The sequence below is a fragment of the Cyrtonyx montezumae genome, unplaced genomic scaffold (genome assembly GCF_038088225.1).
Source record: "Cyrtonyx montezumae isolate F1298 unplaced genomic scaffold, pur_monq_1.0 scaffold_2, whole genome shotgun sequence".
NCBI classification, from domain to species: Eukaryota; Metazoa; Chordata; class Aves; order Galliformes; family Odontophoridae; genus Cyrtonyx; species Cyrtonyx montezumae.
The window spans coordinates 60,637,264-60,692,051 of record NW_027071936.1 but is presented as its reverse complement, the minus strand read 5'-3'; the positions used below and the strand labels follow the sequence as shown (position 1 = coordinate 60,692,051).

The 54,788-nt window shown below is 46.3% G+C and overlaps 1 protein-coding gene across 3 annotated transcripts; it reads right to left on the bottom strand.

Moving 5' to 3' along the window:
- Positions 1–6,513: 6,513 nt before the first annotated feature.
- MXD4 (MAX dimerization protein 4) lies at positions 6,514–43,237 on the bottom strand. Of its 3 annotated transcripts, none has more exons than XM_065735879.1 (6): positions 43,028–43,237; positions 42,535–42,703; positions 34,644–34,673; positions 11,104–11,218; positions 8,018–8,177; positions 6,514–7,093 (listed from the first exon to the last, which is right to left on the bottom strand). In XM_065735879.1, the coding sequence occupies exons 1-6, from the start codon at positions 43,089–43,091 to the stop codon at positions 6,945–6,947; spliced, it is 687 nt and encodes a 228-aa protein (XP_065591951.1). In that variant the 5' UTR covers positions 43,092–43,237; the 3' UTR covers positions 6,514–6,944. The 3 variants fall into 3 exon arrangements, with proteins under 3 accessions (XP_065591951.1, XP_065591952.1, XP_065591953.1); XM_065735880.1 differs by having other exon boundaries at positions 42,535–42,634; XM_065735881.1 differs by having other exon boundaries at positions 42,535–42,631.
- Positions 43,238–54,788: the final 11,551 nt, after the last annotated feature.

Below are 54,788 nucleotides of genomic sequence, written 5' to 3'. Positions count from 1 at the left end.
TGTAACAGTGTGGAGACTTGTTCATTTCGTGTCGTGCAGGTTTTTAGCCAGTAGAGGCAGGGTTTCAGAAGGCACGATGCAGATGGCAGGAGTGCCAGCCGCTCTTTGGAAGCACTCTGTTAAAAGAAGATCATTGCTGTAAGCATACTTACACTCTGAATTAAGTGCAGCTTTTGAAGTGCTGCGTGAACTGTGATGATAATAAAGGCAGAATACAGACATTTGGCACCAGCCCACTTGCTCTCACAGGCACCTGCATTGTCTCTCTGGAGGAACAGATTTCATTCCGAGACCTCGTGTTCCCAGAAAAGCAGGTCACAGTGATTAGCTTTCTTCAGCTTTATTGGATACAATGCCATAAGTTAAGAAAAAAAAGCACTTACTTTGCACTGACACTGCTGATGTCTTTCGACATACAATGCACAAAGTTATTCTTTGCTAAAAACTGTTTACTCTTTGGCCTGGTTTTGGATTAAAACTCCAAGCTGGGCTGAAGAGGCAGCGGGATGGGAAAGCACCAGCGTGCTCCTGCCACCACCTCCTGCCGTTCCTCCTGTGCCATCACATTCCAGCTCCTCCACACCAGGGCCATGGCTGCTCTGCACAACAGCGATGCAGAGGAGCAAGAGCTTTCGGGAGCATACGGAGAGCTGCTCCCTCATCCAGGGGAGCTAACACCGCAGAGAGCAAAAGGAAACGAGCCCCGGACCAGCAGCGGTCTCTGCTATCACAGACCCAGTCCTTTCTGGCACCGGTAATGCCAGCTCTCCATTGTCTGCCTGTCCACCCACCGTAATCGTACCTTCATGATGTGTCAAGGTCTGTGAAAGCTCTGGGTCATTCACAGTTTCTAGATGTGCAATAGCAGTAACTGAAAACTTCACCCCTGAAACCACTTTAAACAACATCTTCTAGAGGAAGGCAATGGCCATCATGATTTTATTTATAATTTAAGGCTCTTTTCCATTTAGATCAGCTGTAGAAAGAAAAACCCCAACCATTTTCTTACTGATAGCCAAGCTTCTGGGCTCTTAATATTAAATTTCCATCATTAGCAAAATGGGGAAACTTACTTTTCATGGAAACAACTCACAAGACATTACAGATGTCTTAAAAGAAATTGCCCGGGTCTTAAAGTGGCTCAAAAAAACCAGTGCCACAACGTCAGCCAGAATACTGTTCCCCGTGCAGTTCTTCCTTGCGTGCAGCAGCACAGTGCTGTCCCGAGATGTAACGCTGCCAGGAAGTTGCTGCAGCTCTCCTCCTGCTGGAGATGAGTTTTTCCAGCAGCACACAGGTGCCATTTTGTGCTTATTATATTGTAGGGGGACTCTCAAAGAACGCTTTGCTAAACAGACGGTTTGCTTTGGGCATGAGTATTTGTAGTGATTCAGTGGCTCGGCTTCCTGACGAGCTACACACCGTGGCTTCAGGCTAAAACTCCCGGTTCTGTATTTTTAAGAAACCTCAGTATTTTCAGCACGACATACTTGACAAATGGAAACACACCCGTGTCTCACGCTATGCTCGAAAATACAGCGATGCCATTTGCAGAAGCATTTCAGTTCTGTCCCCTCCAGCTCTCCCAGTACCAAACAGAGATGCTGCCCTTTGCCTGGCTGTGCGTTGCCCACCCAGTGCAGTGCACATGCATTTATCCAGCACCCCTGGTTATAGGCACACAGCGTTAATGGCTGGTAGGGTTACGTGGGGCCAACGTACGTAAACGAAATCCAGTTTCAATTGCACTCCAACCTGAATGCATTAGAATTAACGTGAATTGCTAAAATTCAGTGAGCTCTTTATTAAGTAGTCATTAAAGCTGTATGAAAAGATTTGCGAAGGGAAGAAGTGCTGCACACAAACAGAGGTGGTGATTTAAAAAGAAAAAATGAAACCCACAGCAAAAAGGTACAAAAATTTGTATTTATATTCTGACAGAGTAATGATACAACACAATACTCCGTGCACTGCGAAACGCAGTGAGCACCACACAAGTGTGCATGCAGAACCTTCACAGCGCGGAACATCACGAATGAAGGGGACAGACTCTTCAGCAGTGTGGCAATAGAGCAAGGGAAATGGCTTCAATCTTAAAGATTGGAGATTTAGATTGGACATAAGGAAAATGTCTTTTATGGTGAGGGTGGAGAGGCACTGGCACAGGTTGCCCAGAGATGTGGTGGATGCCCCATCCCTGCAGACTTTCAAGGTCAGGCTGGATCGGGCCCTGGGGAAGCTGATCTAGCTGTGGTGTCCCTGCTCATTGCAGGGGAGTTGGACCAGATGACCTCCAGAGCTCCTTTCCAACTTCTATGATTCTATGATTCCAAGTGGATTTTCCTCCACTGCAATCTTTTGCTGGGATTTACAATAGTAGAGATAGAAAGAAAGGCCAAGATGACCACACTCTTACGTGTTCTGTTCAGCATTTCCCCGGCATTGTACTTCTAGGTAGTAATGTAGCACTTGGGTGTTTCTTTGGCAGCTGCCAATTAACGGTACTACATTTATTTGGTCACTTTGGCTCATTTTGTCACTCGTGAATCTTCATTTGATTTCTGATGTGTTCACCCCATTTGTATTTGTGGGGAGAGCATCTAAAGGGATTCAGTTCTCCTTCCCCCAGCACTGGGATGTGCAAGTTAGTGGATGAAACATCAACCCTGTTCTCGGCTCTTACCCCATGCAGGACCAATGGCCAGCAACAGTAAAAGAAACCAACATCTTTCTGAGAGGAACACGTGCAGACATTCCTTTATCGACACCGTCATAATATGAAGTGTGTAGAATTACTGTGCCTAGGTTAAAAGCTGTGACGTTCGTTTCCACAGTGCTGATCTGCAAGGACAAAACCACTCACAGAGAGTCACCACTGAGCTAGGAAGGTGGCAGCACGGTGCAATCATCACCGCTCCAGCTGCAGTAAAGGCATCCAGGAAAAGCAGAGTGCCATCGTGGGGCACCGCGTGGAGCACCGCTGCAGCCCGCACTGGCACACCGCTCTGCATCCTCCTGTTTGTCCTGAGCATTCAATTCTCCGAAACTGGCCACACATGGTACAGCAGGATGCCCTGAATACTGGTGGTTGTCACTTTTATTTACTTGTACATCAGTAGAAATAACTTTTTTTTAATGAAATGATGTCAGGCTGTGTGTGGTGCTGTTGTGCGTCTGCTTCGGCATCCCCAAAGTGGGCATGGGGGGATGGGCTGCTGCTTGGACGGGTGATCATAGTGGTCTTTTCCAGCCTTAACAATTAATGATAGGAAGCAATCTGCAAACACTAGATGAAGAACTCTGTCCTTCTTGGGAATTTTTGGGGGCTTTTTATGCCTGTGGTATTCTAATGAAACTCACCCCGAGCCCAGTTTGAGTTTCACACAAAAAACCCACAGGATTCAGTCCCCAGATGACAATGTGCTGCAGATTCTACCAGTCAAGCCCGGCTCCTTTCGGAAGATAAATAAGCCAGCCTCCGTGGGATACAAGCTAGGCAGAGCTGGGCTGGGTGCAAAGGCATATCCATCCTCCTAACCGTAGCTGAGAATCTGCAGAAGGATTGGGGTTGGATTTGTGCCCCTCCCTTGTGATGGCAGAGCCAGGGAAGGGCCATCCCCGAGGCCAGGCCTCCACGCTCTGCAGAGAGCCCTCCGCGATGGCTTCATCTCCCCAGAGCCCTGCCCACTGAGGAACCGCCTGGCAGCCGGCAGCTCTTCTCTGCTCGTTCCTTCCCCACATGGTACCGTGGACGAAAAAGGATGAACGTAGAAGTGGGGCCTCACCTGCCCAAAGCACGGTCATGACACAGAACGGCAGAACTGCCAGCGCGGTTGTAGTGTTTAATCTCAGAGCAAGCAGCGTTTGTTTCCATTAATGCCGTGGTTACACGTAGTTGCGCGCGCACACCAATGCATGCATGCATGCACACACACGAAGCACGCACACAAAGATTCGGCTTGACAATGAGCAAAACCAGGACGCGACGTCCGTCGTTCAGTGACACATCCCGGGGTGCCACCGCTATGGGCACAGCGCAATGGGACGCGCTCTGCAAGGAACCTGCGAGCCTGAATGGCAGCAGCGCTGCTGGGCACAGCAGCCAGCAAGCCCAGCACCTGGAGCAGCTGTGGGGCTGCTTCCAGCCACGCTCCTGCACTGCCGGCAGAGAGGGGCTGCGTCTGGAGGTGGGGAGGACAGCGCATCAGGAGGGTCTCTTTACTGGGATGAAGCCCCCACTGTAAAAACTGGAAAAGTAAAAACAAATAAACCCTTTTCGTTTCCACTCAAGATTATTCGAGTAATTTTTATTGAAAATATAAGATCTACAAAGCCATGGATACCCAGCGTGGAAGAACTCATTAAGTTAGCACATTCATCTTGAAAAGGAAAATTTCAGGTTGACCTAAGGTACAACAATGTTCAATTTAAAATCTTGTCTTTCCTTCTGTAAGTTTCAAATCTCTTTTCAATAGGAGGTTCTGTGCAAGAGCTGCTTGTCACGAAAGGAAACACTTTACAATTCATGAGTGTGTTCATTATAGAATAAATGAACAGCAACAATATACTAGCCTGGTTTTTTTTCCTGTTAACAGTCGTGTGTTAAAGTAAACTCTTAGTTTTGCTGTGTTTTGTTTTTCCATGATTTGGAAATTAGTTACATATGCACCAAAGGAGCTAGTAATTTCTGCTGCTTGTCAGCTACACACAATGAGTATATTGCTGTGTGCTTTCCCCAACAACGAGGATTTTAGTAAAATGCAAGGTGTATACAACATAATACCAAAACCTGCATCACAGAAAAGGTTAATTGTTTTCTTATTCAGCTGCCAGAGTTGATAACCTTATGCCCCTCCCCAGAGCCAAAGTAGGGGTGGCCATCTGTTAGGTTATGTAAATTAAACATACACATTTTCCTTGTTGGCAAGTTCCAAGCAGTAAGCGAGAGTGCAAACAAGGATCTGTAAGCTGCCACAAAATGTATTCGTATTTCTACTCGGTGTTGTAAGAGCCAAAGGGAGGACACGTATGTCAGATGTTGAAAGAACAACTGAATCTTTGTTTTTGATCATCATGGTCAGCATGTCATGAGGTCTTGTGTCTGAACACGGCACCACACTTGGACATCCCATAGCCTTACACAGTACATTTGTGTTTCCCTAGCCACTGAGCACTGGTCTCACGGAGACCCCGACTTCATAAGCTAACAAAATATAGATTTGGGTGCTGAAGAACCAAAGGGAGGGCTTATACAAAGATAATTAACCCTCACACCGAAACCGAAATTTAGGATTTTACTTAAAGCCACACTGAATCAGTTGTGAGAGGGTGAAGATATAAATACACCTCTCTACTTCATCGGTAGGAAGGTGGACAACTGACCATTCAAACGGAGGGTCTGGAAACAAAGTTTAGTTGTCCTTTAAACAATGAAAAGGAGAGGCATACATAAATGGTCACCAAGGCACAATATGACAAAGGTGAAGAGTCCCTGAGACTCTGGTCTGGGTCTGTACCATTCCCCTCCCTATACAAGTAAATGAGAACATTTAGGAAAATATAATACAAAATCTCTTACAGGAAATATAGACTACACTTGCTAAAATCACTTCCCTAAAAGTGTTTATAGCTTTTTTCTCTTTTTTGTTTCTTTTTTTTTTTTCCTTTTTTTTTTTAATTTCTTTTTTTTTTTCTTTTTTTTCTTTTTTTTTTTTTAAAAGACCTTCTTTAAACAAGTAATGCAAAGACTGGTCCATTTTTTCTTACCCGGCAAGCCAAGCTCTAATGACTTCACTAAGCAGAAGTTGTATTAAAATACATCTTCATAGTATTGCTATAATTTGGGTAAATACGTTCTGAACAGCTCGATGAGTACTAAATAAACTTTGCTGTTTTACAGCATACATTTAAATTTTTTGCACTTTTTTAAGAATAGAAAATGCAATTATAGTGTGCAAAAGAAAAAAGGATTAATTATCTTCTAGCTGAATACTGTAATTTTAAGCCATGCCTTCCATAAAAATGTATTGACATGTGTAAAAAAAAAAATACAAGCAAACAGAAGTTTCATTTCCTTGCAAGGACAGATTAGCTCTCACAATCTGGATCACATGAGTTCTGTATTTCTCAGGCAAAGAAATGAAAAAACAAAAAAACAAAACAAAAAAAAACCCAACAACATAGAAATGCTTCAATGTCATCCACTCCACAGTAACAGGCCCAAAGTGCAGAGCTGCATTCCTCCTGTTAGCATGGATGGAACAATTTGCTGCTGGTTGGATACTGAGTACAAAAAAGCAGAAGAAAGTTGAGATCATCCCACATGAAGTCATTACTAGAGCTGGCTTTTCCCCCGTTTTGAAGTACAGTAGTGACTTGTAAATATGACCTTTTCTAAAGATCATCTGCAATGGGAAGGTTTACCCGCCTGCTTCACCCAAACAACTGCTGAAAGGATTGATACAATAGAGCCTGCTCTACAGGGTTCCATATTGGGGTTTTTTTCCATGTAAAAATACCACCAAAAGTTTTAGGTTTGGGTATCTCTGAATCACTATCACACCGTAGTTTCCGGTTATCCTTCGATGTTTGAGAATGGTTTCTGCAAAATCAAAATAACTGTCAAACTTCCTTATGCCATGCTTCCACCAGTTTGAATTTAATACTTCTTGAACGGAATGACAATTTCTTTTCTTTAATTTGCAGTAGAGCTACATCAAGCTAGCTTTAAGTCACAACTGTACCTAACCACAGTTCTCTGCAGCAAACCCATGATTTACAATATCTAATATTGTGGTTACAGTGCAGGGAACCGTGGGTAAGAAACCTCCATGTCAGAGTACTGTGGTTGGGGTTTCCCGGAAGAGTGGCAGTTGACACCTCTGGAATATTCATATATAAGTGCTTCAGTCAGATGGTCCTGAGTTGAACTGGTAACTCAGGCACTATGAGAGCCTGGCATTCAGTCTGCGGGAATGTGTGTAACCTCCATCGCTCGAGCCGCTTTGCAAACTGTAGTGGTCTTCAGCATCACTGGCACTTCCAATACTGTCCATTTCCCCTGGTGCAAACTCCATTCCTTCAATGTCTACTTCTAAAGAAAACATAAGAAGCGCATTTTCAGAAACGTGGTGCCTCCGACAAGTAACCGGGGCCAGTGCTGCCTACGTAAACCAACGTTCAAGTGAAACCCCAATCATTCATTTTCTGTAATTAAGAAAAGCCTGCAACAGTAGCTCCCGAGGTAAGCAGCATCTTGTCCTCCTGAGAATTAAAATCCCTTCTGTCCTCATCTACACAAATACTCAGCATGACACCAACCCTAAATGCTGTCCCAGAACCATTCCAACCCATTCATAGACACTGATCTTAAAAAACAAAACGAGAAGAAAACCCAAACCCTCCGGGCTCTGAGCTGTAGCACCATCTGAGGTAACTCAACCCATGCAGGTGTCAGCTCGCAACGACTGTGGTGCAGCCATCTGTCCTCGAAGAGCTGCACTGTGACCAACAGCTCCATCTCCCATGGGCCCTGAGAAGGGCTGTGTGCGTGAGTTCTCACTCGCAGGCACAGTGCCGGTCAGAAGACAGGGAGGTGACAGGGATGGGTGACGGGGAGCTCCGAGAGCTCACTCTTAAATGAAAGCCAAATGCAGGAAACACTTGGTGATCACAGCACAGCAAATACCCTCAAATCTCACAAGAAACCATGTGGAATTAATTTATTCCTGCATTATTATGAATTAAGACAAATGGCATCCTTTTTTTCCAATCAAAAAGTATCATGCCGGCCTCACCAATAACCACACTCAAAATGTGGAACACTGAACAGCATTTGTTTCAAAAACTGGCATGCTGCATCAATAGCTTTGAAATTGAAAATGTGTTGTTCTTTATTCCATAGGTTGCACAATGGAACAGTTTTGTCTGGGTTTTGTTGAAAACTTGACCTTAGTTCTAAATGGTGCCCGTCTGTTTTCTTGCTTCCCCCTCCTTTCCACAGCCCCCGCGCAGTTACCTTGTTCAGAGTCGGTGGATATTGTTGATCCCATGCTGTCAGTGCGGATGCGCTCCATGCCCTGCACGGATAGCTGCTCCAATCTGCGTTTGAGGTAGCGGTGCTCCCGCTGCAATTGTTCTTTAATATTCAGAGCTTTTCGGTCCTGTTCTTCCAATTTCTTAAAGAGAGAGAACACCAGTAAGCCAACAGATCTTACTTGTGTTAAAGCATCGGTAACTCAGGATCTTCTCTGACCAGTTCTTTCAGAGCAGGAGCTGATGATCAGACCAAAGTATTTTTGTTACCACCCTGTAGAGCTCCATACAACTTCAGCTGGCCGGTCCAGAGGCGAGTTGGTTTCACAGTAAAATATATGGACACAGTAAAAGAGAATTCCTTAGAGACTCTTTTGCCACTAGCACAGGTTTCTCAGCTAAGGCTTAATGACTGTTGCCTTGGTTCTGGGAATATTTAAAGCATTTTGTCAGGATAACTCGAGCACAGCTTGGGTTTCAAGCAGAATTTTATGTCTCTTTAGGTGAAACAAGAGAGCTATCACCGTAAAGGAACTGTTACAAGCTCCTCAATGCTCCCTGTACTACTACAGGCTATGGAAATCTTTACCGTTTCTGAGTGCTTCATCATTACTACTCCAGTACTGCTTTATACACGAAGTAGGAGGAATTTACCCACAACTCCTTTCATCCTTGCATTTCTCTTTCCTAGCACTTCTCCGATAACTCTGTGATAACCCCATACAAAATCAGTGCTATTAATCCAATGCAGCAAACAGCCTGTGAATGGGTCCTTCCACAGTCGGCCCCTAATCTTTCCTGTTACCTGAATAAAATAAGGTGTTCATTTTGGAAATAATACCTCACGCTGTGTAAAATGCGCTGCACTGTTGGTACAAAGGTGAGAGCAGGGATATTCTCTTTCCAGATTTCAGCAGACTGCTTTTCCAATCACTGATGGCTACTCTCAAAAATGGACTATGTAGCTAGAGAAGAAGGTAGAATGGATATGACTGGATCAAAAGCACGAGCTACAAACAAATCACACACACACAAAAGGCAATTCTTTTAATCTAAGCGATGACGTAAATTACAGGTTCTGGCAGAAAAAGCACTTATAAGCTAGAGCAAATTTCTCTTTGAGCAGTGTTTACATGACCACTGAGATTTAGGAGATGTACTGGGAGCGAATACAGCTGCTGCTGACTCTTCCCTACCATCTGAATGAACCTACGTGTGGTTTTCTAGAGGAGAGTGGGCTGGGACTGCATACAAGAAACCATGAGCCAAGTGACTGTAAGAACTCTGCTGTTCTAATGCAATCCCGAAAGCAAAAGTATTTCTCTTTGAAAATATAACTGATATTACTCAACTCGGCAGCTTCCCACCTGAATGAAACCTAACTTCTCACTGTAGGCTCTCTCCCAGGCTGCACACTACCCAGATATGCATCATAGGTAGGAACACGATGTTACAATAAGCCAACGTGTCAGTACGTCCATGTGCACAGCACAGCAAATGTGCCCGATTGATCAGATTTCCTTTTCCTGTATTTTCCTGGCCGTGGTCCCAAATGCTTCACAACTATTTTGGGAACGAACTCGGTGATTCATATCCAGGAGACTCAAAACCGTCCGATCTCTCAGGGCAAGTTTCAGTGTATGGGTGTGTGAAAAGTTCAGCAGTGTTGGAAGGGGCAGTGCCTGCTCCAGCAGCACAGCAGGGAGGTGGCTGTCCGAATGCCTGCAGAGCTGAGGAGGGCAGCAGGCGGGTTCAGTTAGAAGCTCGGAAAGAAAACAAAGCTTCAGTTTCATTTTTCAGAAAAGGAGTACTAGGTACCGTGCACCCGATGGGCTGGGAAGGAATCTGTTCCTAGCTTTGTTTTCAGCAGCTCAGATGTTAACTTGGCTAATCCCTCACACTTGCCACTTGTAAAAACAGTTTTTCGATCTGTATGAATAAGGCTGTGATAGGGGGCAGCCCAAGACAAAAGCCACACGCACTGCCTTTCATGCACGTTAGCCCGAATTATAAACAAGAGGTCAAAATCTCTGATGGTCAAAACAGGGACTGCTCAGCTGGAGTAAACATGCTTAAAAGAGCTGAAGAAGGAGCTCAGTAACCTTGTTCACAAGAATGGCTTTGCTTAAATTCACCCTCGGTGCTTCCTATGAATTAATTACAGCCATTTCTGCAATTGTGCCAAGTGTCACTGCTGCGCAGCAGCACGCTGGTCTCCAAAATATTCCCAGATCACTGGCAGTGTTCAGCCTCTCACCACACTTCTTACCTTGCTCTCTTTTCCCCTGTAAGACTGAAGAAACACCAGACAAATAATTGCAGTCCTGGACACGGCATCAGAAACCTGTTCTTTAGCCTTCTGCATTTCAATACTTATCGTCTATCTGCGTTTCCATTCCTCTGAAAATGATGAGAGTGAAACTGCTCTGTCTTAGGAAAGAGGAGAGCTGAGGAGGAATGTCCTTTGAGTCGTCTGTGCACACGTCTAACCTGTACTGTTGCTAAAGCACAGGTGAGGTTTCGTTTTTGTTTTCAGCTTGTGGCTCAGGTGTTGTTCACACAAAACATGCAAAGGGAGTGGCAGTCACAGGAGATGAGATTTTATTTTTGCTTTCTTTTAAGTCATTGGCACATGCTCCAGGATCTGGTTACTGGGGTAGGGGATGAGGGTGAGACTCATTAGGAGCTCCAATCCCTTTGACTCTGTTAGTTATTTCATTACTAATTACTGGCATTTTCACTTCAAAATTAGTACAGTACAATGCTACCTTGCTCAGACCTTATAAAATAAATACCTTAATCAAATAACACCCATGATATATATAGACATATTTTAATAAAACGTAAACCATTAGTAATCACAAAACCACCATTTCATATATCTGAGACTGCAAAGCACATAAAAACTTGATACTCTGAGTGAGAACCCTGCTTCTAATACAGACCAGTAGAGCCAGAAGATCAGACATATGGATACAGATTTTGTGTGAAAATTAAACTCCTCTCTACAGATACACATTCTGGAAGGTTATGCTTTAAAAATATAAAAATACAGATGAATGTTTTTACCTTGATATGCATCTTAGCTCTTTTCAACAGGCTTAGAGTGGTGTGTCTGGTGCTGTCCGGCCCAAGAGGCACAAGCTGTTTTAGCTGTTCCAAATATAGCCGGAGTTTAGCCCGTCTGCAAATATTAAAAATGAAGAGCATTGTAGTAAAGTTGCACTTGAATAGCACATCCTATATGCAAACACCATCTGTTTGCAGGATCTCTCTGCAGAACTCGATTCAACAGTGGCTTCCTCTCCCCTTCCTTTGGCAAAGTTTCAGACCAAAAGGTCACTTGAAATGTAGTAATGCTGCTTGGCACATTTATACACTATTTTCATACCTATACTTCACAGCACTTTGCTCAGTCCAATTATTCCCATCTTAAGGAAGGGGGGGTTACACACAGAGAAGGTAACTCAACCACGGCTGCGCATTGAATCCGTGGTTGAATAAAGAACTAAAATGGAGACCTCACCCCAACCCGGGTGGTCTTCCAGCCTGTGGGAGGGAGCAGAGGCTGCACACCACAGCTCCCCCTGCCCGATGCCGTAGCTGTGCTCATGGCTGTTTCCAGCTACCTCTCAGCCCTCGCCATAGATCCTTTTTGCTCCTGTCCATGCATTGACCCACATCACTCTATAAAGGAGCCAGAGCAACACTTGGGGCAACACCAATCAGCTCCACTAATATCAGGTCCATTGCTGATGTTCATGGGTACCATTACCACTCCCAGCAACCCCACTCCTGTATTAATGGCATCGAATCCATTGGTAAAAATGAGAGGATAAACAAAGTGACATTTCTACAGCTAGCTGGTTTCCATACTTTTTGTATTTCTGGCAATATGCAACTCTACTGTAACAGCCCAAAGTGAGGCAGCAACAAACCAAAGAATGTTACACCTTTCAGTTTTACACCATGGAAACACATGCAGAAGCATTTACATGAGCAACATCTCTACCATTATCTTTCCACCAGCCCAAACTGAACAAAGCAATGATCTGCAGCATGCCTACAGCCCCCACGCAGCACTGGTAATATGCGAAGGAGATCACAAGCGTGACATGAATAATTATCTGTTTCCAATCTGCTATATGCTGCATGAAGGAAACAAACTGTGCAGTAATGCTCCTGGTCAGCACACTCAGAACAAGAATTCAGCATCTGAAATGCAGCTTAAGAGGATTCAGCGTACACTGAATGACAAGTGATATCATATCTGGAATAAGTAATGTAAAAACCTGAGAATAAATGGGGGGGAGAAAGTAAAATAAAGCCTAATGAATGTTCAGTCCTGTAATGATGACATGCTGACTCGTAGCTCTGGCTGCCTATAAATTAGCGGTGAATTAGGCACGAATTCAAAGAGCATTTCCGTATAATTGTCAATTCTTTCTTCAAGTCATTTAGGAGAAAAAGATTATAGGTGGAAGCGCGATTCGAGAGAGAACAGGCGCACGTTGTTTGCTTAGGCCTGCGGTTTGGTTTGAACGCAGGGCTCTGCACCTAACAACCGAAACACTTTTACTTCACACACAGCCCCACAGGCAGGGGCAGCCCCAGCAGAACACAGAGCACCTGTGGGACTGCTGGTCCCAGCCGGGACCCTGACCTTCACAACACAGCCAAAGGATGAGGTGCCACCACCAGGGCCTGCTGGGAGCCACACAGAGAACACAGGGAAAACATTTCTGTTTCTCTAGCCTTTAATAACTACCTGTGTTTTTGTGTGTGTGTTTGAACTAAGATCTTGCTTTGGGCACTGAATTCAGTTCATCTTTTTGTTTATCTAACTGGCCTCTAAGCTTGCACACGGTCATTGCGTCACTCGGCACAACTTGGATGCAACTCTATTTAGACAGCTGACAGAGAAGCAGAGACTGAGGATAAAGGAGGACGTGGCAAGAAGGATACCCACATGGTGAACTGAGAGTTATATACACAGAACAGAAGGATTGCTTGCAGTAATTAAAAGTATTACAACAAATACACATAACTGCTAATCTAAGGTCTACTTAATACTCAAAAGAAGGGTCAAAAGAAAGGGTTTAGTGCACACATTAGCACCCACTGGGGAATGAGCAGAGGTACACACAGTGGGCGAGGCTGTCAGCCCTGCTGAAGCACTGCTCTTTTATGTCCTACACCGTGCAGGACTTTAGAGAAGTGCTGCAAAGAGCACATGACTGAAGTTAATGGGAATATTTTAACTGATCAATGAGAATAACTGAAAGGAGCTCAATATTAAAAATAAGAGTAATAATGCCTTAGAACATCCTCCACACTAACAACCGACAGTGCTGAGTGTAATAAACACATCTTACTGAAACATCCACTCTAACTTCATCTTTTTTTGTTTTATTTTGTAAACAAGGGGACCTTTTCTTTCATTCTTTTAGCCGGGTCTTTGCATAAATAAGGGATGTTTATATGGCTAATTCATGTATCATAACACAAGAGTATCATCAACAGCCTGGGTTACGAACACAGAAACCGCAGCCCTTCACAATTACTAGAGTAAACACCCCCATGTTTTCCAGCTTGCACATCTTGGGAAAAAAAACCTGTAAGAATGTTAAGAAAACATGGCTAGCATGTTGCAGGAACAGATCACAGCAGCAGTGAGGGACTCTGACTTCACAGCAGATAAACTGTCACACGCAGGATCTGTCAGCACTAACTTCTCCCTGACTGCAGGGAACTGACAGCTTTTCCCCCTCAGCCGATGGAAGCCACCCAGAAGGCAGCCGCAGAGGTAATCACAGCCTGAGCTCTTTGTGTTCTGTACATCAGGCCATGTACTCCACCTAGAAAATGGACTCCTCTGGTCCCAGAGGAGCTGGGGAACAGTCTCTGTGCATGCGATGCGGCTCAGTGCAGTAATTACACTGCTCCAGCTCCAAAACACGACACCTTCGCCCACACCACGCATGATGTCAGGCGGGTAAGCTGGTGCCTAGAAAAGCACATGCTTTTCCCCCCTTCCTGCGGATGCACAGAAATATTCCCCTCCCTGCTACTGAATTTACCTGAGAAGTTTAGGATCTATAACAAGCCACCTAAAATCTGCATACTCAAGTTGTGTGGCAGGAGTGAGGGGTCAAGGGAGGGAGAAGCCAGGTGACCTGCCTCAGACACGGCATGTGCTTTTCTGCCTGAAGATGAAGATGGTCAAAACTCCATAGAATCATCACAGAATTACAGAATGGCACGGGCTGGGTTGGTTTGCAAACTCAAAGCCCACCCAGTCCCAACCCACTGCCATCAACTGGGTGCTCCTCACCAGCTCAGGCTGCCCATGGCCCCATCAAACCCAGCCTTGACCACCTCCAGGCATGGAGCAACTGCAGCTCTCTGGGCAACCTGTGCCAGGGCCTCACCACTCTCTTAGTAAAGAAATTCCTCCTAATGAGAGTGGTGATGCACTGGAACAGGTGCCCAGGGAGGTGGTGGAGTCACCGGCCCTGAAGGTGTTTAAGAAAAGAGTAGAGTTGGCACAGAGGGACATGGTCAGTGGACGTGGTGGGGACAGGTTGACAGTTGGGACTAGATGATATTGGAGGTCTTTTCCAACCAAAATGATTCTATGACTCTACCACTATCAGACTGTAAAAAATCAGTCTCCTGTTTATAAGCTCCCATTGAGTACTGGAAGGCCACTGTGAGGTCTCCCCAAAGCCCACTCTTCTCCAGGTTGAACAAGCCCAACTCCCTCAGCCCTCATAGCAGAGGTGCTACAGCTCTCTGTGCATCTTCGGGCTTTTCCTCATGAGTAAGCATACCACGTGGTCCTGTAAATCCACATTCTAACTCTACTAGTGCTTAATAAAAATGAGCTACAGCCCCTCTGCCTTACTCAAAGCTCCCCTGGAGTGGCTGTCCCACAGCAGGTGGCTCACTGCTTTCACAGAAATGACAATCACTTGTTGACAGCCACCCGAATGACTCCCAACTGGGACTCCCCTGAGCTGGCTCTGAACCTGTGAAAGCAGCACTGGGCAACACTTATTAAGTAATTCAGCCAAATGAAGCTGCCAGGCCAGAGGGCTACATGTGGGGCCTACCTCAAGGCACCAAGCCTAGGTGCCCAGACAGGATGCCATGCCCAGCAGTACTGGAGATTCCTCCACACAGCACATCCATAGATGTTCACTTGAAGGCCACCCTCTGCAGTCCGCAGACTCCTCAGAAAGGCAGGAGCCACGCTGGCTGGAGGAACTCGGGTTTACCACTCTTCCCAGACAGGCTGCTATGCAAAAGCGCATTAGGATCTTTGACTCTAACCAATCTCAAGATTGCATACATTATTCTATTAAATAAGTCAGGAAGCTTCCCCATAGGTATGAAATTCTGGACATAAATATATTTTAGTACACCAAGAAATTGAACGCTTCATTGCAGAAGGAAAAAGAAAAGAACAAAAAGCCCATTGTTCACACTGGATAATCTTAATACCAAGAAAACTGCAACAATTCCAAGAAATTCCTACAACTCCTTGACGGGTGGTTGCAATGGGAACAAAATACTCCTCAGTAAGGCCAAATAATGAAGTAAGAAGCAATGGCTGTGAGGTACAGGATGGACACTAGGAAACAAACGTATTATGAAAGATGACCTTGAGAGCTTGTGTGTCAGAATCAAAGCAAAGGCCAGTAAGACTGACATTATCATGGGGGTCTGCTACAGGCCACCCAACCAGAATAAACATTTTATAGACAATTGAGCACGGTCTCATGGTCTCTATCTCTTGCTCTTGTGGGGGACTTCAGCTTCCCAGACATATGCTGGAATTTTAACACAGCAGAAAGGGAACAGTCCCAGAGGTTCACAGAGTGCATGGGAGACAACTTCCTGACTCAGTTGGTGAAGTATCCAACAAGGGGAAGCAAAATCCTGGACCTGCTGTTTTTTAACAGAGAAGGTCTTTTGGAGAATGTTAAGGTTGGAGACCGTCTGGGGCAAAGTGATCACGAAATAATAGATATTTCAATCCTTGCTGAGGCACAGAGGGGAATCAGCAGAACTGCCATCTTGGACTTCCGGAGGGAAGACTTTGGCTTCTTTCAGCTTGTGGTTGAGAGAGTCCATTGGGAGGTAGTTCACGGGGGCATGGGAGCTCAGGAAGGCTGGGAATACTTTCAGGAAGTTATTCTGAGGGTGCAGGAGCTGACCATCCCCAAGTCATGAAAGACAAGCTGAAGGGGAAGGAGACCAGTCTGGCTGAACAGAGACCTTTGGCTGGAACTGGGGCACAAAAGGAAAGTCTATGGTCTTTAGAAGAGGGGGCAAGCTAAGTATGAGGATTATAAACTTGTCGTGAAGCTGTTGCAGGGAGAATATTGGAAAGGCCAAAGCCCAGCTACAACTGAACTTGGCTGTTAAGGTGAAAGATAACAATAAATATTTCTATAAATACATCAACAGTAAGAGGAAGGCCAGGGAGAATCTCCATTCCTTGTTGGACGCAGAGGGGAACATGGTGACCAAGGATCAGGACAAGGCAGAGGTACTTAATATCTTCTTTGCCTCAGTCCTAAATAGTAAGATTAGTTGCTCCCTGGGCACACAGCCCCTTGTGCTGGAAGATAGGGATGGGGAACAGAATAGGCCTTGCAAAATCTACGATGAGGTGGCTTTGGACATACTCCAAGAACTGGATGCTCACAAGTGCATGGGACCAGACAGATTGCACCTGAGGGTGCTGAGAGAGTTGGCGGATGTGGTTGCCAAGCCACTCTCCATCATCTTTCAACAGTCCTAGCAAACCAGGGATGTCCTGGTGGACTGGAGGCTGGCAAATGTGACGTCCAACTTCAGAAAAGGCTGGAAAGATGATCCTGCTAGCTACCGACCTATCGGTCTCACTTTGGTGCCAGGGAAGGTTATGGAGCAGCTAATATCAGGAGCCATCGTGGATCAATTAAAGCCCAGCCATGGGATCAGGCCCAGTCAGTGTGGGTTCATGAATGGTAGATCCTGTCTGACAAACCTGATTTCATTTTCTGACAAGGTGACCTGCTTAGTGGATGAAGGTAAGGCTGCTGATGTGGTCCACCTGGGCTTCAATAAAGCCTCTGTCACTGTCACCCACAGCATCCTCATGGAGAAGCTGTCTGCCCATGGTTTGGATGGGCATATGCTCTCCTGGGTGAAACACTGGCTGGATGTCTGGGCCTGAAGAGCTGTGGTCAATGGAGCTAAATCCAGCTGGTGGCCAGTCATAAGTGGTGTCCCCCCAGGGCTCAGTACTGGGGCCACTCCTACTCAACATCTTTATCAATGACCTCGATGAGGGGATGGAGTGCACCCTCAGTAAGATTGTAGATGACACCAAACTGGGAGGGAGTGTTGATCTGCCAGAGGGAAGAAGGGGCGCTACAGAGGGATCCGGATGGGCTGGACTGATGGGCAAAGGTAAACTGTGTGAGTTTCAATAAGGCCAAGTGTTGGGAACTTCATTTTGGTCACAACAACCCCAGGCAACCTGACAAGCTTAGGCAGGAGTGACTGGAAAGCTGCCAGATGGAAAGGGACCTTGTACTGATGGACACTCAGCTGAACATGAGCCAGCAGTGTGCCCAGGTGGCCAAGAAGGCCAATGGCTTTCTGGCCTATATCAGGAGTGGTGTGGTGAGCAGGTTAAGGGAAGTAATCCTGCCCCTGTACTAAGCACTGGTGAGGCCCCACCTCAAGTACCGTGCTCAGTTTTGGGCACCTCAGTACAGAAATGGCATTGAGGTGCTGGAGCAGGTCCAAAGAAGGGCAACAAGGCTTGTGAAGGGCTTGGAGAATATGCCCTATGAGGAGTGACTGAAGGAGCTGGGGCTGTTTTGCCTGGGGAAGAGGAGGCAGTGGGGAGGCGTTACTGCCCTCTTCAAATACCTGAAAGGTAATAACAGTGAGAGTGGGTTTGGTCTCTTTTCAATGGTGACAGGACAAGGGGAAATAGCCTTAAGTTGCGCTGTGGGAGGTTCAGGTTGGATATAAGAAAAAACTTCATTACAGAAAGGGTTGTTAAGCACTGGAATAGGCTCCCCAGGGAGGTGGTTGAGTCATCATCCCTGAACGTGTTTAAAAACCGTCTGGATGTGGTGCTCAGGGACATGATTTAGCAGTGGGTTGTTAGAGACAGGGTAGTATGGGTAGGTTGCGGTTGGACTCGATGATCTTGAAGGTCTTTTCCAACATGAACAATTCTATGATTCTGTGATTCTATGAAGGCAGCACACAGCCCCAGTAGGTTGCCCAGAAAGTGCTGTTGCTGGAGGCTTTTCAAGATTCACCTTGTTGAAACCAAAAACAGTCAGAGGTCCTTCCAATCAACACTGCTGTGATTGTATAAATCAGATCATTTGGAAATCTGTAGTATTTGACTCACAAGACTGCACTTGCATAGCAGTAAAAAAAAAAAAAAGAAACAACCAACAAAAAACCCACACTAAGTGCAGTTCAAACTGCCAATCTTATCCAATACAGCACTATAGGTTTGTGGAGTGACCTGATCCACCTACAGTCTTTCCATGGGAGCTCTCTGTAGCTTTTTTAGACACAGTGCGGTGGATAGAAATAGCCTGCAGACAGCCAAAAAGTAGGCAGCAAAAAGCTATTGCTCAGGCAGCAGCTGCACAGCTCTCTTGTGGTGGTGAAGGTACATTTCCTAAACCACACAAGTGCAAATCAAGAGATCTAATTTGGGGTCTGTTGTTTAACCCACCGTTCTGCACAAAGCCAGATGAAAGGCAAAGCTTTCTTTTGGTAATGCATGTCCAAAGCAAGCTGCTTTACCTATGTGTGCCACGCCTCAGCCAGGTCTAAGTGAAATGACACGGCACAGACACCCACAACAATTCACAGGGTGGCAGTGAAAAATCCTGCCATGTCCAAGTGTGCACGTATCACACCACCTCAGAGGGGAAACCCACATGGACAGAGCTGCTGACAGCCCTCCACACATCTGTGATAGTAAGAATGGGGCAGGCATGTCCTCCAGGCTGCACTTGAAGACACCAAGAGCAGTTCCCACTGTCGGTTTTGTGCTGCTCACTGCCCGCGGGAAGCATCAAAATGGCAATGCTCATCCACAGTTTCTCAACAGACACAGACAAGAGCACAAAGCTCAAGAGATACAGACCAAATTCCTGATGTGTCCACCCTGTGCATCAAGACCTCAGTCCACAGCCTCTCCAAGTTAGAAGAGTGACTCTCTCACACGTATGCATTCTTGAGCTGACTCAATGCTGGCTGTAACAGGGAAGAGACAACTACCAGCAAAGCCTGATGTCCCATGGGAAGTCCCAGAACAGCCCTGCCTGCTCCATACCTTCTCTACCCTACTAGCAGACTGCCCAGTCAGGACACCCAGCTGTCCTGGCCATACAGGGAGGTGTGTGCAGCATCTTCAGCTGTTGGGCAGCAAGGATCTGAAAGCACATATGGGCATGAAACAGTGCTTGCCTCACAAGAAGGCCCAAGCTGTGCCTTCTGCAAGATGTTTTCAGTGCTTAAAATGCTTGCATGGCTGAACATGTGTCTGTATTTCAGAAGTCCCAAATTAGCCTACTAAACTAGCTGTGTCTACAGGAGGTTGACATACTCTTAAACCAATTGCTAAATGTATGTACTTGGGGATGTTTTGCAAATAAAAGGACACGACCAATCAAACACTCAGATGACATTGAAAATGCAACCATTAGAAGCTGTGCTTAGTGCGAACAACAGATATATCTGAAATAGATGCAAAACTTTAAAAAAAAAACCATAATTTCTGTACTTTATCTACTTCAATTCAAGGAACAGACAGCTTCAGAGCCCGCCATTAGGTAAGTCCTGTCCTGCCTCACAAGCAAAGTCCCCACAGTTTTTAATACAAACAACCTCCCCACTTCAAAAATCATAAACCTATTTCAGGTAACCTGAATAAAAATTCTGAAATAAATCTAGGAGAAGCAATATTGTTACAAACTGGACAGAGTCACTGAAGCATTTCAAATTCCTCCTTTCGTGTTTCACATTTTTTTCCACATTTAAACCTATCCTGGTCTTGTGCTGCGCAATGAAGTTAATATACACAAGTTTAAATATAGAGCAGTTACTAAATTTTTCATTGTTGCATAATGACTAAGTAATCTGGATTAATAACGTACCTAGGATAAAGTCCGAGAAGGATCTCTGCACCAAAAATTCACTTCTGGAGTCAGACGCTCTCCAGGTACTACGTTAATCAAAGCAGTTTGGGCTGAGCCCACCACTCCAGCTCAGAGACCCCTGCAGTGAGCCAGCTGCAGGGTTTTCTTCCTTAAGAAAAGTGATTTTGTCTGCCCACCAAACAAGAAACTCAGCATAAAATACAGAAGTGAGCTAGCTAACTGCAGTTGTAAAACACTGTGTTTTTAACAGGAAGACTCTTCACAGTTTTATTTATGAGAAGCCAACACCTGTATGGGGAGCAGTAAAGTTTTAGAGAGAATCAGCAAACGAGGATCTTTTGTGACACGTTCCGGTCATGATCAACACGGACAGCATTACTACGGAAATCCTTATCACTAGCTGTTTCTAAAAATGCCAACCTCACTGCCGTGGGCTGGGGGCCCCACCAGCTCCATCGTGGCCTCCAGGTATGGGGCACCTGCAGCCCTCTGAATAAAGAGCATCTTCCTGATATCTAACCCAAATCACCCCTCTTCTAAAGAGCCCGTCCCCCTCCTGCTTACAGACTCCCTACAAGAGCTCCATCTTTGATTTTCGTGCATAATCACATCTGAGTGGTGACAGAATTTTGCTACAAATAGCCTTCTGGTGCTAAAAACGTTTTCATGCTATCTTCTATATTCCTGGGTACCATGGTCATACGTACAATGTAGATACACACATGATTATATATCCCGCTGTGTAGCAGGAGTTGGTATTCAGGCACACCTGCCTTAGCATAACACTTTTCCTCAAGTGTCAGGAATGATATATTTACAGCTCAGCAATGCTTTTTATAAGCTACCAAATTAAAATACCAATTAAAATATATTTGTTTACACATGCATTTAGAAAGACTGTACCAACAACTTCCATCTTAAGAAATCACAGAAACTCCACTACAGAAAAACAGTTCTGAAGAAACCTTCCTAATAATGGTCCAGACAGAACGTAGAGTATCTTCAGAAAGTGACCAAATACAACAGAAGATAACAGCCCTCCGCTGAAGTACAAAATCCTGTCTTCTCCATATATTCCATATTTATTTCAGCCAGAAACGTTTTCAATTCTTCACTCTACAAAGGATACCTCACACATATGTCCATTTTTTCAATAGAGGCTCATATTCAGGCTGCACAATCTACTTCATCTACACAACAAATTGACTTTAGTGAAAAGGAAAGAAGAACTCTTAGTATTAAAGCAGTGTACCATGGCGAGGCACCCAGCGTGCTGCACTTGGACATTCTGATTGCTTCGAGATGTGTGAAATATTTGCTCACAGCTGAGCGCCTCAGAGTCAAAAACAGAAAATTCAGCAGTGCCCTTACAGCAAACTCCTTCAGTTTTTATAATGCAGGGGAAAAATAAATCAAGCAAATAAATCACTGTTCTGCAGATATACTTCTCTTTGAACGAAGAATAAAATGCTGAAATTTGTGCTGCAGGTGAAGATTCATAGGTTTGTTGAAAATTATATATTTTTTGCCTTTTTCTAATACCCCAGAGGTCTCTGCATCTAAATTCAGTGTGGACGCACGGGAAGGTACAGTGGTAACAGATGGAAAAGCCTGCGAGTGCACTTCAATGCCACACTGCAACAGTCAGCACAACAGCCTATTTTAGCATGTACTAGGAGTTTCAATGCTCCACCTGCATTTTCAGCATCCAGAATATTTTTATGCCTCTGTTTCTCTAAATTGAAACAGGCCAGACAGCTCTAGTGGCAAGATCAGTGGTTTTGAGATACTTCTGTAGTGTCGGAATAGAATCACAGAATTGTCTGAGTTGGAAGGGACCTTTAAAGGTCATCTACTCCCGTCTCCCCGCAGAGAACAGGGACACTGCTTCCCTACAAAGGCCATGTCTGCAAGTGTATCATATAATCATTACCTTTGAAAGAGCTTGTGCTGCTCTGAACTTGGCCATCCACAAGTTTTCATGTGAGCAGTGGTCAGAAATGAGCAGTGATGGTCCTAACTCTTACACCACAGAAGAAAACATGTGCTGCCTGTCACAGGGCTCACCACTTCCCATCTCAGTGCTTTCTGCACATTTTCACTCTGAAAAATATTTACGCCTCTACACCAATGCACACTGCAGCATTCATAGTGCATTCTGTTTACTTACACTTAGTGCCACTTCAACCCACTTGCTGAGCCAAGACCCCACACCATTAACTTTGCTTTTTCTTTCCAGAAGTTTCAGCTCATACACGTTTTAGAGTACATTCATGTACCAGGCCTATGCCTACACCGTTTAGCAAACAGAAGTTGAAGGAAATACCTGCAATACCACAGATGTATAAATTTTTGGCCAGGCACGCGTGCTGGCAGCAGAGTGCAGAATGCTAGCTGGGGACAGGTGAACCTGGCTGCTTTGAGAGCAGGAGGCTCTGGCTGCTGATGAGAGGATGCTTGGCAGGCCCTGCTGCCCACCTTGCTCTTTTCCCCTATTTCTCTTTTCCCTGTCCGTCCAGCCTCTCCCTGTCCTGAATTATGAGCATTAGTCTACATAGATGTTTTTTATCCTTCAGGGTGACCACGAGCAAACTTCTAAAGCTCTTTGCACTCTGGTTGCCACAGGAGGGGGGGGGCTGGGGAGGCCAGAGCATCTCTGAGGGTAATGGATAGACTGCTGAGCATCCCAGAGACGTGATTTATTCTGGCCAGCAGAAGACATAAAATCCCTATGGTGCAGCTAGTGCCTCTTACCATATAATTTCTCCATCTCCTGCCACTCAAGTCCTCCTCCTGCCACTGTGAACTGTCAGGGAGGTGTGTGAGATGCGACACTGCTGTCTGCCCTCCAGTGCCATGCTCTGTCACGTCCCTGCAGGCCAGCCCCACACAGGACAACGTCCAAATGGAGCGTCTCATTTCCAACCAGGCCTGTTCCTTCTATGGACAGGGCGAGCAGCGTGTAGTCATGCACAGCAGCAAGCAGCATGAGCAAGGCCTAGTGGCAGGGAGGACATGGCAGCTCTTCCAGGTGCCAGCCACGGCTGGTGGGGAAGCACAGCTCCAGGCTCAGCCTCAGGACAGGCATCTGACCGCCCTCACCTCCTCCTGTGTGCCCGCACTGCTGCTCCCTGCAGCTGGGCCTCGCCGCTGTTTGAAGCTGCTCTTAGTGGATGGCAGCCATGGGGTCTAGCAGCCCTTCACTGTCTCCTTCACCGGAGATAAGTAACTGAAGCGTGCAGAAGTTTGAGATGTGCTTCTCAGAAACAGTCCATCGGAATTTACAGGCTCTAGAGGGACTCCCAAAAGCATCAGAAGCAAACAATGGCAGCTGGATACCGTTTGACTTTCCTGGATGGTGACCATCTCAGAGTTGCACGTATAGGATTCCCCATCCTCTGACCAGAGGCAGTAAAATCTCTGACCTTGTAATTACGAGTCTGAGGCAACATAAATCTATTGTTATGGTAACTGCTGAAAGATTTCACCCTTGCAGAGATTTGTTTTTACCTCTGTAAGTAAAACAGCAGTGATTTCAACCTAGATTTAGTATCGTAACCTTCACGTTTTGTTCATCTACAGAAAACGCTTTTCTGTATTTTAAACCTTCAAACTCAATGTCAAACAACTGTGAGTAATCCTTACACCTACAGAAGAGGAATTTCTGTTTCGAATGTCTTCTATCTTTAGTTCTGTTATCTACTGATTATCTTTTAACATTTACCTCCCAAACGCTTGTGAGCAGTGGCAGGAGGTACCACACAGCACAACGGGCAGCGTCACGCTGCACCCACCTCACACGTGCACACCAACAATGCCTTGTGGGGAAATGCACATCTGTACATACCTGGAAGTAGAGTCTACCAAAAATAATCAACAGTGTTTTCACTAGATTTATTAACTGCTTTGTTCCTCCAGCCTTACACTTGTTTGTTTCTCACATTCAAATGCACATGTTGCAACTCGGTGGTCCTCCTAAATGAAACCTCTCCGATCCATCGGCCTTACTGGCACTCGTGTTTCTCAGATCACTCTGTGGGGAGACTTAAGATGCGGAGTTTCTCTGTTACCTCAGAATAGTGATGGACCAAATTAGCTAAGGCAAGTGCCACTGCAAGATCAGCCCACTCCAGTATCCAGCAGCTTCAATTCCCACTTGAAGTGACACAAGCTGCACACACACCTAGACACACTCCCTCAAAACCCCAAGAGTGGATTACAACTCCATCTGTACACAAGGGCAGTGCTCTTTGGGCTGTGGCAGCTGTGGTATTCAATATTCCTTCTTGCTCAGCAAATCCAAGCCTCCCACCACAGGTTTGCAGTTCTGCTTTTATTTGCTGCCTTTCCCCGTGTTCCTGTAAGGAATCCATTGGGAAACAGCAGAGCATAGGGTGAAGAGAACTGCATTTACCAGAGTGAGGAAAAAAGCTCTGCTACGACCCGGGGGTTGTTCTTTGGTTATCAGACTGTTTCCCCACATCAAAATGCTAAGCAAGAACATCATGTCTCAGGACAGCTGCCAACAGGAAGGATCTTCGAAAAAATTAAATAAATAAAAAGGGAAGGGTGGGGGGGTACAGCGCTTGGAGAGGCCCAGAGGAGCTGAGCTGTAGCACAGCACTAAGTGAAGGGAGCTCAGCACAAGGCCCAGCAAACTTCTCCTGCCTCACTTTATACCTCCCTGCAGACCTAGTTATTTTATACACAGGTCAAATGCAGGGAGAAATGCATTCAAGATTTATTATTATTTTTTTTTACATCACCATATGATGCCAAATTAACTGAGAGGCAAGTCAAGCTCAATTATTTTACCTAAATTAAAACCATGCACTGGCTTCACACACTGGCTTCACACACTGCCACTTTGGGTGGCAGACAAAAGAACTAAATGGCCTTTTCCTACCTGAAGGTAAATGCAGGGGGTGAGGCCAGAGTCCCTGGAATACCAGATACCTGTGGCTGCCACTTAACTGTCTGCTGTACCTCTATTCCCAAATGAAATGGAAACATCAGGTGCCCAAATTAACCCTACAGGCCACCTCTAGCCTGACAAATGCCACCAGAACCTCACCTGGCATCACAAGTATGAAACACCCACCACAAGAAACCACAGCTCACACCACACCTCTGAAACCTATTTAGAGTTGAAGCAACCATATCTCCATTTAGGCACCTATCAGTCACCTTCTCAGTCTCACAGGAAGCTCTGAATGGGAATTTCAGAAATATGTATTCAATGCTGCTTCTTACTTCCATTTTTGCTTGTGCTGATACTTCAACACCTGTATTATAGAACCATTAAGGTTGGAAAAGACCTCCGAGATCATCTTGTCCAACCTTCAACCCAATGCAACCATGCCCATCCCCAATGTCCCTCAGTGCCACCTCTACCCTTTTCTTGAACACTTCCAGTAAACAAGCAAAGTTAATTGGCTTTTAGGGGAAGGATGTGGTGGGTTTTGCTGTCTTTATTGCTGCAGATACCTGAGATGCCTCCAGTGAGGCAGCGTGGTGCTTCCTGTCCTTGCCAGAGGCAGCAAGGTGCCTGCTCTAGCCAGCCCAAGACTGGCTCTAGCCCCAAATGAAAACACCAAGGGAGAAGAACAAAAGAAATAACCCTGAACTAATTAAGAACACACGTCCCTAAATGTCCTGCGGAACATCCCAAACTCTGCTATAGAAACCTTGTAATTAGAGGTGGATAGAAAAAACAGTGTAGGTGCATATATAAACAAATATAGGGGAAGAATTAAATACACCAGCTGTAATTAAATACAGTCTATTCCAAGACTACAATGAATCCAAAGCTCAGCAACACTTTTGTAATATTTCTCCCCCCAAACAATGACCCAATCTGGTGTCATGGGACAGTGCAGAGTTGCAGATATCTGACAGCCCTGCCTGAAAGCTTAGCTGTAGCTCACCACAGCACACGCAGTCCCTTGTTTATAATATAATTTCCGTTCTATTTTCTTTTCCATTCAATGGCACAAAGCTGACTGTCTCTGTGCCAGACAGGGTGCAGTTGTGCACAATATGAAAGCGATCCATTTTGAGATGGCAAGGTATGGAATGGCTGCTCACAACTCTCCCCCTTTCCTGCTTCTTCCTTCCTTGCAACATTCAGCCCTGATTTCTTAAAAGCCATGTTCTGAAATAATTTGTTAATAGAAGAAAAACCTTAAAGCTTGGACTCACTTGCCATGTGAGTATGCAAATCCACGCAATGGGAACCAGGACACCTGACAGCTTATTTCAAATACCTGTTAGCACCTAAACCCAATAGGTGCTTCTAGCCAAACATACACAACCAGCTCCCAAATTTCCCTACAAGAAATTATTTGCTCCACCCACGGTGTTCATTTCAGCAGTCAGCACAACAGCACTTCACCTATCGGGATGAAGGCAGCTTTCTTAGGGGAATTAGAGGGTTTGCTACCTTTGTGCTCTGTAAGTACCAGCTCCTGTGGTATGTATGACACAGTATCTGTGCAACTGATACTTGCAAACACCGTCAGTCGGTCCTCCTGACTTTAATAGCAACTGCTGTGTTTTGACAGCAACTGCATGCCAGGCAGGCCCCTCATTTAGCATCCTGTGTCTTCACTCAGTTATCCAAACAGTAAGCAGGTAAATTCATTAGGCATTGATCCCAAGGTGCCCAGTGGGAGGACAGGACTCAAGCACTTCTCCTGGCTTTTGGAGACTTTTCTCTATACACAGAGGTAATCTTCCTTCTGATCCTTCTGCTTTCTTGCTGTAAGGTAAAGTTTAACTCAGGTTTTCTTAATGTAGGGCAGGCAGCCTGCAACTGGAGTTATTAAAGTTAGAAACATCGCAACAGATGACCTCACATACATACATCCAAGCCCACACCTCTTCTGTATCAGCTACGTCGATCTCCACAAGCTACATAATTAGTTACGCTAATTTATATAGAAAAAAGTTGTGTAACATGAGCTAGGCCTAACGAGTAATACTAGCCACCGAGCCACCCTGCTCTGAACACCCCTGCTCTCCACACATGCAGTTTCCATCACAGAGAACAGCACTCCACAAAACCCCAGAACAACCCTCTCCTTCCCAAAATAGGCAAAGAGAGACGAAAAAGGGAAAATCTCATCCGTTCTTGTGAGATGCACTTTTTAGGACAAGAAAAGTCAGTTTTAACCAGATCACATGTGTGGGGCTTCTGGTGTTTGTTTGTTTGTTTTTCAAAGAAGGCTCAAATTAAACTGCTGTGAAGGAAGAGCATTATGCTTTTTTTAAGGTTATGATCCAATGGCTGAGCAGAGCTTCCAGAACCACAGCTGCATGCTCCATGGCACGCTGTACCACCACGTGTGTTGAGTAGAGAAGCAGACTGGGAATTAATTGATTTGTGAAGGAATTCTGTGCAGTCAATCTAAGCCATGGGCTGTTACGCCCAAGTGTCTGCTAACAGAGACCAAGAGGGGAAGGCTGCACGACCTGTAACAGCAAAGTGCATGCTGCTCCATTCAGAAAGCACTGTTTTCCATTTGGGACCAGGCCACACTGTACTCAGCATTGTAGTTGTGTAAATATCCCATGGAAAGGGCTCTAAAATAGAGCTGATGGTGCTGACACAGCATGCAGAGGAGAGGATGGAACAAGACACACGCAGAAGAGCATCACCTCCTGCAGACTAAGCTGGTCCCTCAGTGTCAACCCCCACTCTGTGTCACCACACACTTTGTGCTCAGAACATGTCTGGGAGACATTAATCTGCTCTCCTGCAAATTTGGTGCGAGACTTGCATGGGAGATATTAATCCACTCTCCTGCAAATCTGGTGCAAGTCCTGAGCTCAGAGTCCATCTGGCCTTAAACAGCAGAGCCATGCTTCTGACCTGCAGGTGTGTTCATGAGCTCTGCTCACCATGGCAGACATCACTGCTCCCAGTATTCATCTGAGGGCTTCCACAGATTTGGGATTCAGTCATGGATTCCCACTGTGTTATGCAGGTCTTGCTTCAGAGACCAGCTCCCTAAAGCCCATTAGCTGCCTCAACACCTTAAAAAATAAATAATCAAGATCCACCTTACTTGCTAAGCTTAAAAGGCAAATTGCACTTGCTCGGGTTGCCCAGAGAAGTTGTGGATGTCCCATTCCTAGAGGTGCTCAAGGCCAGGCTGAATGGAGCCCTGGGCAGCCTGATCTGGTGGGTGGCAACCAGCCCACAGTAGGGGGTTGGAAGTAGATGATCTTTAAGGTCCCTTCCAACCCAATCCATTCTATGACTCTAAGATTGTTTTTTCCATATCTAATTCAGAAAATCTCTTCCTTCTACAATTAACAGAGCAGCCACCAGCGAGCATCTCTTCCTCTGTTTGCAGAGGGTAAGCACCAAGCCGCTGTCTGTAGTTGAGGGTACCCATTAACCTCTGGTTTGTACAAGAGCAGTCAACTCTTCTTACCATGGTGGCCAAGAACTGGTCTGGTCAACTGGCAGATGTTGAGAGCATAAACCACCTTCCACACAGTCCATTAGGGGCAGAGAGGAAAAAAGGCATGCACTGGGATTCTCAGTCATCTTCCTTCTGCTCACTGATTGTCCAACCAGGAAGCATGTGGCACTCAGGAGCCTGAGCCCATACTGAGGCCCTGCAGTTTAGCAGGAAAAACGACATGACAGTTTAGTCAAGAATGTATTTCATTTTTTATCACTAAGTAAAAGCTCTGTCCACAGAACAAGGATGTGTACATGTGTGACACCTGGAATACAACGTTCTTTGCAGATCAATTCAATCACAGAATCATACTAATCACAGAATCATTATAACCATCAATTCCTAAGCTTCATCTGATTAATGCACCGCTGCTTCCCAGAACAGCAGTCTAGGTAGGAAAAGACCTGTTGGGAATACATGGCCAGTGCCCATTGCTGTGGACACTGAAGAGACAACACTACAGCATGCTGGAATTTATAATGGCTATTGCAGCACATCATGCACAGCAAGCCACAGGTCTGACATCTGCTGAATGCCTGAGGATGGGGAAAGGTGAGGAAAGATCAGTGTGGTGCAAAGCTCTGAACATTCTGATTTCATTGATTCCATGGATTCTTCAGACTGAAAAACACAAGCCCCAACGTATGCTTTGCTCCTCAGCTGGAAGCCTGAGGTTAAAGTACAGGCAAGAAGGGGTTTGAGCTGGCTAAGGCCACACCATTCAAGATCCTCCAAGAGGCAGAGCTACCCAGGAGGGAGCAGGTATTTGAGCCGTGTGCCTGCCTGCCTGCAGAGGCAAGTCAGACTCTTACACATCATCTTGTTTAAGCAGTGCAAAGGTATGTTTACTGCAATTCATCTGAAAATCACCTTACACCAACAGGAGAGTGTAGAAAGTGCTTCACTTGATGAGAAAGGGATAACAGTGTGGAGGTACTGTTCTGCTTGTAAGACAGTGTGGTTCCCAAGTACCAGCTATACAACCTGGATGGTTTACATGCAGTCTGCACATGTCCCACCAATGGCAGCAGATTTTATAGACCCATTATAACAACGATATCTGTACCAGGTCAGCAAGACCCATCCAATTCAGCAAAGTCTATAACAGCAGCCAGATCTGGATGCTAAGGAGAAACATTAAACTGACAAAGGAGTGAAGTGTACTGTTCTGTACTGCAAATTAATACTGCCACTTGCAGAAGCAATTCCACCCTGTCCTGAAGCTGGCATTAGGGTGTGCCTACGACAATCAGTTGGGTCAGAAAAATGAACTGGGAGAAGCAGCAAGCCTCCCTGATCCTTCTGTGCAAGGCAGCAGCCAGGCTGGGCTACAGGCACAACGAAGCCCAGCAGGAGTACACACACATGGGCGATCCTTTCATGGAAGCATCCTATGTCCTCGGTTTCCAGCAGACCCTTGGGGGATTTCCTGAGCTGCACTGTAACCTTTAAATGTGATGGATCAATGCAGTTGGATCTTTGTGCGGCACAACAGCACTAACTGTGATGGTAATTGGGGTTTTGAGAAGGCAGCTCATAGTAAAAATAAACATTAAGTATTGTTTTGGTATGCTGTTATTTCCATGACCTTTTAGTTTTAAGTTTATCAGCAACTGGTGAATGCACACTTTTCATTAACCCTGCAATACTAACACAGAGAACCACGGACAGAATTTAAAGACCACTATGCCCTCTCCAAACACCACGTAACTCTCTACATGGGAAATTAAGGTAACAATGAATGTGGCAGAGCTCCTGGCAAGCTCAGCTGCACTTCTTTCATGACGTAACTGATGATCTATTAGAATTCAGCTTCACAGACACCTACCGTTGTTTATCAGCTAATGCTGTATAACATAGTGCTTCCATTAAAACATACATATATAATAGAACTCCACATTTACATATACATATCTGCTTCACACACAATGATGCAATATAGCAATGTCTGCCTGCCAAGACTTTATGTTTAAGGACTACCTAAAGCATGACACACAACTTAGGACCACATTACCTTCAGCGCACACAGAACACTTTTCAGCCTCCCTCACAATCAGTGCTGAAAAACACTATAGATTTTGTTCATTTAGAAAAGTCAAAGTTTTTCTTCTACTAAAATGTTCTCCAAGTCACTGTATCTCATGTATTTCCCATCCTGGTCCTGCACTTAACAACCCCAGAGTGTCTCCCACACCCTACCCAGGTTTATGCAGCATCACAGCTTGTAGCAATACGAAACAGCGTGTTTTGAGTTCAAACTGTTTCTTGTCCCACAGGACACCCAGAGTACAGCTGCATACCTCTACTCTTCCCCCTTTCAGAGCAACATCCCAAGGGAAGCAGGGCAATGCCCCTGGAGCAGCCCTCTCCCAGGGACCATGCCTGGATGTGCTGATTCCTGCAGCACTTGCAGGGATGCTGCAGGGCTGGGCAGTGCCTGTCGGAGACCTGTGGTCCATTTGCTCAGAGACACCACGCAGCTCCCTCTTAGTTATATTCCCTAGTGCCTCACAGAGATTTACTGGTTTGAGGAATGCACAAAGGACAAGTTTTACCGCTGCTGATCCACTCCTTCCCACATTCTTGATTAACAAACGAACAAAATCCACAGGGAAAAATCGAAGTGACCTGCCAGAGGCAGGAGATAACTGTCTAAATGAAGCCAAAGCATTAGCTTGGCTTACAAGCTGGGAACAGCAACACGTTCCCTGCCCATTTTGAGGAACACTAAAACAGAAGCTTCTCCTTCATTTCCTCACTAAGTCTTAGAAGCTGTGTTTTAAGACTGTTCAATTTTCATAGGCTTTGCCATCCAAAGGACAAGATCTCAACCTCACAGAGCTCCACGCAGCCAGGCAAAAGGAGTGAAACCCCCTGGAGGGCCAGCCCTGATACGGCTGCCCAGGGCTCCACGTGCTTTGCCAAAGGGATGCATTATTGCAAGGCCACTTTCTCCTGCAGCACTGCACTAGGAGCAGGGCTGTCTGGCACGAGTACCGTACTAAGATCCCAACACAGTCCTGAGAAGGATATACCTTGCTTTTTCATGCTGCACTACAGAACTAGCTTAAAATAATGCAAAGAAATGAGGCTGAGACACTTGAACCTCTCACTGATTGGTTTTCACACTGTGAAAGCTAAACTCCTGCATGCAGGTCTCAGGTTAGGGCCGTTTCAAAATTTCCTTTCAGAAATCCTAAGTACCAGTGCACTTGCTATTTGCCCTGCTCAGAGAAAGCGAAAGCCTAGGGATACAAAGCTCTAGAAACACTAACAAGCAATATATACATGTACTTCCTTGTATCATTAGCAACTAGTTACTTTTGAGTGCCATTCTGACTGAGCCTTCAGCTATTACAGCGTCCAGAACATCACCCGTCCTGAGGACAGACTTCTTTCCTCCCTGCTTTTTATTTGGGGGTTCCCTGCTTCATGGCCCTGAGGTGTGAACTTTAACCACGTGGCACTGGGGTGGGAAAGTCATCAGATGGATGAATCCTTACAGAGTTTCACCAAGATGGACCGCATCCAAGTTCCGAGCAAGGCATCCCACTGAGATTTGTATCAGAAAGGACAGACTTCTTTCCTCCCTGCTTTTTATTTGGGGGTTCCCTGCTTCATGGCCCTGAGGTGTGAACTTTAACCACGTGGCACTGGGGTGGGAAAGTCATCAGATGGATGAATCCTTACAGAGTTTCACCAAGATGGACCACATCCAAGTTCCGAGCAAGGCATCCCACTGAGATTTGTATCAGAAAGGAATTGGACGCTGACAAACACGTTACTGTAGTTTTGGTCTCAAGTCTAACCTACGACAAGACTTCCTGCTGGAATTACGTTCCTGTTTCCATCTGCCTTCCTCTCAGCATCCCCTCAAGAGCACACCAAAAACCAACCCAGCACATTAACACACGCAGAGAGCAAGCCCTGCCCTCATGACTGACACCAGTGTTGGAGATAAAGCCTCACGTGTGCCACGGGGCTGTGGGACACCACTGAGCCCCGTGTGGCTTCTGGTGCTCCGGGAGCACGGGAGGAGAGCAGCCTCTGCTGCCCCAGGGCCTCGCCACGGCTGGGAGCCATTAAACTTTACAAGATGCCTGATGGATTTTAATGCCATTTTAGCAAAGCAGAGCGAAGAACAGTACGGTCGGTATTATCAGCTCATAAACCCACTGTGCTGGAGGAGGGGGCTGTTAAAAACACACATTTTACAAGAGTCCTTCCTGCCAAACCATTAGGTGACTAGAATTCGGCACGTCTCATGTGCTTTGGGAACACTGGTTTGCCCATACAGGGTACTCGCAGTGATTCGCCACTCACACCGATCACCACTAATAATAAAATCACCAGGAATAATAAAATCTGGCTTCAAGCACAGCGAAACCTGAGGAGGTGCGGCAAGCAGAAGCAGCTACAAGTGTTAGTTGTATAACCACAAGCACACCTCGCACTTCACCTATTTTGACCTTGAGATGGCAGAGAAGGGAGATCTAACATGACAAATACTCTCTAGTGCACTACTAGAGATACAGTGCAGAACCGAAAGCAAGAACAGAACTTGAATAACAAGGAGACCCCACTCCTGCCCCTGTCTCTGCTGCAAGTGATGCTGTGCTGCTGCAACACACTGTGGTGGGGCAGGGGAAGAGGAGGATGAGGCTGAAGAAATGACCAGGGTGGAAAAGGGGCAGATGGGCACTTCGGACGGTGACGAATCAGTAATGGTAAAACAGGGGGAAAGGAGGAATAGAGCTAAATATCTGGAAAGACGATGGAAAAGAATAAGCGAGTGAGAAAGAAGCATACTTGGGTACAAAGGTGGGTTTTGTTTTTAAGAATTGAGACCAAAGAGCAGAATTTGCATGGAGCTTTTTTCTTGAAGACTGATCTCACTGCCTGAGCCACTGCCCTCTGCAGCCCTGCCCTGAGCCACCCCAGTTCCTCCCATCCCCAGGATGACCACGTGGCCATTAGGCAGGGCCACATTTACTCATATTACAATTAAACTACAGGAAAGCACGTTGGCATGCAAGGGAAGTGATGGCCGAGCTGCTACGTCACTGTGGCCACAGAACAGATTGGAAAAAAAAACATGAGAAAACCCCCAGTGAGCACAGCCTGGTGATGCCATCACAATCAGCCATCTCACACAGCCAGAAGCAGGCAGCTAGGCGTAGCTCATGCTCATGTGCACACTTCTTTGATCCGTGAAACCCAAAATACCACCAACTAATGAAAAAGGACAAAAGCATCACAAAGGATCTGGATGAAAACGACCCCAAAGATTTTCCTGCATGGTGTACACACGGCAGTGATCCCACAGCACGCTGCACAACCCCAGCAAAGCACAACAGTTTCCAGAACTGCACAAATATGGGGCCTTCACAAACCACGTCTCTGGGGTCTAATGAATGCCCACAGGAACTGCAGGGCTTCCCAGCATCAACTGCCCCACATCAGGGCTGCAGCTCAGGAGCCCACCCACATCTCTGCACCAGCAAGGGGAAAAACACCTCCATAAGTACCAATGTGCAATGCAAGTTGCAAGATGAAAATTCCCTGTACTTTAGGCATGCTTTTAAAACAATGAATACTCCTGTGTGACATACTGCTCCCCCAGAATAATCCGCCTTCATCACAGTATACCTCTAGCAAGTAGTGGCTACAGTTGGATTCTTTATTAGTAACAGTGCAGTTAACCAGTTACAGCTTTAATTAGGCAAAAGCTAATTATCAGAGGTGATTCAAATATAGCACACAGAACAACATTAAAAAAACAACAGCAACACGATACTTATTAGATTTTAGTTGGTAAAAGCAACACTTAAATGATTTGGTGCAGAACAAAAAGATCTCCAACAAAATATTCTGAACTAAGCACAGTCACTCTGACGTCACCACGCATCCTTCCATTTGCTTTTTTCATGGGACTTACCTATGTTTTTCTAGTTCGTTGTGTGAGGACCTATTAAAAAGAGAGAAGCAATGTCAGAGAACAGGATAAATTTTGAACAATTAAAAACCAACACCTGCATAAGTGCTCTCTAAAATAAATGTGCATTATGAAACAGCTTTGCTTTCAAATCACTTTTACATCTCTCAAATATTTCAAGGTACCAAGTTAATTTCTATGAGTAAACGGTGGGTTGGGGGGAATTATAATAAATTTGCATTAATAAAGTTTTCAATAGATTCCGAGAGTGGATTGGATATGAAAAAAAAAAAAGATCAGGTTAGTATTAAAAGCAGCCCACGAGATTTTTATCTGCAAAGAAAAGCTGTGAGGGGGCAGAAGCGTTAGATCTGAGTGGTGATGATAAGGGGAAAAGCACCCAGCAAGCTGGCATTCGAGCCAAGGAGAAATCAGCAGCTGAGCACTGCTGTTGACATCTTAGTGGAAGAATAGAGGAATGCTCTGAATTCATCCGAGCCTACAAACAGAAGAAAAAGCCCATTCCCTGAGCTGGCCACACCAGTATGCTGTTCTCTTCCAAACTAACAGGCTTCAAGATGTATTTTTTCCCCTAGCTGACGCCTCAGGATTTTGCCATCAGAAGGCAGCCCTAACTTCTTGGGGATTTGTTTTTGTTTGTTTTTTTTCCCAATTGATTCAGCTGGAAATACCAATTTTATTTATTTATACAGCCCAGACTAAAGACATTCCCAAAACAAAGTTACTGTCACCACTTTGAACCCAGCAACTTCCTGGAATATTACTTCTGTCCAAGCAGCACCACGTGCAGAATGTAAGGATCACCATGGGGTGAGTGTGGACATCTTGGGGGCAACATCCCCCCAACCAATGTGTGCCCCATGCAGCAGGAACTGCTTCATCTGTGCCCACAAGCACCCAGAGTACCTCGATGAGAGCAGCACCATGAATATTATCTCTCTGGCCTCAGAGAGGAAAAGAGAAAGAGCTCATATAAAGGAATAACCATTGAAGAAAGCCACAAGCAATTTACTTCAGGCCAACACAGCTACTGATCCCACAATGAATTAAGTGAAAAGCCCTCTGTGGGTTAAGGAAAACCCGGGCACACACAGGGTTCAGCACCGATGCTGATCTGCTTTTGATTGAAAGCATCCCAGGGTGACATCAACTAAGCAGCCATTACCTGCTACCATTTGCCACACAGCCCATGGATTATTTCTATAACTTGTTACACCAAGTGAGCCACATCCAGATACGGTATTCTTCCAACACCACACAAGTGCTCCTCACCAATACAGTGAGACTGAGAATGGTTTATAAAGATATTCTGTGCTATATTGGCATATCGAGTTGGACTGGGGTTACTGCACTTTAATGTCCTTGCCCATTTGATCCCGGTGAAGTCCCTATTCCCATATGTACCGAGATGGATCAAGCTTTTGCTCCACAACAGCAAAGAACACCGTGCCCAACCAGCCAATGCTCACAAAAACACACAGGAAACAAATGCTCAGTCCAGAACTGTTCTGCACAAAGGCTGCACAGGGACAGTTACGGAGGACCATGAAGGAGAAGCAATACTGACACGTGCAGACAGGTCAGCTCTAAATCACACTCCCATTAACCAAAACAAATTGCTGCAACACTTGCCTTCTTGGGACACAGAATCCACCTCAATACCTACAGCACGAGAGGACTGGCACCAGCAAGAGGTGAGCAACACTGAGCCCTTAGGGACAGCCTGGGAACCAAACCTGGAGAGCTGACATCTACCTGACCATTGTTCTGTCAGCAGAGCAGCCTTCGGAGAAGAGGAGGCTCAGGGGAGACCTTAGCACTCCCTACAACTGTCTGAAAGGCAGCTGTAGCAAGGCAGAGGTCAGCCTCTTCTCCCACGTAAGCAGTGACAGAACAAGAGAAGACAGTCTTAAACTGGGCCAGGGGAGGTTCAGGTTGGATATTAGGAAAAATTACTTCTCCAAGAGTGGTGAGGCCTTGGAACAGGCTGTGCAGGGAGGTGGTGGAGTCACCATCCCTGGTGGTGTTCAAAAAGGAGACGTGGTGCTCAGTGACATGGGTTAGTGAGCACGGTGTGGACAGGTTGATGGTTGGACTTAGTGATCTCAGTGGTCTTTTCCAACCTGAACGGCACTTTGAAATACCCTACAATCTGACAGGTGCTTTGGAAGAATTAATCAGAAAGCATGATAGTTTGGGTTCATTTGGTTTCTTTGGCGGAGGAGAGATGAACCTCTAAATTCTATCTACTTTCTCCTTCTACACTATAGCTATTACAAGAATACTCATCTGCTTATGCCCCTAATGCAGCTTGAAGTGAGGGAAAAGTTAGAACTGCTCTGCACACAAACCAGCACCCCAAACACAACTGCAATTACAGAATGGAGGCTTTTATTATTTCACTGATACAGAGAGTGAGTCAGGAATAAGAAGACAGATGGATACGTATATGTTTATAGAAAAAGATTTATATAGAAGAACCAGACCTATGCAGCAGTTTTCAGACAAAGGCCTGTGGAGCCCTTCAAAAGTGGCTGCAAGAGAAAGAAGACTTCTGGCATCAAACTTAAGTCCACTATGCTGGGTTCTGCATCTCCATGCATGACTTCAGGGAGCTGGCAGTGATGGTGGTAAAGGAGTCAGTAAAAAGCCTCAGCTAGAAATAGAAAAGAAGCACCAACAAACAACACTGATAAAGAAATAGATTCAGGAGGAGACAGGAGTGCTGCTGCTCAGTGTTGAGCTGTTTGCCGGGATGCTGGCCCAGGATACACTGAACACCATCCAGCAAAGGGTGAGCAGTCAGCCAACAACCAAGCAGCAGTTTTCCTAGTGAATGCATTGTCCAAGGAAGGTATGAAGAGGGAGGAGGAACCAATAAGCCCAGGGAACCCCATGTCTGCACCTGAGCTGCCATGGGATGTGCAAAGACATACTGCAGCCCTCCACCTGCACTGCCCTGGATGAGGAGTGTTAATGCTGAGCCTGTGTGCACGCGCATCCTTCCCCATGCTAACTGTCCTAGGGGCACTTTTCCAGTCACTTTAAACTGGACACGCCACTTAACAGCGTGCTGGTGTGGAATTCATCCACTAGAAACAACTTCTGCATTCTCCTCACAGCCTTGCAGATTGGGCTGGGCACTTCCTTACACACAGCTCAGGCCCGTGGACTCAAGCTCATGCTGATGGCCACGATTTTGTTTCCCCTCACTGACACCAACACTGCAGCTTCCCAGGCTTAGCACAGCTCACCAGTGGGGAAGGAGCAGTCGCTAAGATTTGTCACATTAGGACCAAAAGCATCAGTGTTAAAAAGAAGCTGAGGGGTATTGATTGCTGCCCCTCTGCTGACAGTTTTAGGAAAGCATACTCAGAGATCCATCGAATTCAGAAAGCAGAGTCGTCGTCCCCACAGCCTGCTTCAGTGCTTTCTTCTCAGCCTTCCGCCAAGTAGAAAAGAACAGAAAAATAAAAGTCAGCTCTGATCCCTACGCTGTGTGGGCACGGAGCAACATCTGCGCAGAGCCAGGGCTCTGCAGGGCACGTGCTGCCTCTCGCTGGGAGCCAACACTAACAGAGGAACCCGGATATGGAGCTCTGTTTTTATTCGAAACACCAAATGCAGCTTTCACCCCTTTTTACACATAACCCTTCACCAGAGCATGGCAAAAAGTACAGCCCCATTTATATAACACTCTGACCAAAATACTGACTTTGATAAGAGAAGATATATTTATGAACAGGCCTTTATTTTGCTTTTATTCCCCCCCCCCCCCCTTTCCATAATGCAGCTCCTAAAGGAGCAGGCCAAACTGCACCACTGACGTCCAATTCCTTTCTCCACGAGTCAATGTAACCGTGACCTCAGTGGACTGGCATCCAACACACTGATTTCAGTTCTCAATTTACCTTATTTCTGACCCTTTCAGGTCAGGGATGCTGCTGTCTCTGGGCTGGTCCCATGCTGTGCCACCAGCTGCGTGGCAGTGCAAATCCACCTCACTCAGGGTAAGAATACAGGATTCTAAGCCAGTTCCCATTGTCTCCTCTTCCCCTGTTTTTTGTATGAGCACAGAAATGCTCAGGCTTTCAGGTGTCACGAGGACAGGACACAAGGAAATCCAGCTACCTGCAGGCCAAGCTGGGCTCCTACCTGAGCCTTGCAAGCAAACGTCACCAAATTTCCGATCTGTGAGGCGCTCCTCCTTGGCACGCTGCACACGTTATCTCTCCATTTCACAGCAACCTCGGGGAGACATCTGAAGGTTTATTATTAAAATTTCCAAGGCACAGCCCCGCTAAACCTATCTGTTTGCTTTATGCCTGTTCTATAATTCCAGATGGACATTAACCAGAGTTATCCGACTGCACTGCACTGCTTTAGGAGCTACAGTTATTGCTCGGTAAAGAGGAGACATTTATTGTCCTGCGGTCAAGTACATGATAAGCATTTGTGTAACAAGAAGATAGGACCCAGGTTTACCTTTCTTCCCCCCCCCAAAGTCAATTGCAGGCTTCTGCCTCTCTCAAATCTGTTCTCCTTGCACAACAGATTCGTTGGCCACAGGATCTGGGTCACAGCTATTGGAGGAGCACAAGTCTGAACCTCAGCAATGGACATCGGAGAGAAAATGGAGCAGCCTCGTTCGTGGGACACAGTAACGAGCACAGTGCAGGAAATGTGGCCAGAAGAAATCATATAAAAACAGGTAATTTTCATGTAGAAGTGAAAAAGATGGCTCGAAAACGTCTGCTAGCCACTAAGCACCCGGCAAATACCCTGCTGAGCAACAAGCTGCTAAAGAACACTTCCAGTTTTGATCCAAAGGTATCAGTGGGCAAAGCAAAAATGTGAAATTCCTGCAGTGGACAGTAGGCTTACAGATATGGATTGATTAAGTACAGTTATGCTGCTATTTTTCCTCCTATGAATCCAAATCCGTTATTTAATTCCCAAGGGTAGCTGGCAGTGCTTCAGCCCAGGATCCATCGCCCTGCCACAAGGGTCAGCACCCTTCCTCCCATTCTGCTCTCAAGAATCCCAGCCAAGATGCTCCCCGTTCAGCAGGAGGACAGAGGCTCTGGGTACCCCGACAACACCATCTTAGCAGGGGAAACAGCACCCTGGTAAACAACGAGGCCCTTCTGCCCCAGTCCCCAGACCCACGGTCAGAAAATGTGGAACAGCTGCAGGGGTGCTCTGAGCCCCCACGGGCGGGGAGCGTGGGGAGAAACTGCAGAGCAGAGCAGTGCGTGGCACAGCCTCCTGCTGCTGACACTTCTCTCCTCCTCCCCTTCCCTCATTTTCCCAAAATGAGGTGGAAGATGTTTTTCATGCTTTAATATATATATACATATATATATTTAGCTTATGAAGCATGCAAAACATGCATATATATATTATATATATCAGTTTTTAATCTGATCAGACAGCATAAACAAAGGGAGCTGAGGATGCTGCAAGCAGCAGGACATGAAAACAGATGACGAAAACAACCAAACCCCTGCAGTTTCGAAACGTGCAGTTCTCTGCTCCTTTCCTTCCCCTCCAACCTTAAGCACGTATTTTTGTATCTAAGAAGGAAGAATTAGGAATAAACTTCAGACACGTATGCACGCTGCCTGAATCTGATGCTCCAAGCCCGGAAAAGGGTTGATGTAGAACGATAACGACAAACGTATTGCCCAGCATTTCACATCACCACGACCACCCCAGATCCTCTGAACTTTGCCCAGCCGTCTGCCCCTTGTAATCTCTGAGTTGCTTAGGGAGACTTAATGGCATTACCCAAACTCTAGTCTGGCGTTCAGACCCTGCAGCCTATAAGCTCCAAATAATAATAATAAACAGTGATGCTGGTGTATTTCGTGAGGTTTAGACTGGATGTTCTAACGTAAAGATCATTTTCCCTATTGGAATTCAAGCTCAGAGACAAAGCTGAGCAGCAGAAGCTCAAAGTGGGGATGGGTGCAGGAGGTACAATGCAGAGGTGCCCACACAGCTCTGCAGGTGCACTCACTCCTAATATAGCAGGGTGCTGCATTTCAGCAGTGCGTCTCCACTCACAACCTGACAGCATCCATGCCATGCAACACAAACCTAGGGAGGACTGCTTTAGGGCCCTAAGTTTGGGAAGCACCACTCTGTCCCATAACACAAACACATTGGTGATCTAATTTCTGCAGTGAGGAGGAAAGAAAGTGCAAGGAAATGTATAGGTGGAACATCACAGGATTGCATGTTGGAGGCTGGCACTGCTGCACGGTGAGGATCAGAACAGAAGTCCAAGCAGGTAAATATAGGATGCAGGATGGCAACTGCAAGCAGGCATGCACGCCTCAGCTTCTGTAACACCAGCAAATCTGTGACCAGAAATCTTTTAATTCCGCTATATTTGATAGGTTACAAATCCTCTCACAAAAACTTCAGAAAGCAGCTTACAGTTCAGACAAATAACTATTTTGCAGGGATGACAAGAGACCTAAGAAAGGAAATGATGGAGTAATAGCTCCCTAAGTAACACAGCTTTCCCAAATACAGGAGACAGGAGCAGCCTGTAAGATGCGGTGAGCACTCAGCAATGGGAAATCCTAGGAGCCCTGTTTAGATTAACTGCGAATTTGTTTCAAAAGGCAGTCAGCACACTATGTGAGTAAACAGCTAGAAATCTCCAGGAGCAGTCTCAGGAAACATCTTCCACCCCTGGTGACTCTCTAAAACGAACTGCTATCTCTATAATCTGAAATGAGACAAAGAATTCAGCTAAACCCCAAACCACGTCGAAGCGCTGCAGTGAGAACGCAGCAGCGTGTGCCTGACTTACAGAAGGGGACGGGGAAGAAGCAGCCATCCCCAGCAGCAATCTGAGAGAGGCACTGCTCAGCTGTGGCAGGAAAGAGCGAGGTGCCAGCTCTGCCTTCCCAGGGAGCCAGCTGCCAGCCTGTAATTTCAGTTTGCATCTCGGGCACCCCGCAGGATCCCTGCTGGGGGAACGAGAGCGGTGCGGGCCCACCGAGCTCAGGGCCGCTTTGCAAAACAAATCACGTGCAAGCCGAGTTCACGTTAGGCTATTCCAGAGGAAGCACCGTGCCCGGCGGAGCCGGCAGCGAGAGCAGGCCCAGCCGGGCACAGCGACTCCGGAGCAGCCCTGGAAGTGCAGAGCAGAGCGGAGCGGAGCAGCAGAGCGAGGGCTGGAGGAGTTCCCAGGCGGGGGCCGGCACTGTCCCTGTAAGACAGCCTCCTGCACGTACACAGCCACTGCCGGAGCAGCAAACAAAGCTGCAGAGAGCCTGCGCGCAGCCGCCCTCCGCTAATGCCATCGCAGCACAGGTAGCGCTGCGGGGAAGAGAAAAAAAAACAACAGGAGACGGCACGACGAGGCAGGCGACGGCCACGAAGGGCCACGCGGCGTGACAGCGGCACACGTTGGCCGTGCTCCAGAGCTGGGGTCAAGCTCACTTGGCCACCTTCTCATACCTGCGGGAGAAGTTCGAGCTCGGGGCTGGGACTGTCCCGTGCACGCGGTGATCCTGAGGCCCCACGAGGTTATAAATAAATGCCTTTGGGGAGGGGGAAGGGTGGGGTGGGGTGTGTGGGGGGGAATGAATTAGTGCCATGCAAAGAAAGGGCTGCGTGGGGCCCGGGGAAGGCGTCAGCAGTGAGCGCGGAGCAGCGCAGAGCCGTGGGGGCGGCCGGCCGGGAGGAGATGGTGTACGCGTGGCAGTGTTTATATGAGAGATCAAAACAGAGCCAAGCCCATCCAGGGAAAAATGGCGACTCCGGGGATGGGGGAGCCGAGGCACGGGGTTCGCTGCTGCTTGGATCGATGGGACACGGGACAAGCATTGCGGGGATGCGGCGCGTCGGTTACCTGTTATTCGGGGACTTTCTGGCCATGGAGCCTGCCTTTGTTTTCTTTCTGGAATAGTCACTATCGAAGGGTAACACTGATGCATAGCCATGTTCTGCTTCTAGGGACAAAGTCAGCATTAGTGGCAATATATTTTTTCCATGCATTTTTTTCCTCCTTTGCAGGAACGCTAGGGGTAAAGAACAGAATTCGTTGCGGTTGATTTGTCGGGATCTCATTCCGGCATCTCTTCAAGCAGCGACGCACACGCACAAATAAAGGCCACGGCGCGGGCACAAAGCGCAATGCCACCCAAAGTGCCACCGCCGGAGGATCCCCCCCTCCCCAAAACACACACACACCCCCATCCCCGCGGGTCAAAGCCACCGCCGTAAAATATATATATACACGATAAAAAATAGGGAATAAAGCGGAAAGGCGAACGCCGTGTCCCCCCCCTTCCCCCCCCCGTGGGGCGCACAACAAAGGGAGAGCGGCTCGCAGCGCACAGTACCTCGGTCTCTTCTCTCCAAGTACTCGGCCGCCTCCAGGAGAATTAACAGAGAGTTCAACTCCATGGCTGCGCGTGAGAGGAGAGGACAGCCGAGCCGAGCTATGCCGAGCCGAGCCCCCCGCAGCCCGGCCACGCCGCGCCCCGCGCCGAGTTCACGCGCGGGGGACTTCCAAGTCCCCAGTTATAAGGCACCTCTCTCTCAACCTACATTTGACACACAGCCGACGGGCAGCTCTTCCGACCAATAGGAAAACGGGGTTCAGTGAGGGGGCGGGACGAGGCGCCTCCATGGGGCCAACCGGCGGCCAGAGCCCCCCTCCCTTTTCCTCTGGCTGGGGCAGGGAATGTTGACAGATTCCCATCTCGCCTCCCATTGGCTGGCCACTATAGTAACAATTTAGAAGCCGAAGCTTAGCAACAGCACGTGGTGGCCCGGCCCCCTCGCTCGCTGATTGGCCTGCTTCTTGCATGTTAAGCAGCCAGCTTGAGTTGATTGGCGCGATGGGCAGTATGCAAATGAAAACGGGGAAAGATCCAATGGGATAGGAGGGGCGCGGCACGCGGCCGGGGGCGGGGCGGAAAGGCGGGGCCAGCCAATGGGCGTGGAGGAGGCGCGGCGTTGCCGCGAGGTAGAGGCGGCGGGTGGTGGGGGCAGGCACTCGCAGCACCTCACGTTAAAAACAAACCCGCCTTGGGAACGCGGAACGAAAAGGGAACAGAAAGAAAACAACAAAATGCGGGGCAGAGGAAACCGAGCGCTCCCACAGCCCTTCTCACGCTGCCTCCCCTCGCCGCGGGCACCAAGGGCTGCGGGACGACAGCAGAGCCTCCGCCGCGGGGAAGCAGCAGGCCACGCGCAGCGAGTGCACTACGCATGCGCGGGGCGGGGGGCACGCATGCGCCATGCGGCTCGGGGTGCGGGGGTGGGGCACTGAGGCAGAAGTGACACCGGCGGTACCGCCCACTGCCTCGCTGTGCCCGCATCCACGCTTTGGCCTCTGGGAACGCTCAGCGGGCATCGATGTATGTCAACGGCTACAACTTTATCCCCACGTGGAGAAATTCATTTTCACTCCTTTACTTCATGTGCCCTTTCACGTTAGGCGCCATTGCGTCAGGCTGCCCCTCTGCTGCCATCCATCACACAGCAACAGACTGTAACCGAATGTTGGTGGGAAGGTTCAACCTCTACTGCCGTACCGCCATCACTTGCCTCTGATGTCATGGGCCAACATCAGAAAATAGGAGGCATTACTTTCGGAGCAGCCCTCTGATCCACCTGATACGTCACCAGGCTGTATCTTGGATGAATGAACATGGTATGCCTGGTGAACACTGCTGATTGAATGGAATTATTAAGGGTGGAAAAGACCACTGAGATAGGTAGCCCAACTGTCAGCCCATCCTACCATGCCCACTGACCACATCCCTCAGTGCCACATCTCTGCACTTCTCCAAAACCTCCACAGTCACTTCCCTGGGCAGCCCATTCCAATGCCTCACTGCTCCTTCTGAGGTGAAATTGTTCCTAATATCCAACTTGAACCTCCTCCAACACAGTTTAAGGCTGTTACCTCTCATCCTGTTTGGTCCAGTTCCCCAAGATGGGAGAAAATACAAGGCTGTAAAGAAAGCAGCCTTGTGGCTGCAGTTTAACAGAACATTTTATCTGCTTGGAAGAGTGTGACTCTGTAAATTACACAACAGAAAAGAATTCAAAGTATGGATGGCAATACTAAAAGCAAAAAAAAAAATTCCTGTGCAATTTACTCATTGTCTAAACTGTTGAAATTTTGCATGTGGATGAGACAGTAAACCCACCAAAATTAATGGTCACTTTGCTGTTGATTCCACTGGGAGTAGATTTAGAAACTATCTCACGTTGCTTTCTTCACTGAAATAACATGAAACTCTGTATGCATAGGTCTGCACTGTCCACACAGGAAAGTTCCCTTTGCCTGACCACATGCAGTAGGGCATGTGGTAAAGAAAACAGAAAGATGTGCAGATAAGGCAATTCACTCCTGTAGCCAGTGCACTAGTGGTACCTCAGATTTGCAGAGCATTGATATTTTTTAGTGTGCGTGTCTATATGCATCTTTTATACCCACACTGCGCAGTCATATGGCCAGAAAGGAAGACAAATGCTATCAGTGTATAAATGTACCTGGGTGAATGAAGGGTACCACTTGAAGCAGGGATTCAGATAGGGCTTTGCTAAGGCTCTGAGGGCCCAAAGCTTCTGCTCCTCCCCACCACACTTGACCCATGCTGTCCACCTCTGAAGCTCGTGCATGAGTAACCACCATGCAGTGTTGTTAAGGACTGCAACAGAGGCACCTCACAGTCACAAAAATAGCTGATCTGCGTTCATCGTGGCTCTTGGTCTGAGTTATAAACTCTATTTTTTGCTTGAGCAGTTAGCACGTGCTAACCACACACAAACACAGCATGCTCAGACAACATCCAGAGTAAATCCACATGCATTTAGGTAGGAGTGAATGGATTGGCTTGTACCAAATGCTGTACAGATGTACAGATGCACACATTAACCCATAGTTGCATTGAAGGAGCTGTGTGAACAGCATGCAACAGTATGCTAGAAAACTTAAAGCAGGTTTACCAAGATATTTCCTGGAGTAAGTTCTTCTCATGAGTAATCAATAAAGCTTCCAGATGAATGAATTGGACTGGATCTGCTTTTTTTGTACCTCCGATCCAGGGCTACCTTTGGGGAGGTCAGCATAGAGGCACAGGTGGATGTGAAACTAAACTACTGTGGGAACCAAAGGACATGCTCTAAGATGCACATGTGCTCAAAGGCTTTGCAGATTTGCATCTCTAAATAGCTTTTTTCCATTTCTACAAGCAAGCAGCAGGAACAGCTGAGTGCTAAAGAAACAGCTGGCCTCCAGTGATAGAGGGTGGCTGTCACTTCATGGTGAAGGTTGAAAACCTTTATATTTAGAAACAGAATGGAAAGCCATCAGTAGCCACACCCCACAACCTGGTATCTGTAGTTTACTCATAGCCTGCGCTTCATGACTGGAGTGCCAGTACTTATGTTTTTTAAATGCCATTGTGCCTTTTCCTTCCAAAATCCATCAGTGGTGTGACACGGCATGCAAGGCTGCTGATGCCTGAGCTGCTTCCTGTCCTGCGCTGCAATAGGGGTGGAGTTCTGATGAGAATCCATACTTACAGAAACTTCCTTTGTTCACTGCTCACCACATCTGCTTTTAAAGAGAAAGTCAGTCCTTATGTGCTTCTCAGATTATGCTCATTGCAGCTACAACCTGTTCCTTTCTTACATCTTTTTAAGTTCCTTATTGTATCTTACCCCCACGTCCAAAAGCTTGGCCTCCTTCACCGTGCCTTGAAGTCCATCCCCATGTTTCCTTGAGAGTTGCAAGGCTTGGTTAATTAACAAAGAGCTTTAGTTGTCTTCCCACACAGAAGGTGATCTGGACTCAGAGCTGGCACTGACAAGTTCAATCTCCTGGTCTCAGCACCTCACATCCCTTTTATTCTTTCATCTCACCTGTGATTCAGCTCATTAACTCTTATTTCCTAAATGCAAAAACCAAAACACCTGAAAGGTGAATGGAAGGAACTTCAGAAGCGGTAATTTTGGCAGAGCCTTAGCCCACTCTGAGTGACACACATTCACTACAGGTATTCAGCTAACTAGAGCAGGGCTGAAGACAGCTCTCTAGCCCTGATCTCAAACAGCAGATACTCATTGGACCCAGAGCAGTGACAACAGATCAGCCTCTACTGACCTGAGTCACCCTGCCTACTGGGCTGGTGGGTTCTGTATGCAATGCTCACCAGCCCAGCATCCTGCCTGCTCTGGATCAGTTGTTTTCTGCACTGTTTGAATTGCTGGCTTTTCAAAAACAGTTGGACTTGCCATGTTTTTGTTTGTCATTTAGTTAGGGTTTATGAAATGCTATTTTGATTGAAAGTCAAATTTGAAACACCAGTCCCTTTTACCATCCTTTCCTTGTTAATTGGAACAGTGTGAAAGACGACATTTGTATCTTGGCATCCTTGAGGTTTTGGCTGAGGGACCTCAAATGCCCCCTGTGCCAGTACTCCCTTGACTGGCGAGCTGCGTGGAGTGTGAGACGTGTGGTACCCTGCTCCTGGCCCTGCAGCCATTTCTGTGATGAGGCATGAAATTATGCTTAACTGATTGAAGTGAGGCATAGATTGAAAAGCTTGAGAGACACCAATTTACTTCATCAGCCTGTTCCGTGTCAAATTGTATTTTACCTAAGCTATGCCTGCCTATTTTGGATAGCATCTTCCTAAAAAAATCTTCGCTGATGCTGCCACTCTCAAAGTGCTTCATGGAAGGCAGCGGTAGCACTGCTTTTATTTTAAAAGACAAGAAAGAAACAGAGACATAGACAGAACAACTCAGTGTCAGTGAGCAGGGGGAACATTGGAGTTAGGACTGGGTATCCCATTCCCAGTGCAACATGTTGGGCATCATGTTACACTACAAAAGCAGGATTTATTGTTTGGTTTTGATTCCAAATCACAAACAAGTCATAGCTTCATTATATTCCTCTGGCACAGGGAGGGGACCTTGTGTACGTTTGGATTGCATTAAAGTTCCACTAAATCCATAGCCTAGTGCAGTGCAAAGAGGTGCTGAAGAAACTGTGACTCAGAGCCACTTTGTGTGCTTTCTGGGGGGAGTGGGCATCTGCCTGAAATCACTGCCTGAAGGAGCTGCTCAATTAAACATTTCTCCTTTAACATTTGCAGTCAGGCCTTCTTATTAGGATACTCATTATGGAGCCTGTGAACACATAAACATTTAAATATATATATATATATTTTTCTCTCATCCAAAATACCTGCCTTCTGTGGGTCTGTGAAATGGATCTCATCTATTGGGTTTGCAGAAAGAAATTTGTGTTGCTGTTCAGTCTGAATATCCACCTAGATTTGGAGGAATGAGCTCATTTGTCCTGAGGTGACAAACAAAGCTGTTAGCTGCCATTTGTTTCTAGAATATTCATTACAGGTAAGGAACCAAGAAAAAAGTGTTGGAGAAGCAGCCATACACATTTGAGCATAGAATTCTGTCACCTGGATGTTTGGACAGACAAGATAACTGAGTTGTACACTAGTGAATCAGATTTTGAGATGAAAAGGAATTACAGGTGGACTCCTAATGTCTCATATGCAGCCTTTCCTCAGGAGCCAAGCTATGAGCTAATGTATATGGGAGAACATATTTGTGTTCATCAAAGGATTGATGTATGTGACATATTTAAAGGCCTGCAGTAAGTATGTAAGCAAATCAATAAGTTTTATTCCCAGTAGGGAGAAATTACTGCCTGATGTGGCTGATACAGATCTATGAAGGGCGCAGGGTTCTGCCACTTGTGTTAGGCACGAGTGGATCCAAACGAGTCTGAAAGAGCGTAGGTGTATCCTGTGCTGTGCGGCAGTGATAATGCTGTGTGTTTCTGCTGCACATCCAACATCTGAGACTGCTTAGTCAAGCTTTGCCAGTTGAGGCCTTTTATAGATATTAGTAATTAGGTGAGTGAAATGCTGTTCAGCTGAACAAGAGAGGAATCAGTATTGATTCTAAACTTCATACTGCTGGTACAGTTGGGCCTGTACCACTGTCGTGGAGATAAAAGAGCTAGTGCATCAATGCACGTGGTCAGGAGGAGATCAAAATGGCCCAGGTGGTAAAAAGCCTGGACAATTGCCTGCAGCACCTAAAATTAGGGAGCAGCATGAAGACTTGGCAGGTGAATAGTCAGCAGATGCTGTCTTATCTCTCTATTTGCTTTGGATGTTTGGGTCTGACATGTTGAAATCAATTTGTATCTTCTCTGTTATGATAGGCTATGCACCAGGCTCTGATCAGCTGTGGGCCTAATTAAATGATTTTCCTCAGTGGAAGCTAATTAACCCAATAGAGGAATAAACCGAATGCTAAATGAGACACCATATCTGTAACATACGCTTCAGAATAAAAAATTATGGGCTTGATTTCTCACTGTCTTATGTAGTCTCTTATGCCACATAAAGCAAGCACAATTTCCTACTCTCTTTTATGAGTAAAAATATAGAAATGGAGTGATAAGTCAGACAGAAGGTCCGCAGAGACCTCCTGGGTCACTCTTGCCTGGGGCTGGATGGAGTTTAGCATCTCAACATGAAAAAATGTCATGAGAGATTCAGTCCCATCACATTGTGGTGACAGGGTGTCTGCTATTCTTGCACAAAAAGGTAAAGCAGGTAACATGAAAATGTGAAATCTGTAGTCATTAATTAAATAATGGGAAATCAATTGTGCTAATGGGTGTGTAAACGTTGGCAGGCTCTAAACATTACTGTGTGTATGGAAGTGATGTAGTGAATACTTCTTTCAGAGGTTGTGGGTGGGAGGCTGCAGAATTCTGGCCGGCAATGATAGTGTGTAGTGCTTTCCTGTGCTGCTTCACAGCTCATCTTCCAAGCTGAGAGCTAGCTTTAGTGCTTTAGTCAACACACTGAACTCCAGCAAAAGGAGGGGAGAAATCTGTGAGTGCCCCGTCCCTGGATGTGCTCAAGGCCCAGTTGGATGGGCCCTGGGCAGCCTGAGCTAGTGACCCATGGCAGAGGGTTGGAACTGGTGGGGTGTAGTGTCCTGTCCAACCCAAACCATTCTGTGATTCTATGATTCTGTGATAAGTTCAAGTCATGCCAAGTAACTCTGTCACCTCTGCATTTTTTGAATGAAATGACATTTTAAAATGTCATTTATATTGGCAGTTATCCCAGAGGGTGTGAACATTAGTAGAAGTACATTCCTGGATAGAAAAAGGTAGCTGTAATGTTCACAGGTGCACTGATGGGGCTTAAAGCTTTAACTTCTAATTTAATGACATTTGAGGATCTGCAGCTATATGTTATTGTAATTAAAATCCAAAATCTTGTGAGCTCAGAAAGTCCCCAAAGGCAGCAAAGTCTGATTGCTGAGCAGCAGTACTATTCACTTCTGAAATGCTGTCATAGGCTACTCCAGATGTGAATGAATGAGCAAGACCCATACAAGGGGCAGCTTTTGTCAAGATTGAGGTGGCCAGGGCCGGACCAAGGGATGGTCATGGCCTTGTGTGAAGCAGTGCAAATCTCCAACCCACAAAGAAAGAGGCAGTGCTGGAACACTGTGGTCCTGCAGAGAACTGGTTTGTGCTTGGTGGGGGACAAAAACCCAAGAGATGGTGGGTTGTTCGTCCACACCGTGTTGCAGGTGGGTGAACTTATTGTACAGAGCTGCTGCCATTAGCAGAGGAGCATGGTGTGTGTCTGTCCTGACATCAGGCAGAAGAACCCTGTCTAATGGCTTATCCCTCTGCTTACAAGCTTGCCTCTGCTGTCCAAATAAACGTACATGCTTTACACAAGTCAGAGAGTATGGCAGCTTAGTGAGGAGGTGGGAAGTAACATCTGAGCATGACCTGTGCCTTCATTGTTTGTTTGTGCTTTGACATCTCATAAAACACTTTAAACCACCCCAGACACACACATCTGGGCTTTTTGTATTGAATACTTGGGGTTTTTTTAGGCCTTTGGTTACCTGTGGAGCCTACTATTTATTGCATGATGGTTTTTGCTACTTAGGCACTCTGCTTAATCAGATTTGTAAATTAATTCTCTCCTGGGGTTTCTCTTTGTGTGCTCAGAAAGCATAAAAAGTGTTCATGACATGCTTCAAAACACACTGGTTACATTAGTCATCCTCTCAGCATAATAGTTTTATGGAGAACACTTCATGTTAAAAAAAGTCCTTTAAAACACTGTCTTTGTCCCTGCAGTTACGTTACAAGCTAGTAAACAGCAACGCAAACGCTGTAATCGTGATTTTTCTCTGGACGAATTACCTACTGTTTATGTCTTGAAATGTCTATTATTATTTTTTCATGATTTATTCAACTGAAAGCATTTTCATACTGAAACCCGACCTTCTCCTAGCAGCTTGAAAGCTACTTTAAAAAATAAGCACTGCTGAATCATTGTGTGCCTCATGCCTGCTCCCCATCACCTCTTTGTACACCAGTCTGTCACTTTGTGTTTAACAGGAAACCAGCAGATAAATCACAGCTTTAAATTTCATAGAACTGTAGAATGGCTTGGGTTGGAAGGGACCTCAGAGATCATCTGGTTCCAAACCCCATGCTGTGGGCTGGGCTGCCAACCACTAAGTCAGGAACTAGATCAAGTTGCCAGGACCTCATCCAACCTGGCCTTGGGAAGGGACAATTTCCTAGTTAAATAAATAAATAAAGAGGTAGAAACTCCTACACCTTTAGAGGCACAGAAAGGCTGAAGCAGTTGGGGGAAAAAAAAATAGGCAAAGGGAAGACCTGAAAGCAAATGGGGATTTCACATTGCTGATATTGAGATTTTGCAGACATTGCCAAACACTTGCTCATGGTTGTATTTGCCAGAAGAGGACATAAGCATGTGGTGGAGAGAGCTGTATGTTGGAGAAGGATGCAGTAGCAGAAAACTCTTTTACAGAACAATCCATGATCCTGAAAAGAGAAAGCTTTGCCTTGAATCGCTGCCAAGAGGAATTTGCTCAGCACAGCATGCAGGAAGCTGGCTGTAACACTGTTCTCCAACAGAACGTTGGGGCTTTCTAGACACATTTTTCCCCAGATCAGTGGGGAGCTTCTCTCATTCCCTGGATGTTGTCTGAGAGCTGTGGGATGGCCAGAACCACCAGGTATTCCCCCAGACTTCACCAGTAGGGCACATGCGATGGCAATAAATGCAGAAAATGGAGCCCCAGCAAGAAGCTGGAGAGCAGCTACAGCCTCCAGTGCTTTTGTGGTCCTTGGTCACTTGAAGAGGCTGAGCTCACCCAGCTGCTCCCTGCTCTCACACATTTACTATCCCATTTCTTCTTTCTCGACATTGGTTTGCTGTGCGTGAATTAATCCCTTCCAAATGTTCCTGCACTTTGAACCAATTTTGGGAAACAGGAAAGTCATCCACTGAGATGTACCTGCAGGACCAGACTGGTGGGACTGAAGCCTGTCCCTGGGTGTCCATTCACCTCTGCCACCACTTGAGCTTCTCGCTTGTTCTTTCTCTGCTAAACCCTCTGCTTTCCCCTTTCTGTTGCAGAACAGCATGGTGATGTGCAGGAAAGAGGATTCTCCTGCTCTGCTGAATTTGGGGAAGAAGTGCCACTGTTTTTGGCCAGGTACCAAGAAACCCATGTTGTTCACAGGCACAACTCACATTTGCTTCCTTGTCAGTTCCTTTGCTCACCTGCACATCATCTGGGCCTGAGGCAGAAGGGAGGTCTGCCAAGCGCTGTTGGCCAGGCTTGCAGACACCTTTGCATTTTAGGAGAAGATCAGGAACCAGTATGGATATTTGGTTCCTGTTAAAGGAAAGTACAGGCATGTGTCTTCCTAGAGGAAAATAAAATAGATCTAAAGAGGACCAAAGTGGTATCTTTTATGGGTCTATGAAGAGCTTTCATCACCTATTAACTTGACTCATCAATACAAATTCTAATTTTGTCCAGCACTCAAGAACAAGCCCAGGGGCTAAGGCAGAGACAGGGACAGGTGAACTCCTTGGTTTTGTTCTTGGTATGGAATGAGTGAGCTTTGTTTTCTCTGTTTAAAAACAGAGCGCTGATGTGGATGGGACAAGGGGGAATGGTTTTAAACTAAAAAAGGGGAAGATATAGTTTAGATGTCAGGAGGAAATTCTTCGTTACAAGGGTGGCAAGGCACTGGCACAGGCTGCACAGAGAAGCTGTGAATGCCCTGTCCCTGGAGGTGCTCAACGTCAAGTTGGACGGGGTCCTGGGCAGCCTGATATGATGGGGAGCACCCAGCCCATGGCAGGAGGCTGGGGCTGGATGGGCTGTAAGGTCCCTTCCAATCCATACCATTCTATAATTCTATACTGACCACATAGAGCTCTGGGGGAGGGAAAAATCGGGTATTAGTGCTACAGATGATGCATACTTCTGGTGATGCCACATGACATCACTGAGTGATACTTGTCCAGCACATCTGTCACTCTGAAGAAACTTAATTCCTCCAAAGCACCTCATACACTGAAGTGGTACGTGTTGTCCCATGGGAGTCAGAAATGGATGGTAGCAGGAGCTGGATCACGAAGATGGGCTTTTTAGAAGGTGGGGGACCTCACCATCCCCTCCTAACTGCAGCCCTGGGGAATGAGTCAGAGAAACACACACCAAAGGATCTCAACTCTGTTGGGCTCCTTCCAGATCTTCCTGTTCTCACTTGCAATTGTTTTATCTTTAGCTGTTGCAGAACTGCACAGAGTGCACATTTCAGCCTGAGACTGTCCTGCTTCCTTTTGTATTCCCCTCATGTTCTTACATTCAGCAAATGTTTTTGGCGACATGCTCTCTTTTTTGTAGTTTGTGTATTTCTCATAACAGAAAGATTTCTCAGTGTGGTGTTACTTCTTTCCCTTACTGGGAATATTCAGTCAGCGATCACCTTTGCCAAAGATGATGTATTGCAAGCAGGTGTTGCCGTCTTACTTTTAGCTGTAATACATGGAAAACACATTTTATTTCTGACAGAAATCTTGCTGTTTCAGTGGGAGGCTACCCCATGCAGAGATAGACTGGTAAGATCAAACTGTACTAATTGCACAGTGCTTTTGAAATCTGTTCCACTTGCAAGCAGAATGAATCTAACACTTTGTAACACTGAAATAACAAAGGTCACATTTCATGAATATTGCAGAGGCATTTTCATAGATAATGCAGCAGGCTAGTTAATGATTAGATCAGTAAACTCTTGACGTAAAGCCACGATGAATAAGGGACATATTTTTACAGCTTCCATTATTTTTGCCTCAGGAATTATAACCAAAGCCAGCAGAAATTATTAGGGTTCAACATATCTTTAATATCTAGCCCATCCATTTCTGGTCTTTGCAACGGCTTCTAGATCAGTAACAGCAGCTAGAAATTATAAGAGATTTTACAGTGTCAGTCAGATTCTCAATGGGAAAATAAGCGTGTTGCTTTCAATGGGAAAATAAGCGTGTTGGTTTCAATCCAGTTCTACTGGATTCTGCAATTAATAAGCACCTGGCCTCAGTAACTGGTGGGAATTGGCAGCATTTGGGGTAGGCCCGGATTCAATTCTCCCTCCTGCTCCAGTGCTGGGGCTGCCAGGTCAGGGCAGAACATGTAAGGAGAGCTCTGGCTGTGCTATGAGCACAGGCCCCAGAGATGGGCTCCAGCTCCATTTGTTCAAGTGAGAAGTGTTCAGGCTACCTGAGCAGCAATCTGGCTGAACGCCATAGGATTAACTCTGTAGTGGGACAGTATTTTACGTATGACGCGTAAGAAGGCTGTGGAATGAAACTTGCATGAGCTCAGATTACTTAGAGGTGTAAAAACAGGAATCTTGGGCCCGTGTATAAACAGAGAATATAAAACTGGAGAATGTAGTTTTCCAGGATTTAATTAGGCATGATTTATATCCAAACACTGCACACACACCAGCAATCCCTATTTCTCTGTAGGGTTTTATCTACTGTGGGCCATTCCTGTCTGAATGTGATGGGTAAGAAAATCCCGATGTAAAACTGTGGGACCACTGCCACCATTCCAGCAGAAATTTTGTGTTTCCTCCATCCAGAAGAAATCCCCAGGGGATGGAAAGTGCCTGCTGTCACTCTGAGGTGCATTATTGAGAAAAAACAAAAGGTGAAGCCTGTT

Bases quoted from the DNA above. Each gene is read 5' to 3' on its own strand.
- MXD4 (XM_065735879.1), bottom strand. From the start codon at position 43,091: ATGGAGTTGAACTCTCTGTTAATTCTCCTGGAGGCGGCCGAGTACTTG. The intron at 34,674-42,534 runs GTAACCGACGCG...TCTTTTTAATAG, and splicing joins AGAAAGTCCCCGAATAACAG to GTCCTCACACAACGAACTAG. The intron at 11,219-34,643 runs GTAAGTCCCATG...TAATATTTGCAG, and splicing joins AACGAACTAGAAAAACATAG to ACGGGCTAAACTCCGGCTAT.